Source organism: Pollicipes pollicipes, unplaced genomic scaffold, assembly GCF_011947565.3.
Source record: "Pollicipes pollicipes isolate AB1234 unplaced genomic scaffold, Ppol_2.1 Scaffold_6138;HRSCAF=7277_pilon_pilon_pilon, whole genome shotgun sequence".
NCBI lineage: Eukaryota > Metazoa > Arthropoda > Thecostraca > Pollicipedomorpha > Pollicipedidae > Pollicipes > Pollicipes pollicipes.
In genome coordinates, this window is record NW_023596818.1 from 11399478 (window position 1) to 11471566 (window position 72089).

General features: G+C 51.6%; 2 protein-coding genes across 2 annotated transcripts; both read right to left on the reverse strand.

Annotated features, from left to right (window-relative positions):
• Positions 1–14533: 14533 nt before the first annotated feature.
• Positions 14534–15817, reverse strand: LOC119105906 (dehydrogenase/reductase SDR family member 11-like). The gene is made up of 2 exons (XM_037229468.1): positions 15686–15817; positions 14534–15205 (listed from the first exon to the last, which is right to left on the reverse strand). Exons 1-2 carry the CDS (start codon positions 15815–15817, stop codon positions 14708–14710), a joined length of 630 nt encoding a protein of 209 aa, XP_037085363.1. The 3' UTR covers positions 14534–14707.
• A 24889-nt stretch (positions 15818–40706) lies between these two features.
• LOC119105744 (protein grainyhead-like) lies at positions 40707–58364 on the reverse strand. The gene is given in 14 exon segments (XM_037229231.1): positions 40707–42298; positions 42997–43061; positions 43727–43889; positions 44722–44817; positions 45682–45740; positions 46959–47138; positions 48106–48210; positions 48629–48685; positions 49699–49793; positions 50058–50169; positions 51992–52132; positions 52134–52155; positions 53253–53413; positions 57963–58364. Coding segments are annotated over 14 exon segments (1776 nt in total). The 5' UTR covers positions 58356–58364; the 3' UTR covers positions 40707–42171.
• Positions 58365–72089: the final 13725 nt, after the last annotated feature.

A 72089-nucleotide genomic window follows, 5' to 3' on the forward strand; every position in this document is an offset into this window, starting at 1 on the left:
TACAAACAAACAAACAAACAAACTCTGAGTCCAGAATTACTAGGGGCCCTTTTTTGCTGTCAACACGCGCACAACGAATGCCCCAGAGGCCACCAAAGATTTTAGCAGGACTGCACAATATGCCGCATTGGTATGCTCAGAAAACCGTAGGGGGAGGGTTGTCGCATCGCCCCCCCCCCCCCCCCCTGTCATGGCGAGCAACTTGTTAAGAAAGGGCTATCCGCCTGATGTGAAGTTTTTGAAAAAAAGATGCAATTTACTTATTGGGGCGCGGCGGAAGGCGCCCACCAGCCAAAACCTGCCGCGCCAGGCTTGGAGCATGCCTAAGGTATGGTGGATAGTTTGGTGACGGTTGAGATAGGGTGCGAAGCGCTCATTACATTTTCATAACGGGGCATGGCCTCGTGGAGACCCCCCATATTTGACGTCATTCCCTACGCCGTTGGCTACTGTTTCGGAATCTGCCATGCATTTTGCTACTCTGGCTATCGAGATCCTTCGTTATTTTTTTTTGTGGGGGGGAGGGGGTCGAGGAGAGCAAACACAGCCGTAGATCGAGTTTAAACGTGAGGCCTCTAAGTCCCGGCGGTGGAAGAAAAGTCCTGTTGTGATTGGGCTATCTTGTCAGTCTAGGGCACGTACACCTGCTTTCCTAGCAGCAGCACATATCCTGACATTTGTTCAGGGCAGTGTATGACTGGACTTTTCGGTTATGTACATGATATTGAAAATTGAAATGGTGAAAGAGACTTGTGATAGGCTGATTACTGATGACGCTACTGGGCATGGACTTAATGGCCATTTTGTGATACGACATCACATTGCGTTACTGGCGATAATTTCCCCCCCCCCAAAAAAAAAATTGGTCTTTGAATGTCAATTTGAAAAAAGTCAAAGCGGGCCGGTCAATTTAAGAGGCTCTTTGATATTCGGGATAGCATTTCTCTCCCTACTCAGAAATCCATTTTCAAATCCAAATCCATCCAGAGCGATCCATTCTGGGCCTCTCCCCATTCCCATTATCGGGAGAGGACCCATGTTGGTACACCCACCGGCAGGACACATTGGTAGCGTAGCCAGGTTTTTATCTGTCACCAATATTTTCATTATTTGATAGAATTTGGAAGCTAATAACGCAGGCAGATGGGGGGGGGGGGGGGAGCAGGGCACTGGGCTATGTGCCCCCACCTCGTATCCGAGGGCCCCACCGGGCCCCTCGGGACCTACGATTAGTGGTCCGACTTGAGGGCCCGAAGGGCTCAAAAGGCCAGCCGGAGGTGTGGGCATTTTAATGCCAGGCAGAGGGAAGCACGGATCAGGGGCCCTGAGCAGGTAACAGGCTGTATGTCGGATCAAACACCATCAGAAACGCACAGTCGGCTTTGTGGCAGCATGGGCCTGAGATACCATTTTTCAAGCAGGAAAAAGCGGAGCCGGCGATTTACATTGGTCGCGGCCCCACAGCGCCTAACGGGGACCCTGTGCTGGCAAAGGGCCCCGAATTGGTCAGAGGCAATGTGGAGGAGGCCCGAAGAGCCTGGAGGATCCACCGGGTCCGATGATCAAGGGCTTCATTGGAAGGTCTAAGAGTGCGAAGGACTGGTCGGTGTCTTATTCGGGGGTGCCGGCCTGCGGGAACTGACCCTCGAATGACATTCAGAGAGCACTTTGTACCGATCAGGGACGTCTTGAGTCGATATATGTCTATTTGTCGGTCAGGCACCACCAGTGCCGCACAGTCCGCTCCGTATTGGTATTGGAGCGGACTGTGGAAGTAAGCCTGAGGGCCCATTTCCCAATCACCTACAAAGCTGGGGCCAGTGATTTACACTGGTCGGTGCACCTGTATCTATCAGTAGCACCCAGTGCCTAACAGAGGGCCCTGTACTTGCCATGGGCCTGAAGCGACCAAGGACAGTGTTCGATGAGGCTCCAAGAGTGAACTGGGCGGCCCAACAAAACAGACTATCAGAGGCCCAGCTGAAAGGCATAAGGGCCCGCAAGATTGGCTGTAGGTTACATAAAAATCGCGGTCTGTACGGTGGTGACCTGAAATATCCGTCAGAGGTCCTCTTGTACCTTTAAGGACCCCCTGAGATAATGCGGATGTATAAACCGGCCAGAGACCGCGAACACCGAACAGATGGATCCCTGTCATCCTGAACCCTGGGGGCCCATTTGCGAAGCAGGAGCAAGATCGGGGGCCACGATCGGCGCTGGTCTGAATCTCTGAAACAGTGGTTGGACCCCTTTGTCGGCCAGGGGCCCACAGTGCATGACAGGGGGACTTGTATCGGCTAGTGGCCCCCAGTCGGTCACGGACTTTGTTTGATGAGGTTCGAAGAGGGACCGGAGGACACTGCGGGACCAAAGACCAACGGCACGATGGGATTCGGACCCCGCCCGTTGTGCTATGACCTAAAACGTCAGTCAGAGGGCTTCTATTAGGTCCCTTTCGCTAGGGTTATGTGTCCCTATTATATAGGGCCTCGACACTGATCCACACAGTCGGCTTCATGTCCTTCTGAGCCCTTGGGATCCATTTCACAAGCAGGAATGAGGCCGGGGCTCGCGATTTGCAGTGTTCGGGGTCCCTGACACAATGGCTCCTGTGTCGGTCAGGGGTCATCTGCGCGGGTCAGAAGGCCTCCCGCGTCAGGGAGAGGACCAATATGATATGATGCATCACTATAAGGCCTCCCATCGGCCAGTGTTCCGTGTCGCCAGCATGACGGCCGGAGGACACAGCGCGGTGGGACAGAATGGTCCTTCAACCCTTCACCGGGAACAAAATTGTGTCCCGTCGTCTTCTTCTCAAGGGGGCCGTTTTACCGGAAATGAAAGGTCTCATTAGCGTTGAATGGGGTCGGTCTAAAAAAAGTTCAAAACGTGCTAAGTCATCCCATGTTCGCCTGAGAACACCCATTCTTTGCAGTACCGACTGGTGAAACAACTAACATCAAAAGGTTTGAGCCTGCGCGCCGGGTGCCGACAGTGTAGTGGCGCATACGTTAACCGCAGCGCATCTGGGGGACTTCAGGTACAGGATTCGATTCCTCGCGGTGCTCGTCCTTCTCGCCAGGGTGAGAGGCTGGCGACGCCGTGTAGCCCCAGCCGCTGAGTGCATCATAAAGCCCCGATGACACGCCCGTTATCTCGGGGAGCAAGGAAAGCGACGGTTTAGGTTTTCGTAAAACCTAACGGCGCTGGTCACTGCAAATAACGCCAGGGGGTGCCGTGCGCGGAACAACAACCAAGTAAAATTATGTTTTTGATTTTGTTTTCAAAATTAACTCGTACAGTTCAAATATAGCACCGGCCGAATCTTTTCTTACAGCTTTGAGATTGTCCTCTGGACAGATTAACAGTCGCAGCGACACGAAAAATAGAGATTTTACTTTTAATGCTCCAGTCGCACCGCCAGATTCCAGCACCGCCTCGCGGTGCTGTGAAGACCGATGTGGTATTGTCATAAATCTAAAACCGCACAGATAAAACATGCATCCGGAATATCTGAAATTGAACGATTAGGTGTCCAAAAGCGTTCAGAGGTACTTCTTTGAAATGTCTCATCATTTCCGTCCACCTGATGGCCACAGCCTAGTGTCGGCCGCGGGGTCGCCGCTGCGTGGCCCAGGGAGGCTGCAACACCTGGCGTCGGGATTTGTGCTGGTGAGGTATGCGAGCGGACATGCACAAAACTATGTTACATAATTTATACCAGTAATCGATTCTGACTGAGTACTGGCGGAATTTGGTGGCGAGAGCTTAACGTACCACAATGCTCGGCACGATCCGTCCTGCCCTCTGACATGAACTGACCTTAAGCGCGACCGCTGCAACCGGCCGCAGGCCATACTTGTCAAGGGCAAATAGCGAGCGCCCTAAAGTGACTTGAACACGGGTGGGTGGATCGGAGATAAGGCGCTCTTACCAACTGAGCCACCGGGACATTGTTCAGAATTGTAAAGCCAGCTGTCCGAACTAGCAAGCAGTCCGTTCCTCAAGTGCAAACGCTAAAGGTACCGTGAGGTCCTACGCTTGGGAGCCGTCCGACTCGCCGGTCGGGGTCGGGCCGCCCCTGCCCGTCACACAAGGGAGGGCGTCTTTTGTGCGCGGCGTGCCGCGGGGTGTGCTGCGACCCGGCCGGGGCCGCGTCTGCCTGTCTGCATACCATTGACGCCGACCGCGTTGGAGCACAACTATTTCTGGCATGCGAGGGCAGCTTTGCTAGTAGTTTCATTCATACCAGTTTGGATGCGCCTGATAACGCACTCGATTTCTGGACATTAACTAAGTTAATGGTATGATAATGCTGCAGCCATCATAAATTCGGGTATGACTCTAAAACAATAGAAATAACACAAAAATATGACACTAATATGATACAAAAATTCTAGCTCTTGGAAAGGCACCTTTTCGAATAAAAAAAGGCGTAGAAAGATCTATGCGAAATAGAACGGCAGCTTCCGCAAAGCATATGCAGGACACGACCAGCCGTACGCATGCTGCAAACACCTGGCTTGATGAAGACAACTCAATTTCTGAGGTCCAAATCAAACAAGACTGCACACATAAGTGCACCCAATACCATAAGTTGCGTGCATCCCACGACGTATCCCGCAACACGCACTCAAGGTGCATGCACCTTGAGCAAGCTGTTGGCAGTCTGCAAAGTATTCGATGCCGGACTGCTCAGTTACAAGCATTCCTCGGGCACGGGCAGCGATATCGCGCCCACCTCCAAGGCCCGGCGGCTTTTGCCAAAGGATCAGATCCCACAATGGTGACCAGTCCCCTCTTAACCACCGCGGCGATTACACAGCGGGGTGGCGGGGGAGCGGCGGCGGTCGCCAGGCGCCGCCACCGTGAAGAAGTGTGCGTATGGAGAAGGTGGTCTTCTGACTCGTAAACACAACTAGTTAACACACCGTCGAAAAACCATCCTACTAGTACCGACTTCAAAAACGATCTGAAACCACTTTGGAGCGTTTCGAACACTTTTTCGCGAAAAAGCATAACAATACCGGAATTTCGGTACTACCAAGCAATTCGGTACTGCCAGGCGGGTGTGTATTCACACTTCGGAGTCGTTTGGCTAGCACTTACAAACGCACACACCCACCCACACACCCCACACACACACACACACATACACCCTCCCCCCCACACACACATGCACGCACGCACGCACGTTCTCACGCACGCACAAATATGTTATATATATATATATATATATATATATATATATATATATATATATATATATATATATATATAAGGGGTAGGCACCTGAGGTCTGGTTTTTAAACAGTTCGGTTTGGTAAAGCAAACCAAGAAGCAAAGTGAACTTACTGATAGGCTGTTCCAGTTGCTGACTGCTGGGCTGTAGATGTGATACCTAAGCACACTTGAGCAGCCCTGTTGTTTCCAATTGCCAATCTCACCGATTACAACCAGCAGTGTGGTGTAAGCTGCTTTTACGACTACCATAGAGGAACGTCTTCACACAAACACCGGACAAATCAAACACCAGCCTGCAGTTCCAGGAAGATCTAACGTGATTTTGGCTGAGGCAGTGACTTTTTCGGATTTTTTGTCGGTCCGAAGAGTCTGCCGTTGTGTAGCCCGCTGCTGTGTCTTCATGCTGTTTTTTTTGCGTTTGAAGGTGGTTTGCGTAGCGTCGGATCATAAACTTTCAAGAAGTATACAATTATCCTTGTGGTAATCTACAGTTGCTCACCCTGGAATTAAATAGTTCATGAACGGGAGGTTCTTGCAAGGTTCCGAATGAATACCAATGAATGGAGCCTTAAATAGACAAAGTACACATGACGTCACATGTCTTGAAAGTGTGTCTACAATCGCTGATTGACTGCAATGCCACGGCAGTCGTGCAAAGATTTACATCCATGATAGCGCACGTGATGCATTCATAGAAGATTCTGTAGAATGTTGCTGACTCTGAACGCCCGACAGCAACTCCCGGCGTGTCTGAAATAATTTTACGGGCTTCGAGCACGGGCGCAAAAGTGCGCTTCTTGATCCACGCTATCTTTCTTTCGCTTATTGGTCCACGCGTGTCGGTGAGAAGAGACCGCTTTTCATGCCACCACGCGCATTGACCACGTGGGCTTTTTTCCTGCCGTCAGAGGTCGCTACACCGGTTCCCACGGCCACTGTTGACCTCAGCTCTTGTCATGTTTTTTTCGGAGGTGATGTTTTGGTTCAAACGTTATTAACACGCCAACACAATGTGGGTAAACGCTTCAACCATAACCGATATTTCTAACATTTCGAACAGTATTTCTGACACCACGAAAGAGTAATAAGTGGCAGAGCCGCGCTATTTGACGTACCCTAGCATGCCCTGTATAGTGCATGCTTTGCCATCACGTTTGCGCCAGGTCGGATCAGCTCACCAATCTGTAACGTTATCTATGAAGTGTGCATACTAATATGCATTATATAATCATTCCTGCTGCAAACATCGCATTTCGTTCCTTTTTGGGGACCTGGTGTTCAAAAGCAATAAATGAAATCAGTGACCACGAAAACAGTATGACATGGCAGTATACAACCACACATCTCACTTTGGATAATTCAGTATAGTTTGCAACGCCGGACGGGGAGGGATCCGTGGTCCCCTTGTTTGAAAAATCCCTCCTAACCCACTTGGGAACTGTATCTGATGACACAGTTTCGACCGCATGCCTTTTTGCCTAGAAAAGGACGTTTTAAGCCTTAAAAAGTTGCATGCTCTTCCTTGGTGCTTCCGAGCAGTCGGGTCGCCATGATCTGGGTGATCACAGGCTAAATTTGAGGATCCTATTGGAAATCGCTGGATTTGGGTGATCACTGGCGAAGTTTGGGGATCCTATTGGAAATCGCTGGATTTATCATGCATATAGCAGGCTATCTCACTGTCTTTTTCCGTGGCTCTATTTCATTGTGAGTCCAAACGGCTTGTGGGTGCCGACCCGACCCTTGGAGCTACGCATGGGAAAGCAAAGCCCTGCCAGCCAGCATCAAACACAAGCCACGGCACCAATTAGCCGGTCTTAGTTTCGTCCGAACGATCCGTGCCAAATACATTCGATACAGTTTTTCCATCAGATGACGGAATTAGCGTTTTCGAACCGTTACCAAGTGCGCTCAACAGCGTCACTACACGGGCTAGTGCCCTTCTCGGAGCATGGTGATTGAGGGGAGAATGTCGTAGCCATGCCAATATCAGACGATTGCTGGCCTGCTCTGGCCAGCTGGCCTCTGGCCTGCTCCTCCCACGTTGTCACGTTTTCACTCCTCCCACGTTGTCACGTGTCGGCTGCTGTCGTCTGCCACTCGCCTGGGCGACATGTCTTCATTTCCTGTGCGAATGCTCGCGATGATGAACATCGACAGTGAGCGAAAGTACTTTATTCAAAGCACTTGTAATATCCTCTTTGCATATTATTATTTTGTGCTTGTAATGTTACTCTTGCGTACGTGTTCATATCCAGGGTCATTCGTTCCCGCCGCCCTTTCCCTTTCTCCACCGGCCATTGACAGGAGCTTTTCGCATTGAACCGAGCGAAGATCCCTCGCTCAGCCCTCCATCGAGAGAACGTCCAAAAACGGTACGAGAGGGACGTAAACGAGTAAAAAATATAAGGAGTAAAAGAGAGGAAGAGAAAAGCGATGTGGGTGTTTCCCGTCGCTGCAATGTCATCAGCGTTATACATTCACCTCGCGCACATGGCTACACAATTTTGTTTCCGTCAGCTAGTAGCGCTTTGCAACGCGTGCCAGAGACAAGACGGTGGAACATCCTATTCACATGCTGATTGATTTGATTCGATTGGGATTTGTGCCCGTCGCTTATATTATTATAGTCTTTGTATTCCAATTATAATTAAGACTGAAATGATATCATTACTGCTTATTGTTATCATTTTATATTCATTTTACCTTTTTAATGACGTAATGAAATACTGTGAAAATGGTGTAACCTTTTGTCATAATATGCGGTTTGAATGATGCATAGGTACATAGAGAGAGAGAGAGAGAGAGAGAGAGAGAGAGAGAGAGAGAGAGAGAGAGAGAGAGAGAGAGAGAGAGGAGAGAGAGAGAGAGAGGGAGGGAGAGAGAGAGAGAGAGAGAGAGAGAGAGAGAGAGAGAGAGAGAGAGAGGGAGGGAGAGAGAGAGAGAGAGAGAGAGAGAGAGAGAAGAGGAGAAGAGAGAGAGAGAGAGAGGAGAGAGAGAGAGAGAGAGAGAGGAGGAGAGAGAGAGAGAGAGAGAGAGAGAGAAGAGAGAGAGAGAGAGAGAGAGAGAGAGAGGAGAGAGAGAGAGAAGAGAGAGAGAGAGAGAGAGAGAGAGGAGAGAGAGAGAGAGGAGGTCATTATTGTATTATATATGTGTATACATATATATATATATATATATATATATATATATATATATATAATTAGAATACGACAGCCCTTGTTGGCTGTTATCGGGCTGTCAGCCTCAGTGACCCGACCAGCACCGGCTGACGAGAGGTTGGTGCGTGCGTTCCAGCGGTCGGGCCTGCTGGCCGAGCTGCAGGCACGGGCTGCGCTGACACTGCTGGCGCCCGTCAACGAAGGACTGGCCGACATCAGCAGCCTGAACACGCCGCAGAAGGCCGGCGAGTTCGTCCGCGTCCACGCCCTGAAAGGTAATGCGATGCGTTGGCTGCATTTGGAGAGACAATGCGTTGACTGGGGTTGCTGAATGCTGACGGTCGATCTTCATCTCGTCTCCGTGGGTGGTCGTGATGAAGAGCGGGGGCGGCTGTGAAAGGTAGCTCGATGCGCGTCGGATGACTGCAGTATGACTGGCAGGTGAACAGACATGGCATGGAATGTATTCGAAACCAGAATGCTATCGGTTTTCATAGACAAGACGGTAGTCATAGCCATCTTCCTTGGAGCAAACCGGTAGAATAGAGATATAGATGGGCTAGTATTCCGGCAAAATGGCTTTATCGAAGCTATAGCAGAGGCCAAGGTCGTGGCAGGAGTAAATTCAAAATTGCCTGCCGATGATCCCACTCGATTTTTCAGGTTTTTTAACAGCAAGCCACAGTTTTCACAGGGCACCAACATTCAGGGATTGAGCAAAGAGCGATTGCCAGCCATTACCACGATACCATAATGGTTTGGTGTTATCAGATGATAGGACTACTAGTTTTGCATATGATAGGACTTGTGATATCAAAACGATATTGGCCCAATTTGAAAGGGAGCAATAGATGTGGGCAATTAGCAGAGTGCCGTGCACTTGCTTACTTTTGGTATTATTTAGGGACTGAGATGGTCAAGGTATTATGTAACAGCTTGAACATCTTCAGGTCAGGCCGGTAAGTCACACATCAATCTCCATTTATCACCTCGCTGTTGGTCCTAAGTTCCCCCTCCCCCCGTGCGTGTCTGAAGACTTGCTCGTCATTCAGCATCAGCTCGACAAGTCCAAATCAGGCCCGCAAATGAAATGTGGAGTACGCACCAAACACAGGATCTGAACATGCGTTTTGATCCACTGCTTTATCCCCAGCTCACTGAGAACTCATGAAATGTCTTGAGCAAAGACCTGAGTTATATCCGTGTTCAAACGCAAAATCCTGCCGAGCAATGACGCAGGTGTTATAAAGATCGGCGTTGTATCCTGGTACAGCCTTCTGCGAACGTCCGCTCGATCGATGTCTCGCGAGATTTTCAATAAACCCTGGGCAGCCGGCCGCGGCGCGGGAGCCAGCGATTACACGTTGTTCCAGCACGTTACACCTCACAGCCAGATGTGGCCTGGAAACGAGTGGCGTGGTATTCCCACCTCCTGGTCCCACGACCTCTCTCTTTTAGTTCGTGAAATATGACGCATGACATATATGAAATGGAGATATGGAAGTGAGATAAACAAACTTGCACGATTTCGTGGGACACCAGGTGGCCTCATCACAATGAAATATTCCATACAGATTGCCTTTTCCGACGGCCATGGCCTGATTTAGACCCACCATAGTTCAGCGACCTTAAAAGGTGTACTTAATTTTTACACCAAAACATCAGTTATTTAATTGCCCACAGCTATACAAGGCTTGTCGCCAATGCGCCGTCAGTTTAGCTCTTTTAGAAAGCAGCCTGGGTCAAATTGTCCCCCATCCGAGCGCGTGTTAATGCTGCCTCCGACCAGCCTTTCGGTCCCGTTGGTCACCACATTAGACCCCTGATCATTGCCCTCGGGCATGCGCCCCTGATGCTCAGCCACGCAACTCGTCCTAGGCTGTCAATGGATTTGAAGCATTCGTTCACCATCGCTTTTTCACCGACTAGCCGTAGAGCAGTGTCTAACTTGCCTTGCCGTTGCAGAATGAACGACAGTTACAAATGTCTTATTTAAGAGACCCTTTATTGAATTATTTCACGGATGGACGCGTCAGCCGATGGCATCAGCGTGCATGGCTTGATCACGGTCCACTTCGGTCGATGCAGATCCCTGGTATTTTCTAGGACATCGGCCTCAAAAAGCACGTTGTTCAGGGCGTTTAAACGTCCAGCACGTCCTTAGAGTCGAATATGAAGTGAAGTCACGCACAGTTGCGGCCTTAATGTGGTGCACCGATTCGATTCAGACACCGAAATCAGATTCCTTAAAACATCCTACCATTGGGCTCATCCCTCATTTTTGAAACTGTGGCTTTTGTGATTTATATTTAGTGGGAAACTTGAACGTTTGCTGTCTCACTTGATACTGTCTTTTCACGACTTTAATACGATGTCTTTGCATATTTGCATAACTGAATGCGATAAAAACACTAATGTGTGAGTCATACTATCGTAATATGTGCTAGGAAAGCCATTTTCAACAATATCGCATTCTGATCCACTGATTCGAAGTCAAAATATTTGTTTCGGACCGCTGTGATCGCAGTGATATTGCACCAACTGAAGGAGACTTTCATGACTCTCATTGATCCAAATCCTGATTCTCATCATAATCATCAATGGATCTATAAATATAGACTACGACTTGAGGCCGTGGGATCTTTCCTACGGAGCTCCCCAGACTCAAACTCAGACCCAGACATGTGTCGGGGAAATGTTCGATATTCTCGTGGCCGTAACAGTCTCGCGTTCAGAAGGTAACCTAGAGGTTTCCACCGGGTCTTTGCCTAGTCAAGACCATAAGCTTCACCACGCAACTCAAGATTCGGAAGGCAACACGGTGTCGGAACAGGTCTTTGGCTTCTCTTGTCCTGTGATCGGATCACCGCGGTTTGCAGAGAGTTAAGGGAGGCTAGGTAAAGTTGTCAGATGGTTAAGGAAAGTTAAGGAAGGCTAGATAAAGTTCTCAGAAAGTTAGGAAAATTAAGGTTAAGGCAGCAACAGTCCGGAAGATTGTTGTGTGTGTGCTACCTCGTCATGTTATTATGCTTATAATGGGTTAGGCCGACGATTTTTGACCGTAACGCTCGCCTGAGTGACCGGTTGGACCGTTCGCTCGGGGGGGGGGGGGGCGAGTCAGTTCGACCCCTAAACTATGTCAGAGATGTATAGCTTCGCCTCACACCGCGCTGGCGCGTCAGATTGAAAGATTCCCCTAGACATTGTCCACGCTCACAGCCACAGTCTCACGTTGATCTGTCACAGGCAGCAGCCTGACAAAATATATGAACCTTGTCGAAAACAAAAATATTTGGTTTTCCTGCTATGCAATCCGGCATTCGGTTTCCTAAATATATGCAAAGGTTGGCGTGACTGCGCTGCACCGTTCGGAAACCATGTTGCAAAAATTTTCTGGACGGTCAAATTGACTTTCCATCCGTGCGTGTGATTAAGTGGATCAATGTCTGCACGTGCAGTTCTTTATCGCTTCTGAGTATCGTGCTTGGCATTTTTAGGTCTCCAGCGTTCCTTGCAATTATATGTGTGATAGCCCTCAAACATGTCCCATTCCTTCAAGAGGCAGGCCGTGGTACAGTGTGCTTGTTTGGCCCATCCTGTCATCTGTTTATGGAGCCTCGTGGATGTATCATGACGCATGTGTATGAAGTGCTGATGTAGATATGATGTATAAATACTGATAACTAAGATGTCTGAACCTTATTTAAGATAAGTCACCAAGGACAAACCAGAAGAGGGCAAGAACATTAAGAGGTTAGCAAGCATGTCTAACACAAAATATATGACATCGCAAATAAACATAACATAATTGAGGGAAGCATGGGATATAAAGGCCAGGAGGCTACAGCTTTAATTTAGGTCATAGAGCACGTATCCAGACATATGTGAAACCAAGCCTTCTGTTCTAGGTAAGATTACGATGGCAGGAGGTTGTTGCTGTGATGACAGTGGCACAACACCTGTTTTCATATATGCTCCGGATTGTTCGGTGACTGGGTTTTGCATGTTACGCCCATAGACCCGTTTATGTACTCAAATATAAAAACCTGCACATCAGCCGGAAGGGACATGACGTAGGTGACTGTCTTGGCCATAACGCTGGCGTCCATGCCGCCGGCCATGGCGGCTTCACCGCGGGCCATGTCGCTGAACATGCGGCCGACGATCTCGGTCTTGACGAGGCCGGGCGACAGCTGCTAGAAATGGGAGCACGCACCGCCGCGTGACTGCGCTGAACCAACGATATCGGTCTTGACGAGGCCGGGCGACAGCTGCTAGAAATGGGAGCACGCACCGCCGCGTGACTGCGCTGAACCAACGATATCGGTCTTGACGAGGCCGGGCGACAGCTGCTAGAAATGGGAGCACGCACCGCCGCGTTACTGCGCTGAACCAACGATATCGGTCTTGACGAGGCCGGGCGACAGCTGCTAGAAATGGGAGCACGCACCGCCGCGTGACTGCGCTGAACCAACGATATCGGTCTTGACGAGGCCGGGCGACAGCTGCTAGAAATGGGAGCACGCACCGCCGCGTGACTGCGCTGAACCAACGATATCGGTCTTGACGAGGCCGGGCGACAGCTGCTAGAAATGGGAGCACGCACCGCCGCGTTACTGCGCTGAAATCGTTGCGATGCTGCAAATGCGATGCAAGGAATCAGGACCACGGAGGAATGCAATGACATGTAAAGAGTGATAAAACAAAGGAGGTAATATATGAGAGCTTGACCTAGCTTGCCTTTAGACGACCTGAACTTGGAAAAACTTTCATGTGGAAGGCGATGTCCTGCCAAGAATAATCATTGTTTGTCGCTTGTAGACAAAATGTCACCGACATGATCTCAAGAAAGAGGTCATAGATCTATTTCGTGAGCTTTTGAGTGTCAAGCTGAAGTAAGCTAAGTAAGTTAATTGAAGTTGTTAAGGTAAATCATTTTTTGTAAGATGTGTAAGGTGGATGTGAGCTCAGATGCTCAATATCAGTACCGTACCAAAGCCGTTCAGCAGTCATCCCGGAAACCTCCGGGGTTGTGGTTCCCTCATATAGCGTGGGTTTAGTGAAGAAAGGCACACATAAAGAAGGAAGACAACATTTTGAGAGTCCTGAAAAAGAGTCGTGCCAGGGAAACTTGGGTCGCCTTAAAAAATTACTAACAAGTAACCCAGAAATAAATACAACGTAACTTTACATTCGGTGTAACCTTACAGGGCTTGGAGTTCTGACACGAGGCGCGCCTTGTGACACAAACATGCTGTCAGACTCTGCGACAGGGGCGTGTATTTGTGGCCATCTGTCCCTTCTTCGGAGGATGCCGAGTTATCCATACACTAATTCAGTGGCGTGAAAGGAAACAAAAGCCTCATCCTTTGCATTTACCAGACGTTCAGTCGCCAGCTCTGGAATTCATCAGGACTCCACAGTGGAGTCCTGATGAATTGGGTCAGACAGACTCCCCAGTGGAGTCTGGCCAGCGACTGGTCAGAAGCCGTCTGACGAGGCAAACTGTAATGTGTTGTATGCATACGGCCGCCTCCCGCTGGGTAGATGTGAGGTGATGCCTGGGATCCCAACATTTGCGGACGCCATAAATGAGATCAGCAAAGGATGGGCAGCATCGTCCTGCGGTCCGATCTTTCCCCACACTGGCAGTGCGCTTTGGGAACGTGTTCGAATTACTTAAAGTGGAGCCGGTGCCTCGAAGATTTCATTAGTCTTATGGACCGAATGCTTGTTCCGACTATCGACGTTGTCTGGGGTACTAATATTTACACGACGTTTTGATCAGTTAGCTATCTGGCCGTTGTCATGTGGCATGAAGCTCTGTTAAGGTTTTATGAGCACTGACTTTCATCCAAGTATGCCCCGAAGTCATATTCTCTCCTTGCAATTGCTGTGATTCGAATAAGTGTGTGTGAGTCCAATGTTCCACCACCCGAGCTAACCGAGAGGGACAGTCGTCCGCATTGTTCCATTTGTGATACTCATACTTCGCCTTGATCCATCCGTAAAGCTAGTACTCTTGTCTTGTGTTCGAGTTTATGTTGAGCATAATGTGGGGATAAAATTAGGTGGCATCTTGCATTAGACAATGTCATCAATTCATCCTACTTTCTGGCTGCGGACGGGACCCTTAGCACGGATACGAATGGCGAACTATTGTGATTACTCGATGCGGCGTACCTCACTGGTCCAAGCCTCAAAGTCAAGTCTGTGCGTGGGAGGCCTTAAGGGTCTTGTAACTTTCCTAATACATTCCCAAAGCGGCGGTGGCGCCGGAACCTCTTTAGAGTTGAGTAGAGCTAAAGCCGTGTTTCGATTCCGGTTCCAAGGTTGAAGATCGCTTCCGTCACAATATCGCGACTTACCGAAACCATGATTTTAGCCGGTCCATCGGCTGCCAGCTCCTGGCGGAGACTCTCAGTCAGCGCCGTCACTGCGAACTCGGTCGCCGTGTAGAAGTGAATGCTTGCAAGTGGAGGCACGACGTGTCCGGCCATGCTACAGATATTGATCACCTGTCCCTCTGTGGCGTCACGATCTTTCATGCTCTTGATGGCCAGCTGAGCGCAGTGTGCCAGCGCTAAGACGTTGACGTCCAGTATAGTGCGCCACTTGTCAATGGCGCCATCGAGGAGACCGCCAGGAAAATTGAGACCGGCGTTGTTAATGCACGCGTCAACGCCGCCGAACTGTTTGACGATAGCACGGAACATGGCCTCAATCTCCTCCGACTTGGTCAGGTCACAGTGTATCGCCGTCAGGGAGCCGCGGCAGTCTTTCAGCTCAGCAGCCAGCTCCTGAAAATGTCCGATTGTAGTAATGACATCAGAAGCCGGATGGCCAAGCTCTCATTAAATGTCTCCCCTAATTTTCAAGCTCCATTATTTTGTTCAAAATTGTAACACTCAAAAATGCATTAAAAAATAGCGTGAAATTCCGCAGAGCTTCAGAACCCAGAAGTAAGGCTACCGGTGTGGCCTTTCGTTTGCTCACGACCCCTCAACTCTATGGCTGAATATAAGGTATTAATGTTGTTGCATGCTGCTGGTGTAAGCTTTTTATTGAATGCACGTTAGACTGCAACATTTTCTGGGTAATTAAGCATAGATATTTGCCAGAAAAGCATGAAATGAATCAAAAGTAGATGCCGTTACCCTTTTACGTACAGCAATTCAACTAATGCTTAGTGAACGCAGTCCCTATAACCATCACGCGTTTTCCGCTCATTAACGGCCCGTTCTAAGCATATGCAAAGCTTTTTTCAAAGTCGGGCCCACCTCGATCCGTTTGTGATTCCTGGCGCATCCAACCACCGTCATTCCGTGATGCACAAACCCTCGACAGATGGCAGCACCGATGCCGGCGCTGGCACCTGTTACCAGCGCGACTCTGCCCCTCCAGCGCTCCATGGGGGGGGGGGGGGGGTTATCTTCAACTCAGAATGCTAGACTCGTTCACCTGCTTGTGCCATATAGGATAAGGACGCTGCAAGTCGTGTGATCGTTTCACCTAGGCCAGTCTGAGTTGAGCAAGGCGTGCCAGTCATTATTCATTACAACCGAGTGGTCCGCTGTTGCACCACCTAGGTCAGTTAAATGGTGTATTGGCCACTCGCCGAATTCAAACAGCAACATTGCCTACTGATCGGGGCTTTGCCGACAAGCATAGGCGATTCCCGGAACTGGCAACTGGCATCTGAATGTCTGAAAACCGCGAAAAAAGCGCAGTCAACACCCGCTTCATATTACGGACTTCCCATGCAACGTAACAATATCACCTTGTCTATGATCGCACATGACGCAATCCAAATAAAAGATTCATTGCATTTTTGACACACATCAAACACTCCACTCTTAAAGTCCATTACATACAACAAAGAGTCTCCGTCTCTCAGCTCACTGTGCACACGCGCACGCTTTCACCTTGTTCGTGATCTGACGTACGTTGTTTACGCTCGGATCTACCCGTCGCGGAGCAGCACCTGGGAACGGGGCGCTTGCCGCGCGTCTGACCCGCGTGCCGCCCGGCAGAGTGCGTGCCGCGCGTCTGACCCGCGTGCCGCCCGGCAAAGTGGAGGGAGCGCGTTATACAACAGCGCTGGCGAACAAACTACGTCGCGATCGTGTCGCCAAGTGGAAAGACACGGCTGGCTGGGCGGAGGTCCCGTGAGAGACCATCCGATAGAGAGAGACGTCCGCGAACACGCTCATAGTCAGATACACGAAGCCGCAGTAAGATAACACGTGACTTCTGGTGAACTGTTGAGAGCAGCGAGGGCAGCGAGAGAAGAAGTTTCATCGTTCGGCCTTGCAAACCACCTGAGTTAAGTATCTTACGGAAGCGCATTAGTTTTGCCTTTTCGTCGACTGCCAAATGGCGACTGCGGAATAGCGACCTGTAAAATAATCGACGGGCCAAAAAGTCGGATCGGTTGGATGGTGAGCCGCAAAATGGTGACGTGTAGACAAGCTAACGAGCCAGATTGGCAAGCGGTTCAATGGCGAAGCGCAAAACTGGCGACGTACCGAACCGTCGACAGGCCGAAATGGTGAAAAGGTCAAAGGTCATGCTTGAATTAATGGCGACATTCAGAGCGCGTCAATGTTGGACCGAATATTGAAAATTAACAAGCATTTCAATACCGGAACCAGCGCCCGAATTTCTGAAACAGTGAAACACTGAAATCGTGGAACAAGTATTCCCAAACACGTTTGATTGGCGCAACAGCCGGTACATTTCGAGTACTATTTTTATGTTTTGGATTAGAGTAGCATCCCATCTTCCTTGCCTGCTTGCATCACATGGTTTTAGTCATCTTTGGTTCACGATTCACGACGGTTTACCATGGTATGAGCAAGTAGCCAGGACAAATCGCCGAGCCACCAGCGATGCCGGACTGCGCTGCAGAACACGCTCCAGATCAGGCGCCACGCCCCACTCCCATTCCCCACGGACCCCTCACTCACCTCACGGTTGTTCGGCCAAGAAGAGCTGCACGCTCTCATCGCTTGGCGCCAAGTATCATGCAAAATCCGAAACGTCCATCGCCAAAGTTGCTTCGTTCTGGACAAACTCTTGTATTGTACGGATTCCATTACATCTTATCATTAGTGCTTACTTGTTTTATCGGATGTTATTTCGTCTGTGTAGGGCTGACTAGTGATATCTCAGTAATCGTAAGTGCCATCACGTTTAACGGCAGGACCTTGCATTGCAGATCAAAGTTTAGATCAAGACTTTGTTTGAACAAGGCATAGTTAGATGCTGCTTGCCGCAGAGCTCGTCTTTTGAATTTACGAGGAAAATGGTATACATCCCGCGTTGATATGACATCACCAGCTGTTCATTTTTCATTTTGCTGTGACGTACAGAACTGCATGTGTTACGTGGCAGTCAGTGGCGATCAAACTGGGCATCACGAAGTCATGACTAATCTGTTGAAATTAAACTGACACCTTCAGGAGCTCGATATTTTGAAGGCAATTTCGGAATGAGGGCTTTTGAAAATCAAATAGCCGAGAAACATGACAAAAGTAAGTGTGTCCCAGCGGTCTCAATGTGACTCTTTATCAGGTCAAATCCCAGGTGACTTTGTCATGTCCTCCTCTGGTGATTTCCCTGGATACGCCGCCGCTTATAGTACAACTACTATGGCCGGTCCGGTGGGCTTCGCCTGGTGTTGGGAACCGACCGCAACGGCCCATAATTATAGGAGACTGTAACGCTTATCACACACAGCGGAGTTTCATTTAGCGTGGAGGCTACTTGCGCTTGTCGGATGGCGCCCCAAATTTATCGTACGCACATTTGGAGATATGAACCAATTGTTTCCATAGCTGTGTGCTGTGTTTTCCTAAAGAAGTATCTGTCTCCCCACCCTGGTGTGTATACTGTCACTGCTCTCCACACTCCGCACACGTGCCCCAGACTCTGGCGACCGTCCTCACGGCGCGACGGAGCGGTTCCAGGTGCGCACCTGCGACGCGAGATCGTGCAGTGCAGGCAGGCGCCCTCGTGGACTGCGGGACTTCGGCGCGTGGCTGCCGAAGGCCTCTCGGTGCGTCAGCATCGCAGAACTGGGCGGTGTTGTGCGATCCAGGCTCCGGCCCGGACCTCTGATTAATCTCGCTGCTGTGTGGTGTGGTCTGTCCTGTAGCGGAGAAGCCTTGGGCGTTCCGAAAACGCCAGTGTATCGCTGGGTATCGTCGAGCTGCACGGAGTGGACACGGGAGCGTTCTGCGAGCAAAGTGGTCCCGACGTATTCAAGGTGACGCGCCTGGGGCAAGCCATTCAAAAATGTTGAGATGCCTTGCAGAGTGCAGCGGCACAGCCCTGTTCTGAAAGAGGGTCTCTGTGACCTATAAGGTAGCATATTGTTCCATTCTGAGCCAAAGCATAGAGGAACGCCATGCTCGTCTTCTATTCTGCTTTTTCGCTCTGTATATGACAGTGTTTTATTCCGGTTCCGCTTAAGTCTTATAAGACTCTGACGCGTCTGCCAATGTCTCCGGCTATCGCCGATATAAGCTTACTCACACCAGAAAATTGTTAGTTTTTTCAGTCCAAATTGCAGAATAATGAAATTAAAATAATGATTGGCAAAACTGTTTCGGCATGATGAATTAAAAGCCCTTACGCTGAGGTAGAAACCCTCAATACACCAGAATGCACTGGTAAACCGACGTTGTTGCGCTAAAAGCAACTATAGTGGCGTTTAGCCTGTTTTACCGGATCAGTTGCTTGACCTAGGATCTGTTTCTGATCAGAGCCGACGTCAGAAGTTGGATCTGACCATTCTCGCCCTTATCATTTAGCACTACAGCGTTTTTTAACCGGTACCCTCCTGGTATTCTGAAGGTCGTAAACTCAGCACGAGGACTTTGACTCATTATGCAAGAAAATAGGAACCGAGGACCTTTCTTTATTACATAAGAGCTTTTTTATGCGTCCAACGGCTCCCAATTCCCGACAGATCCCAAAAATGTGCTACATCTAATGAGCTCCGAAGGTATTTACCCGACTGCTTGTCGCTGGTTATATGGGGAATGGGAGCCATGCGGCATATAAGCCAAGCCATGAACTCATACGTTGCTGGTAAACAGATTGAAGGCCGGCCAACCGACCGGCGAAAGCTGGTTATCAAAGTCGTGGCTCACAGGATAAGCGTATTGAGACTCTGTGGGATGACGAGGCCGGTCGGGCCAGCAGTCGGCGCCCTTCCAGCTCCTGTCGCGACACGGCAGTCCATAATGGCCTCGATCTAGATGATCGGGCTAGTGGCTGAACAAACTCCAGCAGTCACTGCAAGGCTAAAAACATCAGCCAATGTTCAACGTAGCCGGTAATCCTCGCCCGTAAAGTACACTTACAGTTTTAAGTTGCTGTAGAGAACCTCCGAGTCGGTTTCGTCGAGATACGTAGCGGTTTTCCTGTTTGCAAAACGGCGCATGACGACAGGAGCTTCCCAGTCCGGAGAAAAGGCTCCCAGAGCCGCCAGAAGGCTGGAAGACAGCGCGCTAGAAAGAGCGCTCATGGGCTCGTGTGTTCACGGTGCGAGAGTCTCGTCCAGATCGTCTCCAAACCGCGTCAGTCGTCTCCAGTGAACGCATAAAATAAATGATGTTTTTTGAGCAATGAAGGCAGTTTAAATGCTACATCATGTCCCCACTGTCGGGCTAGGGAGAGAGAGAGAGAGAGAGAGAGAGAGAGAGAGAGAGAGAGAGAGAGAGAGAGAGAGAGAGATAGAGAGAGAGAAGAGAGAGAGAGAGAGAGGAGAGATAGAGAGATCGAGAGAGGTCTATCTCTCATATATATATATCTTCTTCCTTCATTATCTATCACTATTATGTATATATCATTCATTCTCTCTATACTATATCTATCTATTCTCTCTTTTATGTCTCTCTTATATCTACTATTATATATATCTATATATTCTCTGTTTATCATATATATATTGTTATATATATATATATATATATATTTGTTGGAAACATTCGGTATCGCCAAACGTGGGAAAACGGGACAAAGATGAGGCAAGGATTGTTTTTGTGCCTATCCTGCAACCAAGCAGCCATTGAAGCTGCTATGAGGTAGTGGGTGGTAGATAAGGTAAGTATCGCGAGGAGTACTTAAAATAGGAAGAAAAGGGTTTCAGTTCCCGGATTTTCGGCATTTTTAATTCAGAGAACTTATGATCAGCTATTGATCTCCTGTATCCCATGAAATACCGGTTGCATAACGCCATAAAGCCAGCATTTCTTACATTGACAGCAATCACCCAGGCAACCACTCCGGCACCAGGCAGTCGAGACTGGACGCCGTTGATAAGAGTCCGTCTGCTGTTTCCCAGGTGTCATCTGCTGCGGTTCCTTGAACCCCTACCTCACGGCATATCGACGTCTCGACGGCGGTTCCCTGCTTGCCGCCGGCTCCGCCAGGGGCGCCACCTTCACCCCGCTGGGCACCTTCGCCGCGGGCCGCGGTCAGCACGCGCGTGTGTGACCTGATGACCGTCAACGGGGTGCTGCACACGCTGGAGCGGCCGCTGGAGGGGCCGGGAGCCGACACGGACCCGCTCTCGGGCAGCTCAGCCCTCCACCACGCCCTCTACCTGCCCGCATTTTGACCTGACCCCCAGGTGGTGCCGGCGGGACGCATGGAACACCGTCGGGCGGCTTGAGTCTGTGAATGCAGCGCAGCAAGGGCCGAAGATCGTAGTTCTCTTTGAAATAAACTGTTTTGAAAACTGCGCGTCATGAGGGGCGATGACGCGAAAGGAGCTGCAATGACGTCACCAGACCGGAAGTTACGTAGCTTCAGTGTCACGCTCGACCGGGCAAGCCTGCATCCCACTCAATTCACCGCACTCAGTCATTACACCTGCATGCAAATTTCCCTGTCCAAACTCCGGGAAAAAGGGGCGTCAAAAGCACAAAGTTTCCAAAAACGAACACGTCAAATGAACTGGAGCGAATACGGCAGCTTTTGGTGCATGTAGCTCAGTGGCAATCTCCCGTGGGGCAAGTCCTTTAAAACCAGTCATATAACATTCGCGAACAGCCCAAAGGGCTGAAAAACACGACTCAAAATTTGGTAGTCCTCGGCGAGTCAGAGTCGCAGCGCCTACAGATCATCACCAGACTGACGGAGGAGAAAGCGGGCAGGCAGAGCTGTGGGTCGGTGTGTGCAGCGGGTCACGTGCGCCGAAGAGCAGGCCATGTGTCTAACGGCTTAGTTTCCGGTGGCTCCATGGAGCCTGGTCGGTGTGTGCAGCGGGTCACGTGCGCCGGAGAGCAGGCCATGTGTCTAACGGCTTAGTTTCCGGTGGCTCAGTGGAGCCTGGTCGGTGTGTGCAGCGGGTCACGTGCGCCGGAGAGCAGGCCATGTTTAACGGCGTAGTTTCCGGTGGCTCAGTGGAGCCTGGTCGGTGTGTGCAGCGGTTCACGTGCGCCGGAGAGCAGGCCATGTGTCTAACGGCGTAGTTTCCGGTGGCTCCATGGAGCCTGGTCGGTGTGTGCAGCGGATCATGTGCGCCTGAGAGCAGGCCATGTTTAACGGCGTAGTTTCCGTTGGCTCAACGGAGCCAGGTCGATGGCAGGTCACTAATCTGGGACGCTTCTAAGGAGCAATGTCAGATTTCGAGAATGCGAGAAGATGAAGACACGAAGCAAGCTGCAGGTGGTTCCTGTGTGTGCCATCTTCAAACATAACCGTCTATTGTCACAGTGCTTAAAAACGCCTGACGCAAAGAAACACCGATAATTTACTTCTGGAAGAGGCCAACATTGCCGTTTGAGGCCCAGTGTCCTATATTATACTCTGAGGTCCAAGCCGAGTGAGATGGACAATGCAGGTCATACAAACGTACAGCCCAGTTCATTGCGACCAACAGCCATCCAAAGAGCATACGTATGTTTTTTGGCGTACTTTGGTCACATTCACCGAGATAGTAAGTCATTTCAAATTAAGTACTTGGTCTAATGGCAAAGCCTATTGAAACGGCTACTACTAGAGTAGAGATTTCAATACTTTCAGTGGACTACTTACAAGTGCACTGAAACGTCAGGTCCTACCAGATCCACACCAAGATAATTATCAAGAAAGCACGGCTGTGAATTGTTTGCCCCCACCCCATACGCTGGCAAACCTACGTGCTAGCCAACTCATGCAAGATAGACGCTCCAATGCGCCACTTAGAGATTGATTGTCTTATCGTAGCGTGCCGTGTCATTCCAATGTCGGAGAGAGGAAGAAACAGTGCGGAGGCTGACAGTGTTCTCGGGGCCTCGCTCTGCGGCCCCGGCACGAACTGCAACGGCACCATCGATTGGTCAGCTGGATGGAACGGAGCGCACTGCGGACAAGAATCGGTAACGGAAACGGTGAAACGGTGCCTTCGCAAGGGCTTTATGAGACAAGAGACACTGCCTCTCCTTTCATCCTTTCACGCGGTGATGCTTTTGTCTGGTAACTGAGGACGCACTTCACTGATAAATCAGGTGACTCTGTCCATCCAGTGCTGAACGGCAGACAGCCCGGACGTGAACGCTACCCACTCCCCCTCCAAAACGTATCGCCTATCACGAGCCAGCCGGCACTTATGAGCCTCTACCGTGATGGTACAGGCGACGTGATGCGCCTCTGGATGGCTGCTGGTGCCACAGGCCGCATCCGGCCAAACACTGGCGTCGCGTCGCCCCGGCAACAGCGGGTCGGACGCCGTGCTGGTCATAGACCGGATCCTCCTAGCCGAGGCCGGAGCCGGAGCCGCGTCGTCGCTGGCAGCTGGCTTCTCTCCCGCGGTGATCCATAGGTGGCCGGTCACTCGCCGGAAAACAGTGCTGGCGCGTCACTTCGGCTGGTCGAGGCGGTTCATCATAAGGCATGGTACGATGCGGTATAATACGGCGGCCGGTGTCACATCAGTGACGTTGAATTACCCTAGTGAAGTGCCGCAAAACTCCCGCTGGAGTGTTCTTGAAAATAAAGTAAGACTTCGTGAAGCGATGAAATGCGTGCGGATTAAAGTGATGGGTTCTATTCCGACTTAATTTGTGACGGTTGGTTTTTCTGATCCTCTGTGTGTCAAGCATATAGCTTTGCGCTTGGATTAGACAGTAGTAATAGCCTTATTCTTCGAAAAAACGGGATGACGCAGTTATATCTCAATTATCTTGGTTTTGTTCGAGGAATACAGCTATTACTACTCTCTTATCTATGTGAATAATATTCCTCGCACGTCCACTACCAGCCTACGTAACTTTTCGCTTGGTCTTCCCTCCGGAAAAGAACATGTTACTAGGTGCTGACCATTTGTAAACCCTCTCATCACTTGTAGTCGGGCGTTTCATTGGCAGCTCTGTGACGCGAACGAGTTTTGGGTCTGAAGGTCGGCCGTGATACCTTGACGGTCTTCACAGCCTATTGTGATGGCTTTATGATGGCGTCAATGGTCATCATCCAGGCGTGCCGATCCCTACAAATTGCAAACCATCAACTGGTTGGCATTCTTGGCACGTCTGCGTAGGGACGAGCGGAGGGGGCGGCAGCAGCCACACCAACTGACCTTCAAGTGGTTGTCAATTACTACCTCTTTGTTGAAAGACTTTCTGGAACTTCGTTCGTTCTAGCGAATGCGAACTCCATTCTAGCGAATTTGCCGCACCAAATTTTGTCGATGTGCCTTTCCACTGGGCATAAAATTTGTCATTATCTTTGCTGACGGTGACGTTTACCGATCGCTGAGCTGACTGCGAGTCTGCGTTTTGCGGAGAGGCTCGCCTGTTTACCGATCGTGTTGCATAACGCGAGCCTACCTCGGCAGAGCCCGAGCAAACCTGTTGGCCTGTGACCCAGATTTGATCAGGACTCGGATATCAGGACGCTAAACTCAGAGATCCCTGACATTAGGTTGCTGGGCACGAGGGTGAAGGTCAGCCAAGACCGTGCACAACTGAAGCGTGTGATGCGGCTGCATCGCCAGACGCGGTCAGAGTTTTAACTTACAGCAGAACTCCACGGCCTAGCGCTGATTTATGGATCGAACGCTTAAATCTCCCGGATCTGCTCCCAAGCGCTTTCTTAGCCCACGCTTGCAGCCCCGACCGACACCTCATCCCGCATTGATTGACGGGATTGCAAGCCACTAAATCGCGCTCGCTCCGTCTTTCGCGCGCTTTATATCGCGCCACTCGGGCTGGTCTCAGAGTGCACCAAGGCCTCGGGTTGATCTCAGAGTGCGCTAAGGCTGTTTGAACAAAGCACACCTGCCAGAAAGTCAACGCTGTCCGGTTTTCTCTGCTTTCTAGCTAGGTACTAGGGGAACTGGTTCTGTAGAAGCTGCTTAGATACCTCAACTTTGCCCTGACGACGATGGTGTGCAAATGTTTCTGGCTTTATTCCTTCGCGGTATAATTTCGCATGTGCCCAAGGTCAAAATGATAAACAAAGGATCTATCACTAGTACGTTACAATAGTTGATATACTCAACTTAAGGAGATTAGCGGGTTTGTTTGATAAAAAACAAAGTTAGGCACAGAAAGGGGCAGATCAACGTGCACAAGTTCAGTTGAAGTGTCGAATTTTCTGGAAATAGCTTCACCGACACTAAATACTATCCCAAAATCCGTGACGATGTTGGCGCATATCTTCTGCAAAATTAGCATGCGCAAATTGTGTCTTTTTTGTAAAGTCGACAAGCATAGCTTACTTATTGAGTTCAAGGGGCAAAATAAGAGATTTTCCTGTCGTATTACTTATACACATACATATATATATATATATATATATATATATATATGTATATATATATATATATATATATTTATATATATATAAATATATATATGATAACAATAATCCGCTGGGTACGCACAATACGTGTGATTTACTCTTCCGGTACTGAGGTCAAATGATCTGAAATGTGTTATTTAACAATGTCGTTGGTTATGTATACGTTTTATTCGCCAAGTATTGAAGCATGCCCCTCTTCTGATCACTCCAAGTGCCAGCATAGCAATTTCATAAGGTTGCCCTCAAAATGAATTCTAGTCCAATTTTTGCACCTGAAATAAATGCATCAGAGTTCACTTTATTTCGGTAAGAAATCCAAGCATTCCTTTTCTTAAATTGCTGCATTGATTCACTAGTTTGCCATCAAGCAAATATTTTGCTCTAGGAGGCTCTTGTTTTACACGCAAATAAATGGCCTTCGAAGTCGGGTCTTACGTCACTCCCTGCACATTTCAGTTGATGATGTCAAAGGGAGAAGAACTGTCCTGACCAGGGCATGTCCAGAGGACACCTTATCGTAAAAGATAAGTAAGCATTCGTATTTTCCATGAAAACTGAGCTCTTCCCTAAGATATTAAGAGCATGACAGAGAAATACCGAAGGAGATAAACAGCTGGTCAAAAAAGCTTTACATTGCTGACAATAACGTCCCAGGGCTCGAATAATTGCCGTCAACAGTATTTACAACGAAATATTGCCGCTAGCGGTGACATCGACCGAATCAGCTGCGCCGCCCCTTCTCCCGGCTTTGAACTTGGTTAGACCTTTTCACGTGAGGTGTGAATACAAAATTGTTAGCCTTGACGAAAAAACCCTCCTCCCGGGATTACTGGAAGTCAACGAAGTCCATACGCTGACTTTTGATAACGTGGGAGATCGTATTCACCCTGAATAAGCTCTGCAATTGCTGAGCACTATTTGCAGCTCCCGCGCTCGCAATTCTTTGCATTCCCTGCTTTGTCGAAAACCCGAACACGGCCTTTTACAAAGGCGGCCGCGGCTTCCACTATGCCCACCTGTGATTCGGCACGGGAAGCAGTGCCTCCCACTGCAGCACCGGACTCCAGCCTCGCCCGTGGCGTTGGTTCACCCGCTGACGGCCGACGGTCCCGGGCGGGTGAAATAAATGGGTCAGCGACCTTTCAGGCGCCGTGCAGTGCGTGAATGCATCCGAAATAGCTGCGGTGGTCTGTTATCTGTCAATCCCGCCCCCTCCGGCGGCGGCCAGGACCGTGAGCGTAGGCTGGTAGCCGGATATTTGACATTGGCGTGGGGCCTCTGCCGCGGTCATCACTGTTCGGCGAGTGACCCACTCGCCGGACGGCACGCACTGCGCTCGTCCTGCGAGGGCTATCGCTCTATAGGTGAACAGGGGATGCACATTTAATTGCGTTCCAACGCCTCTCGACGGCGTCATCCACGGAGCGCCAGCGCACGTGAGAACGCGGATTATCGACCCGATCACCCGATTGTTGCAGGCGGGCCGAACCTGACAGGTCGTCCCCAGCGCTTCATCGCGCGTGCCCGCCTCCCTGACAGCGGCCGGGACCGAACCCGGATTCGGCGCGGTCGCGGCGCGCCGATCGCGTTCGCGGAGTGCCGGCGGCTCGGCGCGTCGGCTCAATTAGGCCGGCCGTCGAGCGGGCGGTAAATCTCGCGGAGGAGCTCGTTCCAGCGGATTACATCGGCATCGATGGAGGGGCGCCGATGGCCGGCCCACGACCCCCCCCCCCCCCCCTCCGCGAGAGTTGCGGTCACTAGGCGCCGGGTGTGAGCCAGGTGATCCGACCCCATCCCAGCCGGGTGCCGCCGAAGGACATTACGACGCGAGAGCTCTCGTGACGTAAGCTGGCTTTAATTTGCAGTGGGATGGCCAACAGGTATGCTTGCAGCACGCAAGAGAACAGACCCGATGAAAGGCTCTGCTGTTTCAGCGATACACGCTGCCTACTGAGCCGATGAAAGGCTCGGCTGTTTCTGCGATGCACGCTGCCTACCAAGCCGATGAAAGGCTCGGCAGTTTCTGCGATGCACGCTGCCTACTGAGCCGATGAAAGGCTCGGCTGTTTCTGCGATGCACGCTGCCTACTGAGCCGATGGAAGGCTTGGCCGTTTCTGCGATGAACGCTGCCTACTGAGCCGATGGAAGGCTTGGCTGTTTCTGCGATGAACGCTGCCTACTGAGCCGATGGAAGGCTTGGCTGTTTCTGCGATGAACGCTGCCTACTGAGCCGATGAAAGGCTCGGCTGTTTCTGCGATCGACGCTGCCTACTGAGCCGATGGAAGGCTTGGCTGTTTCTGCGATGGACGCTGCCTACTGAGCCGATGGAAGGCTTGGCTGTTTCTGCGATGAACGCTGCCTACTGAGCCGATGGAAGGCCTGGCTGTTTCTGCGGTGGACGCTGCCTACTGAGCCGATGGAAGGTTTGGCTGTTTCTGCGATGGACGCTGCCTACACCGGCATGGTTTCGGAATCGTTGAGCTCTAGTGTTGCGTGAAGTCTCCTGGATAACTGGTCACAGGAGGAGAATGTCGACCGAGCCTGGTGTGGCAACGTTCCTAAAACTATCGTAGGAATAAAAGTATCACTTTTTAACGGTTGCATGATGCATATCGAACGAACGAGCGAAACAAAACAGACCATTGCAACAATTTTACTCATCTTTGACGTCGATGCTACCACGCCTGTCGCACCGCTTCTGCCGCCCCGCCCCCCCCCCCCCCTCTCTTGCCTTGCTCGCAATAGGATCTCAGGCTCAAGAGTCGGGTTATCATGCGCCCGGGAGGGGGTGTGCCCGGGAGGGGGTGTGCCCGGGAGGGGGGTGCCCGGGAGGGGGTGTGCCCGGGAGGGGGTGTGCCCGGGAGGGGGTGTGCCCGGGAGGGGGGCAATCTGCGCCTTCCCAAAAATATTTAAAGACTTGTTTCCGAACGGCGCGACATGCTGACTCCAAACTTTGCATAGCTTTTGACATTTAGAGGATCTTTTGGTACACAAATGTTAGGTGTACCTTGTAAGGCTCTTGATCTATGACCGGTTAAAATCAGGCCGTGGCTGTAAGCGAACGTGAGTTCTAGGTAATTATCCAATATGAGGCGACAGCAGCGTGTTAGGCAAAGCCATACATCTCTGAGATGGCTCTGAGTAGAAGTGGTGATAATAGTAGTTAAGTCTGAGTTTCATACAATAAATCACTTCAATTTAGCATCGCAACGCATTCCACTGAGCCAGGCTAGGTATGAAGGTCAGGGCTTGGTTAATACCAAATATTTTTGCTGAAGAGCTTGTTTTGACAGGGACTGCAACATATATTTTTCATGGATTTCTGAAAGCTCAGAGTAGGTCACTGACATAAAATGACGCAGGTTGATCTTTGTTTTTAGGAGCGGACCACCTGACGTAATTCTAAACGTTTGTTCAAAACTCAAGATCAAGGCCATCTGATAGGTTTTCGGTCACCATCATCTCATCAAGGTTAACAAAGTCGCTGAACTTGAGCGAACACCAGTGACCTTTTTATAAGGTGGCTGTATTAAGAGATCTAGGGCATTTTAGACACCAAGCTTTTAGGACCGTATGTGATCCAAGGGACTTAACCTGTTCACCTCAAACTTTTTCCACATGTGGCTTCACACACAGACCAATCCACTCTGCAAGTTAGGTGTCTCCAGCTCTCTTTCTCTTGTACTTAGGGGCTAGCTGGTCGTTTTCTGAAAAAAACACGTTCTGGAATGGGTGTGGGTTTTCAAACTAGAGCTGCAGAGTGAGCGGACTTTCACGATCCTAAAAGTGGCAGCTCTGGGCTGGAAGTTGGTGCAGGAAGGCCCAGCAGGCAGGCACCGCAGCCACCAATGCGTTACGATGTAATTATTTTCCGCTGAAGGACACATTTGTGATTATCCGACCATGCTCATGAGTTGTGTTCCAACCAATTCGGACCAGCAATGCTCGGATGAGATAAAGCAGCCAGCAGAGATGCAGGGTATTGATTGTGCTAGAAAACTGCTCGCCAGGACTATCCGGTCGCTGTATTAATCGGCCACAAATGGGCTGGGGGGTCAAATCGTGTAAGAGGTCGCAGGCTCTCCTCGACCTTTTAAGTCCCACCTCGTCAGCGTAGAGAGGAAAACTACTGACGCGGGCTTAGTTGGAACGTGCGGCGTCGTTCAGTGCCGGCTGTGAAGCGGCTCAGGCGGGAAGACCTGCCTCCCCGTAAGGAGGGAGGCCTCCCCGTAAGGGAGGGAAGCCTCCCCGAAAGGGAGGCAGGTCTTAAGGCCCGCTTGCAGAATGTTGCATCGTCTGGCCCCGCGAGTGGAGTATTTGGTGCTGGTGCTGATTGCACTTGCCTGTAAGGCTAAGAGGTACACCAAGTAGTAGGAGACAATGCGCGGAAATCAAATGTAACTGTCGCAAACTCACCTCCCACCAACGCGGATTACTCGCATTTCCTTGTTTCACCACTTACGCCGCGTTACTTGGCGAGCGGTGACGTGGGCAAAGAACGCTTGGGATAGGCGACGGCGGAACAAACGGCTTTGAAATAAGCCCGAAACACATTTCGTGCGAGAAGCAGCCGTGAACTGACGGCGTCGGTCAAACACATGCCCGGTCATCCACCATTGGGCCGTAGGTGCAAGGTTGAAGGCACACAGTGTCTGTATTATGATTTTGGTCGTGGACCTACACTGATGACTTATTTTTTTAAAAAAGCTTAACACTTCATAAAAGCCAGTACCTACGAGAGGTCCTCAAATACACTCCTAGAGAGGTCCACAGATACACTCCTAATACGGGACGCAATGTTTATCTCTGTCCAGAGTTAAAACCCTCTGAGTTTTATAGTTTTTTTCCGAGAACGTGGCATGATCAGGGCGTAATCCCGTCGGGTTCCGCGGGGCAATGTGCACCCTCCCTCCCATTCTTGTCAAATTTATCACCTGAGTTGGTATATGCGCAAAAAGCTCTTGACGACGAAACGTTCTAGGAAGACACATCAACCTACGCAGATAAATTGGAAGATAGATTTGTGTTTACGAGCTTCCACAAAGTGGATTTTTCAGCTCCCACGTTAATATGCATACAAACGTCACAAAAGATAAGGCAAACAACGTAGATAAAAGTGGTGCACCACATAAGATTCGTTCATCTCCTCGACAAACAGAAGATCAAAATAGGCATAAATATTGCGTTATTCACGACCGCTGATACTTGCATGTCTGCAGACAGCAAACCACTGATGCTCGCACGTCTGCAGAAAGCAAACCGCTGATGCTTGCAGGTCTGCAGACAGCAAACTGCTGATGCTTGCAGGTCTACAGACAGCAAACTGCTGATGTTTGCAGGTCTGCAGACAGCAAAGCGCTGGTGCTTGCAGGTCTGCAGACAGCAAACCGCTGATGCTTGCCGGTCTGTAGACAGCAAACCGCTGATGCTTGCAGGACTGCAGACAGCTAACCGCTGATGCTTGCAGGTCTGCAGACAGCAAACCGCTGATGATTGCAGGACTCCAGACAGCAAACCGCTGATGCTTGCAGGTCTACAGACAGCAAACTGCTGATGCTTGCAGGTCTACAGACAGCAAACTGCTGATGCTTGCAGGTCTACAGACAGCAAACCGCTGATGCTTGCAGGCCTGCAGACAGCAAACTGCTGATGCTTGCAGGTCTACAGACAGCAAACTGCTGATGCTTGCAGGTCTACAGACAGCAAACTGCTGATGCTTGCAGGTCTACAGACAGCAAACTGCTGATGCTTGCAGGCCTGCAGACAGCAAACTGCTGATGCTTGCAGGTCTGCAGACAGCAAATCACTGATCCTCACACGTCTGCACACAGCAAGTTTCATTCGCTAGATGTGCGAAACATGAACGACCGGCGCCTAAATTTAGTCCGGCACGCGGTGGCTGCCGCTGCTCAATAGCCGTCACTCGAGGGGCTCCAGCGGACACGTCAAAGCGGTGTACCACACGCTCTCATAGCATCTCCGGCGCGCGCGTGACTGTGGGGATATTATACATGGCTATAATACCGCGTTTACATATCAGTTCATCGACTCTGCGCCATCTTAGTTCGCGCAACCAGGATGTCACTCGACCTCGGCGCATAAGATGCATGAGATACGGGAGCGAAAGTTCAAAACCACTTGCATCCGTCACTTTTGTGTCACGTTACAGCTCTCCAAAACCGATAAACATCACCGGACATGGGAAAAACGAGCGCTTTGATCAGTTTTCTGGTTTCTCCAGTTTTATTGGGAAGACCGCCATATCGCAAGTCATCGTGGCGTTTGATCGCAATGTCGCAAGTCATGATTCTAAGATCAAAACATGGCATGCTGTCTTACGCCATATGAGCATGTTCGTCTCTGAGGCGCGCCAGGGGCGGATCTAGCCTGCAGTTTGGGGGGAGGAGGCAACCGTTCGTCGCCAGCTGGCTGGTGTGGGATCCGAGTTCCAGTGCATGGTGCCTCTCGCGAGTACCTAGTAGGGACACCATTTAAGCACCGACATGCTTTGGAATATTCTATGTACCGTATGCATGTTAACAAAGCTCGCAACGTAAGATGTTACTTTGAAGAGTCAACTGGTCAGATGGGTTTATTGCAAATGGTGATAACGGACGGTAAGTAGACGAAACTTTTGTGAAGTTCTGGGAATGTTTTGGAGGGTCAAAACATACTCTCAGAGTTGTTTGGGAGGGTCATGACCTCGTGCCCCCCCCCCCCCCCTCCCTCCCAGGACCCGCCTATGAGGCGCGCTACACTGACTTTAAAGTGAAAGTTTTGACCTTCATCCCTCTACTCTCACTGTGAGTTTTGCGTACGTCCCTGGTATAGTTCATATATATCTAATGGTAGGCGTAGATTATAACATGGTTGGTCCTGTATAGGAAAAAATTGCAGGTGAACAGCCGAAAGCTCATAAGGTATAGGCGGCTTACCCTTCCGAAAGAGTGATATTGAATGCAATGGAAGCTGTTCGATTCCCGAGAACGGTGGATAACTCAAAGCTTCCTAGACACGACCCTGAGTCAGTGGCGTTCAGTTGAGCTTATGGCTACCAGGCTCGTTCAATTTCGGCATTGGGCCAAGTAATCCGAACCCTATATGATTACATGAGCTATGTCAATCTCAGAATGGGAGAATTGCATCATGCTTCCTTGATTCATTTAATTTCGCTCTTTCTACCAAAACTTCCTCTTTACGCCATAACATACTCTAAAAAGATTCGGTCGGAACATTTTCATTGGATGCATTTTTTAGATCAGAGCTCATGTTAGGCAATGCCTGTTGCGTTGTTGTTGTTTGTTGTTGTAAAATTCAAGGTTGACGGTAAAATGTAATGGCGAAACGTTTAGCGATGCTCGGCACGCTCCGTCTTGTGCTCTGACGCCATCTGACCGTTAGCGCGGCCGATGCCGCGGTCATCCCAGTCAGGGTCAAATTGTGAGCACAACAACCAATTTGAACCTGCTCCGCCACGGGTGGGTGGATCGGAAAGCTCTTACCAACCGAAGTATCAGGAGGATAATTCTGCGAAGCAGCTTTGCCAAAAACTGCAAATAGATAAGACAGTAGCATTAGCCTTATTCCTTGGAAAAAACAAGAGAATAAAGACATAGTTAGGTTAATATTTCGGCAACATGCCTTTCTTGAAACAATAGCAGAATTGAACTTGTTGCAGAGTTTCACTTCCGCTGTTGTTTCGGGCGAGGCATGTTGTTGAAATATCAATTTAACTATATCTCTATTCTCCTGTTTTTTTCCGAGGAATAAGGCTAATACTACTGTCTTATCTATGTGACCAATGTTCCTCGCTAATGCACCGAACAACTTATTTTTTATAAAGAACTACAAATAAATTCAAAACGGGCTGTACAGGACGCGAGTTGCCGACATAGAATGCGAGTTGCTGTCAACGAGCAATATGGAGGGTGGGCTGCCGCCATAGCACGTCAGTTACCACCATAGCATGCCAGTTACCGCCATAGCACGCCAGTTACCGCCATAGAACGACAGTTACCGCCATAGCACGCCAGTTACCGCCATAGCACGCCAGTTACCGCCATAGCACGCCAGTTACCGCCATAGCCCGCCAGTTACCGCCATAGCACGTCTGTTACCACCATAGCGCGCCAGTTACCGCCATAGCACGCCAGTTACCGCCATAGCACGCCAGTTATCGCCATACCACGTCATTTACCGCTATAGCACGCCAGTTACCGCCAATGCGCCATATGGGAGGCGTGTTGAAGCCATGTCCTAGTCCGGTCATGTTGACAGAACCGGGGTGCCGCCATGATGAAAGCGCCACGTTGTGGTGCTTTCATCATGGTGGCGGCTTAGCTCACGCCTCAGGTGAATACAAAGGGCAACAGTGGGAATATCGAAGGTGTTTGGGATGCCCTGGACTTGGAAGGCTCCTCTCTGTAGTCGTTGTTCTATGCTTGTGAATAAATAGAACACCAAAATAGATAATATGAGTAAATAAAATGGTAGATTAAATCCCGCCTGTCCGCCTGTGGTGTCTGCTGGGTTCGAATGAACAGACCGGAGGCTGGACAGGAGCTTTGGAGCTGCAATTGATGTTTGAAATAGATGAGACTTGATTTTTCCAAATAACGATCGATGCTTGCTCCGATGCATAGAGACGCATTGTGTTCGCATGTTGTGGTTGCAGGATTATCGTGATGTACAAAGGTTCCGAGTTATGCAGTGTCCCCCACGCTGTAGCGGAATAGGGGCAATTATGCACGGGCTCGACCCGACTTATAAGCGTGCCACCGAGCGGTCTGTTCGGCGGAGACTGTGGCAGGGTGACAGGTCCATACTGAGTGACTCATTCTACTGCTTCTGCAAGCTAGGCAAACACCTCAGGCCTTGTACTACTGCACGTAAACAAAAAATCGGCAAAATATGATACGCCGTCAATGAAGCAAGTGATTCGAGGCAGCCAGGATTGATCTGCATTGAGGACCACCCGCCGATGTACCATCGCCGCCCGTTATAAGTTTCGGACATGAGAAAATATCACAGAAATAAGTTCGAAAGGTTGCAAAGGATTGCACTCCAGGCAAGTCCACTGGGCCGAAAATTCGCCCTTTGATGCGTGGCCCATCTTTACGTCTACTCCGTACTATATGACAGTCTAGTTGCGCGAAATTGCCAACGCCTGTGAAATGTTTGCCTATAACTCCACCCCCTAGAACACTTATGGTGGGGAATGCCGCCGATTAATCCCGCAATTCGGAACAGTCTGAGTACGTGGGGCTCAAACCCTTGCGAGGGCGAGAAGGCATGTCCTAGTCCCCGATAAATGAAAAATCACGGCTAGTCCCAAAGTGTAAGCGTTCAGTTAAGCTGACTGGAAGCCAGACATCATCCGGTCCTGCTCAGGGCTGGCAGCACCTGACGCCGGCTCTCTGGCGCCGGCTGGCTCTCCGTCAGCCGGAGAGTTAGCCCGCCGAAACGCTGCGTGCACACTGACGCGCACACAGACGAGGACCTTAGTCCGGGCAATGACTCCATTCGTGATGCACTGTCCAATCGTAAGTGTTTGTCAGCCGCCGAGCCAGCGGTAGGACGCCGCTGTCGTCAGCCAACACGCCACGTTGTGTTTTTTGCCAGTCGCCTAGCCAGTGGTAGGATGCTGCGCGTCGTCAGCTAACACCCCACGGTGTGTCCGTTTTCAGCCGCGTAGCCGGCAGTAGGAAGCCGCGTGCCGTCAACAAATACTCCACGGTATTCCCTTTGTCAGTCGCCTAGTTAGCGGTAGGACGCCGCGTGTCGTCAGCCGACACGTCACGGAATGCTCTTTGTCAGTGGCTTAGTCAGCGGTAGGACGTCGCATATCACGCCGCATATCACGTAGGACGGTGTCAACCAACACGCCGCGGTTGGGAAATTCCAACCCTCGCGTTGTAAAGTGATTATGATCCGGCTCTGTGGACGCGATCGATCGTATTAATTGGCCGCCAGTTTAACTTGTCTGTCGCATTAGTCACAAAAAGATGGCGTCTTAAGTGTAGCTGAACCGCACCTTAATTTGGATATCATCTGAAACTAAGTTATGCTCACTTCAATCAACCGATTAATTACTATTGACTAACGTTTAAACTTGTGTCGAAACTTCTGTATGGTGGCTTTGGACCTCGCGCACCTGGATTCAGTTCAGTAAAGCGCCTAGTATGCCCTCAGAGTGCACCATCCAGGGGGCGCTGCTTCAGTTCAGTAAACAGCTTTTACTCCGACCTTCTCTCATTGACGTTGGAATGCAATTTCCGTGCACCCGAATTCGACGCACGGCCGCCCGGTCACTAGGTCTGACCTTAGGCCGGCTGCCAGTGTACCTTACCATGGCGGCAGGGCCGGGCAAAGGGTGCATTACGTCGCTGGTGCTCGGCGCCACTAGATTACGTGCCGGGCGTTATCACCCAATCGTGTTACACAATGTTCTTTTGATATCATTTAACAGCTAAGCCATGTCATTGAGGTCTCAGCTTACTGTCCATAAGGATATATATTTTAGAGCTTCAGGCGTATTGAAGAGGATGTTTTACACTTGAAGATATTGAAGCAAGCGTCAGAGATGGTGAAACAAGCCCACCCATTGGTATACTTTGTAATGGAAAAGACTGCTCTAGACAGTATAACTCTCCGTTTTGTAAGTATGCTCTTCCATGCGCCATGGTTTGATTAGGTCATTGTACCTTGCACAACATTGGTTGAGAGCCAAGTGACTGCTGTTATATCTGGAAATTACACTCAGGAACGGCAGATATGAGCGCCTCGACAATCATATTTTTCTTGGCGTCAACAGCCACATGGCTCATGGAATGGCAGGATTTGGGTGACATTATTATGACGTCATGAATGCCAAGGTGGCTTTGAAATACTCTCCCCGATATACTTTCCCCATCTTTCGCGAGCGTGTAGCTCAGAAACTGGATGGAATTTTAAGACTCAGCTGTTAAGTCTTAAAAAGGGCAGGATTGTGAACAGCACCGAAAGGTCTTCAACATGATCATTTCAGTTCAAAACCTCATATAAATGTGGAAACTCCCTTTTAAGAAGAGTTTGTGCCTCGTGTACGCGCCTTCATGTTATAGTGTCAGTTTTACATTGTTTATCTCTGCCTTCCCAGTAAATATTATGCTCCAAATATGCATCTAATATCGACCTTCTTTCCTGTGCCTGCTTTCACCAAACCAATACCATTACCAGGTCTCACTAACTCACACAACCTCGTGCAAGGAGCCAAGTCCGGAGATTTATGTTCGCCGAGAAAATATAGATTGGCCTGCCAGGCGCTAACTCTGCGAATAACTCGCCACTATCGGGCTCCATCGGCAAGCAAGTCGAAAACCAGCCCATAGCAGCTATTTGATGGGGAGGAAGCTTCTTTAGCTAGTCCCGCTGGGACCGCGACTCTTGGCAGATACAGAAACAAGCCTGGGCTGAGTCCGCCGTTAAGTAGTTGGTAATGGTAAGTCCACACGAAAGGGTTTTCAAGCTCCCTCTCGTTGCGCCCAATGTAGAAGGCTTTCAAAGCGCTCCAGCCCTTGGCAACTAGCTGAGATGTCCGGCTGCAAAGGTTGACTTTCCATTGATGCAACATCAGAAAGGCATGCATCTGCCATAAAATTTCGTAATCCCACGTGAAACCTCTCACTCGGCTGTCAGTACCCTTCAGCATATGTCACCAGGATGTTCTTTTGTGCCTTAGAATGTTTCATTTTGCAGACGTCGCTTAAATAGGAGATATGGGCTCGGTCACCAACGACACTGTTAGTAGCCCGTATACGTCATTTTGCTCACGAGTTTTGAATTTGTAATAGTATGACGGATGATGGAGGGTCCTGAAGCTGCTCAAGTATTTTTGTATGTTTCGGAGTATTTTGCCTGATCTGTGACGTCATCAATCATATGGAACATGTCAGCTTAACAATTTTTGTGTGAGACTGGTCAAGGATGTCGACCGACGTTGGCCTATGTCGACTCCACTACCTCTCAGATCGCACCGTAACCGCGCACGTGAGCTTGTGTTCGATGCAGCCTGATCGGTTGGACTGGATGCCTCCCAAACTTCCCGTGACTGGGTTGGTGGCTTCCAATAGCCTCGTCGCCCGCTGTTCGCTCCTGGCTTGGATGACCCGAGTCCGAAAGCAGCGGCTCCTCAAGGTCAGGGGTCAGAGTGCGGGGCGGACCGTGCCGTGCATTGTAGCACGTAAACGTTCGCTACCAAATTATGCCGTTGCAGTGGAATTTCACGATCGTGTGGTGGGGTCAGGGGTCACACAGCACAGGGGTCACACAGGTTACACACTCTGGTTAGTGTGAGCCATAATCCCAGAAATGGATGCAATTAAACTGATCGGAGCACACTGAGCAAACATATAGAGGAATAGTGTTTGATTCCTACTCTACATTATTTTTGTGAACCTCTTCCTCACGAACTCAGACGTGCTCTTCGAAACGGTTATTGTTCCGAATTTGTTCCAACGGACTCCGCTCGTCACTATCACCGCAACATTTGTTGGTCAATAACGTTTCCTTAAGTGGTATTCAAAATATTTGTGAACAGACCTTGAGACCAAATTCGTTTCGAATAGATAACTGCGCCATGCCTCGTAATACCTTAGTTCAGTCGGTATACGCTTTTCAGAACACCTCAATCTGGTGAAATATCGGCAGCTTAGGCTTTGGCGCCTAAGAAAAGCCAACCGGCTGACAGCAGTATTAAATCCTCTCGACCGGTATTGCGGAGGAATTCATGGAGTCTTCCCACTGATTTGCTATCCACCAACCTACTCATGGTCGCCGCCATGCCTGCAGTGAACTGATGTTGACAAGCAAGCACGGAAGCAGATTGAGACTACCCGGAAATTATGTAGCTTATGGTCGCCGTCATACCTGAATTGAAGTGGTGTTGTTGGCAGGCGGGTAGGCAGGCCGAGCTCAGCTACCCGGAAATTGTGTACTTTGGCCGGCCCGACCAGGCCTAAAACGGTAATACACCCATTACCTGGTAGCTCGCACACAGCCTTTGCATGCTCCCCTCTACCCACATGAAGTAGCACAGTTCTTTAACAGTAGACGCGGAATATTTTCAAGGTGTTTGGCTGGGCTAGTTTGATCATGTGGGGGTACCATTGCAACACCTCCAGTTCGAGTTCCCTCAGTCGGTTAACATGAGCCAGTAGCATGTGCAAAATCGCAAAGAAGCTGAAGATAATTGATTGATAAAAGCTGAATAGCAAAAGAGTGGGTTGGTATGCGCAGTCGCCTTTTTAGAGTCGATCTTGAGTATCAAACGTAGGGATGCAAACCGAGAAGATGGGGCTATAACACCTGTACAGGAGGGTAGCTGGTACACTTGTAACGAATAGGTGCAAGACGGAAAGATGGCCTATAGCATCTGTATAGGAGGGTAACCGGTTAACGGTTATAACACCCGCATGGAAGGGCAGCTAGTTTACGGTTATAACACCTGGATAGAAAGGTAGCCAGTTCACGGCTATAACACCTGTCTAGGATGGTAGCCAGTTTACGGCTGTAACACCTGTATAGGAGGGTATCCAGTTCACGCCTATAACATCTGTATAGGAGGGCAGCCAGTTAACAGTTATAAAACCTGCCTAGAAGGGTAGCTAGTTTACCGTTATAACACCTGAATAGAAGGGTAAGCAGTTTACGGTTATAGCACCTACATAGAAGGGTAGCCAGTTCACGGCTATAACACCTGTATGGGATGGTAGCCAGTTTACGGTTATAACGCCTGCATAGAAGGGTGGCCAGTTTACGGTTATAACACGTGCATAGAAGGGTAACCAGTTTACGGTTATAACACCTGCATAGAAAGGCAGCTAGTTCACGGATAAAACAACTGTTTTGGAGGGTAGCCTGTTCACACCTATAACACCTGTATAGGAGGGTAGCCAGTTTGTGGCTATGACACTTGTATAGGAGGGTAGCCGGTTCACACCTATAATACCTGTATATGAGAGTAACCAGTTCACACCCATAATACCTGAATAGGAGAGCAACCAGTTCACGCCCAGCGATATCTACATAAACAGCAAGTTTTCTCGCAATGCGTCCTTCGATTACCAGACGCGCAAATTGTTCCATGCTCGCTTATCTCGTCGACTGAAATGGATGGGCCCTGCCAGACCGACAGCCAATTTGCAAGCAGCTATTCGCCAGCCATTTTGTGAACGTTAGAACTGCGTCGGCGTAATTAGGCCAGTCAGCTTTGTGTAAGAATAATGCTCCAATGCATACATTAAGCAAAAATGGTCTGGGTTCTCGGTACCGACGGATCTCTATGCATTGTGTTTTGGTATCACCTACGTGCTAACATCCACGTCTGGGTAGACGTCTTTCGTAGCCAACCAGAAAGGAAGCTTCGCTCGTTACAGCTTTGTCCGATTTTTTTGCTTAAAATTTAACTGAAGCAAACTGTTTGTCGTGTGCTATGGTCTGTCTGGGGTCATGTGTAGTGGTAAATAGTGCTACGTCTGTAATGCGTAGGACTTCTTATGACAGCGCCCAAAGCATGCAGTCCTCTTTTAAACACAGCAATGTCAGTTCATGCTATTTTAAGTCTGGCCAATTGCACGACGTAAACTTCTAACTGACCTACTGACTGACTTTCTGAATGACCTACTTAGCTGTTTGTTCCGTGCCTCGGGGGTCAAACGTCCGATACCTTGGCCTCGGATACCCTTCGGATACCCTTCGGGTACCCTTGCCCTCCGATGCCTAGCCCCTGGATTCAAGCACCAGCTTCAGCTGGTCTTTGTTTTTGGGCGATTCCACCCACAGAGAATGCTTGGGCGAGATCTTGCGTCATATGATATTGCGCAAACGACCCCGGTTTTTGTCTGCTTTATTTTAGTTGGGTTATCCCCTGGGCGCAGTTATACGGTTGGCTAATGTTTTTTGTCATGAGCCGTTGTGTACTCCACAAATAACGATACGTTTATAAGGGCCACTTATCGGAACAGCACCGTTATCAAATGCTGTAATGTCGAGACGCGCACCTCCCCGCAACCACCATGAACATGTTTCTGACTGAAGCATAAGTCAGAAACTTTGAGACATTCTCACTTTGGTGACGAACGTGTAGATGATGTCGCTTGGTTTTAAGTTAGCTGAGGTATTGCGTGCTTGAACAACCAAGTCATTAAGAATGCGATCCGTTTCCCTCGCAACATGGAACATTGTTGAAAATGCCCCAGAACTGATTGATCTTATGACTGATGATGACATATTTATCGATGTATATTTGCAACGACTTGTTCTTAAAAATGTTTGAAACCTCCTGCACGGCTTCCGCTTCAAGCGGAAGACGAAAATACGCCGCTGCGCTGCACCATCGAGCTCAGGTCATCCGCAACTGGGCTGCAGTGTTATATTGAGGCACTTTTCAGAATAAGGTAGGCCAGATCCGGGGTGGTAAATTTGCTCCTATTTTGCAGGTAGATTGAGCTATCTTCCCTGTTCAGTCCCCTCGCCTACCCTCAACTTTTTTGTGAAACTAAGCCCCCGATCAGCGAGCAAAGCCGTAGAAGACGCAACCAGTGCAACAGCAGGTGTTGAACAGAAGGTGAGCGGAGACGCAACCGGTACAACAGCAGGTGTTGAACAGAAGGTGAGCGGAGACGCAACCGGTACAACAGCACGTGAGCGCAGCAATTGTATTGCAAAGCAGCCGATCAACCGACTATGTCGTTTGAAACACCTCTTAAGCCACCCCGCACATTCCACACGCTTCAGGAAATAAATTACACTTAGAACACTCGAGCACGCGGAGGTGAGGCTTTTGATCTTCAGCGGATGCATCAGCGGGCACGGTCTGGACAGGGTCACCCACCACCTAAGTGAGCGGGTCATTAACCGTAGGTCATCGAGGAGGGCGGCCCAGCTTAGCCACGAGAGCTCCCCGTACTGAGTGGCCATCCTGGTGGTTGAGTCGACTCCGTGGCGGTGAGGATCTGTCTGCGCAGATAGCTTTCGACGTATGCTTCGTGTCTCAAGCGCGACTACAACGATGCATAATTGGGAAGCGGCGTGGACAACGTAACAGAGTGCATAGCATGACGCACCTACACGAGCTTCTCGAAGCCGTAGTCGTAGTGGTGGGTCCGTGAGAAACATACACTGGTCGGGACGACATTAAGTAGTTTAACGTTTAAGGTCATAAGATAAAGCCAACAAGGACAGCGCTCGCTACAACACAGCAATGTTCCTGCGGCAAACCAACGGGCATATACACCACTCTTCCGCACATTCAGTGACCCATCAGGCCGGTGGATAATCCGACACGACAGCCTAACCGATTGGCACGTTGCCCTGTAAATCTGTAAATGTATGGCTCATCAGGTTCGTACACCTTATTCTAGTATGTCGCTTGGACATCTGATATTAACTACGAGCACTCGGTGCTTCTGCATTTTGATATCAACATCGACGCCATCCATCCTTCCATCAGGTACAACAACACTAGGCACTGTTTATCACAACAATGCCTGTATACGCCTGTATGTAGTTCTCGATACGTATGTACATGGTGACGAGCTTGGAGCCGCCCCGGCACTGCAGGGAGGAGCCGGCAGCGGCGGGCGGTGCCGCGTTATTTGTGGCACTTGTCGAGATCCAGTCGGCGGCAGAAGCTTAGCCGTGTGCGGCATCCAGGGTCACGGGGTCACCCGCCAGACGCCAGCGTATCACCGGCCCGGCGCTGATCGCCCGAGGGCGGCGTCGGCCGGTATCACAACTCCGCTAGCCAAGCACAGCACAACTCTGCTAGCCAAGCACGGCGCACCGCGCTAGTCGCAATTTTACAAGCTCGGCGCCAGGCGTCCTGCGCGCAGGAGGAAATCGCGCGCGACGCGCCGAGCCCGGCAGACCGCGCTCTGCACGGCGCATTTTCTGCCATCTGGCGGGCTGCCGCGGGAGTTGAGCTTCTCTCAGTCGCCGACCTCGATCATGGTGATGTGGTACGAGCCGTCTTGCTCCGCCGGGCGAATCTCCAGCAGGAAGGTGTCCTCATTGCAGTAGTGGGCGATCATATCGTCGTCCATAGTCGCTATCACTCTGAAACGCGCCGGCAACTCGTTGTAACAAGTGCAGGTGCTTGACGTGGGCGTGTTTCCGCAGGCCGAATGTGAAGGAGCATATGGCGCCCGCCGACGGGTAACACGCAACATAGAAAACAACAGATATTTTCGCACGAGTAGCAAAGTATATCAGAATTCTGACAAGGTTGGGAATATTTCGATACAGATTTTGTAGCTAGAGTTAGTTTAAGCATTACTGTATTTACTACAGCATGATGAAGCCGCAATTCAGTCAAATGACATTAGTTTGGTGAGAACAGACCAACAAGCGGTAAGCAATGATATCCAACGGTTTAATATAGCGCCGCGTTGAACAATGAGTATCTTCGAGAAAGATCGCGCCCTTAAATCAGATAAAAATGCGGACTGCATTTAGGGCAACGCTCCTAGGAATGCATGCACATGCACTGAAGCGCTTGACACATTTGCAATGCATAAAGGTGGGGCAAATAGCGCCATTTTGTGTAAAACAGCGTGGAAAAAGAAAGCGTAGGAAACAAGATATCATGAATAATAGCATCGGAAGTAAGCAAAGAGTAATAAAAAAATGCTACGGTTGCTTTCGCGGTAGGATAATGGATGGGATCTCTTTATCACACATGCCAACAAGCCGTGCGCTAGGGTAATGAAGAAGAAGCGTGATGATCTGAGGACAGAGCCGCATGCGTTACATACCCTTTTTTGTTTTTCCGACAGAGGGTTTGGGCACAAGATGCACTGATTTTGTACTTGCTCTGAATCTGAAATGTACAGGCCGTTGGGAGTCAGTCCGCCGTCCAGCTGGAACTTGCCTGAGGCGCCCTGTAGGCTTAGATTGCTGCAACCTCACACCCATGCCGTCTGACAACTGTTTAAATGTCGGGTTCCTGTGAGACGCGCCCACTGCCGCAGAGACCCGGGGACCGTGTGCTACAGCTATGAAGACACGACCGACTGCCACCGGCTAATACGAGCCCATCGGATACAAAGGCATGGACGTGGACACCAGTGTGTCAACTGAATGTCAACAAGTGTGGTGCGTCGTGTGCGCTCTTAGGAGCATTGGCGGGGCTACGAGTACGCAAATTGCATCCAGCGCTTCGTTTCTCTATTGAAATTTAGTCTTTTCTCAGCTTAAACTGTGCGCAAAGCTTCAGTTGTTGGCGACTTGCCAAAATGCTGAACAATAGCTTGAATTTTAATTACATCTATGTACTGAGCAAATGACACACACAGCGACTTGAAAAAAACATCATATCTAGCATGACATGACACCAGTATCCATGCGCTCATGCCGATGCAAATTTATGATCCCGATTCTACGCTAAGTGTTGTCTGTGTCTGCCCGGCCTCCCTGAGTTCATCACACCTGTGTCACCACCACTCCCGACGTCCTTGACAGCAGCGCTACCTGCGCGCCACTTACCGCGTGCAGCAGACCAACTGTTGTAGGTGGCGCCACGTGCAGCGGCGTGTACACCTCCTCCTGCTCCTGGCGCGCGTACAACATGACGCGCTGGCTGAGCGGCGGGCTCAGGCGAGGCCTCTTGGCCGCCGGCAGGAACAGGCCGCTCTCGTCGCGATGCTCCCTGCCAAGCGGTGTCGCTGTCAGAGGGTGCACGTGGGCGCGTGACGCTGTCAGAGGCTGGATGACGATGACGTCAGGCCGCTGGCCATGGAATACCGTCCGGCCGATAAAACTACCGACTGCTTTTGGGTATTTATGGCCTTAGACGGTACGGCAAATACACCCGGAGATAATTAGACGATGCCATAAACTCTCCATAGGCCGAGAGGACAAACGCCGGCGCCAGGAACGTAAAACGTCAAATAATTTCCGACGCTTCTGGATTATCCAGTATTCTCTGGAACAAAATACGCTCAATAGAATTGTACAGTGGGTACGCAGAGGCATTGTGAGCATGCATCCCCTGTCAAGTTTCATTAGCTTTTTTTGTTGAAAAGTTAAAGCTTAATTTCACGACGCATGACCAGCAATTTTCACTCGAACCGTATGCTTAAAGAGGAGATCATCCTGCTTACATCAGCCTTCCCAGCACCACTTGGGAGGCGCTGAACAGAGCACCGACAGTTCGAAAAGCTCACGCTTAGCTGTGGCAGCCTCCCTCAGCCGAGCAAGCCGGGCAGACGCACTCTCAAAGCCATCACACGCAGCCCCAAGGCTAGCTCGCACCGAATATCAATCGCACCAAGCATGCAAACATCAATCGCCGCCTGGCGAAGCGAACCGACCAATGGCTTAAGAGACGGACAGAGCGCGCACCCCAGCAACACCACAAGCCGTGGATGACGGACGCCGGCGGCGGGCGCGGGCGCCGCCGCCGAAACGGAGCGCGTGCGATGGCACGGCCCGCTCCCCGCGGCGGTCCCGTCTGGCGGCGCGGGCGGCGGGCGACTTACCCGTCCCCTAGCTCGCCGGCGACGGCCGGGAAGCCGTAGTGGGGCTTGAGGGAGGCGGGGCTGGCGGGGGACGGCGATGCCGCCACGTCCTCGTACCTGGCGAGACCGCCGCCACGGCCTGAGTTAGTCACGTGGCGCGCCGGGCGGACGCACGTGCGCCACACGCGGGCCACACGCGGGCCAAAGGCGGGCCACAGGCGAGCCGCACGCGGCCACACGCGGGCCACACGCGGGCAGCACGAGGCACTCATGCAAAGCGCGGCGCTCGGGCGGCGGCACACGGACGCGCGTATGCACAGTGAAGGCGAGACGCGGGGGGTGAAGCTCTCGCATGCAGGCGGGAGGCGGCGGAGACGCGGCGCATCTCGGCGCAGACGGTGTTGTGCGTCGGATTATGCGACATCGGCTCGGTGTGTGAAGTTGGTGAGAGATTTGGTGAGGGTAGAATTTGAAGTGTTCATGATAATATTGCGGCATGCTGAACGAGCTGCTTAACTTGTATTCAGTACTCTGGGCGCACAGTTCAAGGCGCAATATGCAGCCTACGTAACAATTCATTATAAAATATCTTTGACTCCTTTTGATGGCTGCCAATAACATTTAATGATCACCGTAGCCATTAATTGGTCATCCTCAGAAAGACGTCGGCGGTATAAGACTCTGTTTATTGTCTTCCACCGCCCTTTGTGTCCGCGTACTGCAAAGTCGCAACGCTGGTGGAATGTGTCATGCCTTCAGTGATGCTGCAACAACGCCATGCATGCCAGATAGTCGACAGGAAGAAGGTGGGCCGTTACTGGAAGCACTGTGAAAGCAGACCTGCTGGACATTTTCGTCCTCCATATGTAGCAGGCAGTCAGCCGGGTGCTGAGCGGGACTGAGACGAGGGATAGACCGCGGAAGACGTTCATTAGTTGGTTCGGTTTTGCACACGAGGAAATGTTGCAGAAGAGTACTTACAGACTGTGGTTTTCGCCTTCCTGCTGAGCGTAGTAGTTTTGCAGCTCGATGTTGCCAATCTGCAACAAATAAGACGGCATCGCGTATGTTAATAAAGAGTCAAGTGTTTTTTGAAGGATACGTTTCCCGAGCCAAAGCAAGGGCGGTGGCTTAGAGCAGTAGATTATTAAGGCCGGCAATGGAGCCCTATGGATGAATGTTGATGTCTTTATAGTGGTGCGCCGCCACTTGAGATCGAATATAGATGAACGAGGCGGTGACTTCATGAGGTCGATGGGTAGATTGCCAGATAGCAGTCATGCCATCATTTCTTTTTGCCTAATACTTTGAGTGTCAGGTGGAAGTGACCAACCTGCCGTAAAAGAAGCTATATGTGTTTTTTACGGTCAGCTGATTGGTAAACATAACGTTGATTTCATCAGGTTTATAAGTGTCAATATATTCACCACCTGTGGTCCCATTCCGCAGTACTATTCAAACAGCTTGTGAGACCCAAGCGCTTTAAGCACGCCATGCGAAAATTGGGCCTGTAACTTCCGAAGTAATGAGGTCTTGAGTGATTCGACAGTACGCCGGTTTCTGATCACTAATGACCTGCTTCACGGGTATTCTCTTCATGTCTGTGTTGTACGACAGCAGCCGAACACAGGCGGAAGCATTCTTGGGATACGCCGTAGTAAACCGGTACCAGCTTGTAGTTACTTTATACAGTTGAGATCGAGCATCAAAACATGACTTGTTTTGCAGGTCTGACGGCAAGAGTGGATCCAAGGGGATCAACTGAGCCTTGTTTCTTCCACATAGTGCATAACACCTACCTTTTGCTACTTTGGTTTGAATCTAGTCAAATCGACACCAGAATTGGAGCACCCAAAACGAACTACGGTTCCCCCGATCCCCGACGCTCGATCCGCTCCTGGGTAACAGCTCGGAATATTTGCATAAGTCGTGCCGAGTGTATTGCGCACCGCCTAAGCAGGTCGTCGCCGTACTAAGCCCCAGCTCATGTTGCCGTGATTCATATCGGTAGAAGCCGCTCGCGAAAGTCTCGCCGTGGCTCGGTGCTGATCGACGAGCGGCGGGGATCGGACAATCAGAACACAGCGGAGAGCAGCGTCCACACCTCGTCCGCCTTCCCACACACCGGTGATATTCACGCGCCGAGAACCTTGGGAACGGCGAGCACACGGCACTACCCGACGTGCGTGGACCGTGAACACCCCAACCCCGTCACGCACATGTCGTCCCCAGCCCGGCCAGGGGCAGCGGCCGCGTACCTTCTCGGTGTCAGCGCTTGGCTGGAACAGCTGTGCCGGCTTGGCCGTGTCAGCCATGGTGTAGAACTCTGTGCGCTCGCAAGCCGGGTGGTACATCTCCTCCATCTTCTTGCGCCCCGTGGCCGTCATGCGCCGCTTGGAGGCGCGCCGCTCTTCGTCGCGGGTCTTGCGCTCGGCACCCTGGCGGCGGAGGTGGCGCGCGTGAGGCCAGTCCGGCGCGGGCGCAGGCGGATCATGAGAGGTGAGCGGCGGAGGTGGCGCAGGCGAGCGTTGCAGGAGTCATGTTCAGACGCGCAGCACTCAAATCATTGGAAGGCAGGCTTCCAACAATAAGCTTAATATCTCGGCAGATCACAAATGCATGCTATCAGATGATTGTGTGCAGTTTGCACGCTGATTAAGCGGACAAGAGGTAAAAACAATGGAAGTTTTCGCAACGGCGCGTGATCGTAAAGTCGAGTTCAATCACCGCCTCCGGGCAGCGCGAATAAAACTGAGATCCGACGGCTCGGCCCATACGGGAGTCCATAGCGGCATGAGACCGCCTGCGATTCGGTCGGGCGCGCGGGATGAAGATCTGGAGTGTGGTTTAAGCACAAGGTCGGACCGCGCGGACCAGGGCGCCAGCCCCAAATTACCCTGCCGTAAAGCGGGATTGACTAGCTGCAAACGGGCCACGTTAGCGTCCATGATGGCGCGGCAGGGCGCAACGCTGTGTACAAATGATTCCGCCTTAATGAATGGCGGGTGAGCGCGGCGCCGCGCCGGCGCGCGGCCCCCGGGCGCGGTTCCCTGGCCCGCCCCGAAAGGGCAGGGCTGGACGGACGCGGACGGGGGGGGGGGGGGAGAGGGGCGGGGGGGCGGTCGGTCCGCCGCCGGCCGGCTGCGAGTTACGGGCGCCGAGGGAGGTCTAGCCCGGGTAACGGTGATGCACGGTCAAGGCCGATGTCGCGGTAAGGAGCGAGAGGAGGCGCCCGTGCTGGCGAGGACGCCGGCGAGGAGAGGCGCCAGCCGACCAAACGGCTGCACCACGTCGTGTCGGCCGGGGGCTGCGCAGAACAGCGTGGCGTGCAGGGGTCGGGTAATTGGGAATCATATCGAGACGCCTGAAGGCAGGACATCTCTTGACGGCGTCGCGCCGGCTCACCTTATCGCAGAAGGACTTGACTTGGCAATAGGTACGCTGCAGCACCGTCGCGGTCGGGTCCCGGGAGTCGTCGTAAGTGTCGATCTGCACGTGCAGAGGCAGGCCCTGCGGAGACGCGGCGTACACGTGAGAAGAACAGAGGCCGGACCGACGGTTTTTACGGCCCGGCAAAAACGGCCGCCTGATCGCTGCCTGGTTTTGTGAGTACGCTGTTGACTTTAAACGAGCGCCGGTCGGAAGCTGCTTCAAGAGCCGCATGTTTGACTCGCTGGCGGATACTTGGCGGTAGCGCCGGCGGTTTGAAGAGGGCACGGCCGCAGGCTCATGCAACCCACGTTAAATTTGGCGATGCACATGGAACGAATACGCCAACTAACACTCAAATCAAGTGAGCGTCTATCACAGGTGCGCGATTTTCATGCTTGTGAGTGGATGACCGCCTCTCGTATCGGGCTCATCATGAATGCATTCCGTTCCGCTGTGGCCACCTGGAACTCATGCTGGCCGTTTCCCATCGACTGACCTTGACGCCCTTCTGGCTGCTGAAGTCCGTGCTCAGGCATTGTAGCGCGATGCTTATCTGTAAGCAGAATCGGGAGCGTCTCTTCATCATCGTAATGACTCGGTCAAATAAGAGCCAGTGCCTCGGTACAAGCTCACCGATGCCACTTCGCTCGATCTTTCATGACTGCCCGCGCGAATCGGTCCTTAATTGCACTTATCTGCTGACTGTGGTTATCTGCTTCAATCATCTCTGGCAGAAAAGACTATCGGTGATTATATCACTGTAAATGAGCCTGTCCATTTACTATCCGCAATTTAGCGTGACAGGTGATCATTGCTGTCTGGGCCTGTACGAGGTGGGGGCAGACACCGCATACACAAGTACCGAGGATCAAGGAGATGACTTCAGACACGAGCTGTGAAGTCCTGTGCTTTTTGAACATTGGTCAGAAGCTTGTAATCCATCCATAGCGGGTCTCTACGTCAGCGCGGAACGACTAACATAATCGCACTTGCATCCATAATTAATGAGCAGTCTTCGGGTCACGCAAGGACATGCTACCATTAACAAATATATAATAGTATTATCCATATATTGCAGCGGCGTGCCTTCAACGCCCAAATAGCAGGTCAAGGATTAGCTTCAGTCAGATGCGGACTAAGCGATCTAGGAATGATGCCCCGCCCGGGGGCGTTTCTAATTATAAGTAGATGCAGCCCGCGTTTTAACCACCGTGCAGTGTTTTAGTATAATTGAGTCGGACGCTCCATGACTGCACATAGCCGGGGGGCACGCTTAAGGGTCAGGGACAGCGCAACCATAGAGAACGGTGCACAGGGCAGGTCACGGGAGGCTGAAGCCGTCCCAAGAGTAAAGGCACGTGTAGGTTGTCGATGACGCATGCACTGCTTCCCAAGAGACTTCGTCGTTGGTACGCTGGTTTTGAGACGCATTCCGGCTTCCCACAAACCCATGCACATTTCAAGACTGCGCACGTTAGGTAATTCCAGAGTAAGAGCTCCTTTCCATGCCCTCGGCCATAGCGAGAAGCCCACTGAAGGTATCGATGTCTAATCCTCAGGCCTTACCTTAGCCGAGCTCTCCAACGGGTTCCAGTACACGGCCACTGCGTTGTGCGCCACCTCGTCTATGCCTCCCACCAGCCCTACGCTGTTCTTTGTGTCTGAAAACGTAACGCAGGTCAGAGCCCTGCAAACGCCGAAACGAATCTTTCGGTGTCAAAATGTCAAAAGCTATCGTGACTGAAGTGGCACCTGGTGTGGTCGCTTCCACATCTGCCAAGCCAAGCCACATTATCCATCCATGAGATCGGTTAAAGCCTCTCAGTGATAAAAGCCGGTGATCGCTGCTTTGCAAGCCGGCTATATCTGAACTCCACGGCCACCTAAGCATTGTCTCTGCGCCGGTGCCGGCGAGCGGTACCTACCGATGTCGAGGATGCGCTGCTTGACGCTGTGCTGGCGACTGTGCCAGAACTGCCACGCCTTCGTCTCGTCCTCGGGCGGCTTCTCCTCCCGGAACATCAGCATGATGACGCTCTGCGGCACAGCGAGCGACGCCGTGAGGTCACGTCGTCACGCGGGGTCGGGCACCGCCGTCAGCGCCCACCCATCAGCGCTGGGGATCCTCCTCGGAGATCTTCCCCGGCCCAGAGCACCGCCTGGGCCCAAACACATCTAGTAATCGCCGGATAAATGTTATTTTTATCTGAGACGGTTCGGACCTGAGCCGGACCTGTCTGCCAGGATCAGCAACTGCGAGATCCACCGCTTTGTGACGGTGCTCGTGACGCGCTCGTTGGTTTCGAACCAGCTCGTCCGCAGGCGATAATCACGTTGGTGATGTTCATCAGCTGAAGCTCGCACCCCGGTCGCCATAATCCCGTGCCGGCACGTCCCCCTCCCCCTCCCCCCCCCCCGTGTATCTCTAACGGGGAAAGCTTAGCCGGTGTCCATCTAAGCCCGGCGCGCTTTTCACCAGCGACCGCCGGAGTTATTTACAGTTTTCGCCGGCGCGCGGCCGGTTCGGCCCTGACCGCCACGAGGGGCCGCGCGCGCCAGACAATGCCCGGCCGAACAATATGCACCGGAGCTGAATGGCCCAGATCGCCGCTCCGGCCGCCGCCGGACGGCTCTGGCGCTCGAGGGAGGCGCCGTCGGCTTCCGCCGGCCGTCGGCGGCCCCGGCCCGTCCTCAGCACCGCCGTGCATCGGGCCGGGGGCGCGGACGTTTGGGCAGTGACTTTCTCCCGTGCAGCCCGGCCGGCTGAGGTGGCGAGATGAGTGTCCGTCCTGGAAGCCCCGGTTTGGACTGGTCCGCCCGGAACTGCTTGGGAATCTGCAGCGCGCGGGCCCGGCGGTGGCGGAGCTTAGCAAAGCTTTGGCCGCACTTGACTCGCTGCCGTTGTTGGGCTGAATCGTAGCCGCGCGTTGTCGTTTTTTGAGCAAAATGCCGGATAGATTGAGAGTGATCGCTGGGCATTCGTGGAAAACTCGGACGATGCTCAATAGCCGATCGTGAAAGTGGCTTCAGGGTTCCATACCACGGCGGTAAAACGCTGTCGCATGAACGAACTTAGCGCCTCGAGACACATTGGCGACGGTTCTTTCTTCCCTTTATAACTATGGGTGCGGGGGACTGTGACACTTATGACTAAACGGGTCGCACGTGTTGTAAAACAAGGATTGGGTGATGACTTATAGCATGACGACTACATCAGTCAACAACAGTACACTCTGTATCTAACATCGGGTTTCGGTATTTCTCTGGTAATGTACGTCAACAAGTCGGGCCTCTGCCATGAATATATTCATGGCGTGAGGAACTCATGCCTTCCACTGACAAATCGATGACAGATATATTCAACGGCCTCGCCCTGGCAAGAGTCTGTCTCCACCGATTCTTGACCCGAGGACCTCGAGCATGGGGACGGCGGTATTCTTCCCCGCCGACCTCAGAGGCCACTGGCCGCCGTCGTAATCCCGAGTCGCGTGTCCGCCCGTCCGTCCGTCCCCAGCGAACGGGGACAGTGCCCGGGTCCCAAGCGACGGTCTGGAGAGCCGCCCTATAATCTAAGTCAGCTCGCTTCCGCCAGACGACTGATCACGCCTTGTGGAGGCTGCAGGTGCGCGCCCAAGTGGACGCATAGACCGGCGTGAGTGCGGTGCGGTTGTGTGCGAATGTCCGGGAGTGAATCTTTGAACAGAACTAGTCGCTTTGGGAGGCAAATGACATGCTCGCACGCACATTTTTAAGAGGTGAAAATCCGCGTGACTTTGTACTCAAACATTTGGAGGGGAATTACAGAAAAGCGAGGGCGAAAGCCCCATTAAACCACGTCTATTGTCGGCAGCCTGCTTACCTTGACTGTGGCGTTCTTCAGCGGTTTGTCCGGATCGGGCACGTACTCCATGGTGATGCCGTAAAACTGTCCCTTGTTGACGTACGTCAGGCGGTCATCCTCACGTCGCTGACTGGTGGAAATCGGCGCCTCCATGAAAAAACCGGAAGCCGTAGTTGGAGAATCTGGAAAGACGGGGCCTCGTCACTGTTTCGGTAAGGAGTGCGGTTTTGCGGATCGGCCGCGGTGCTGGAGTTTCCCGGGACCTCGGGGAGAGCCGCTTTGGCCGCGCCACCGCACCCGCCCCGACCCGTTATCGCGCGATCTCGCAGGGCGTCCGGTGCCTTCGGTCTGGGCCCCGGTGCGCGGCCCTGGAATCGCTGGGCCAAGGTGAGGAGGAACACAAGCACCGTGTTATTAGCGCGTCCTGATAGGTGTCAGATGGCGTCGTTTCGCGTGACGTAGCCATTCGGCCGCCGGGGTTGAGGCAGTGAGATAGGAAGGTGGTGAGGTCGTGAGGGGCGAGGCAGGGGCTGAGGTGAGATGGTGAGGCGGCGAAACGTGAAGACGGTGAGGCAACGGCTGGGGTGAGAAAGTGAGATGAGGTGGGAAGGTTCGACGTGAGGAGGCGGTGTGACAGCATTGATTTGAGAAGGTGCGAAGGTATGGTCGGAAGGTGATGAAGTAAAGAATGGCGATGACGTGTAGTGAGGTAAAAATGGAAATCGGTGAGAACGGTGAGAACGAACGATGATTGAACAGAAACGAAGTGACAAAGTGAGGGATCAACGGTGGCAACAAAGGAAGTAGCATCTAGGGAACTAGCACGGGCTCCGAAAACTTTGGACCGTATTACGTCACCACACCGGAGCGGCTCTCGAGGACGAGACGATGGAAGTGCGGGGAACACACGGCATTGTTGTCCACTTCGCTTCACATCGTTTTTATTCACCATCGACTCATTCTCCACGCAAACGCCAGCCAAATGGAATGATTTACGCGCGTGGCTGTGCCTGAATGAGTAATGCATACTTCGGGTCAGGGTTCAAAAAGGGTGACCTCCCATTTGACCCAGCATGCTCCAGACATGTGCAGCGCCGTTCTTTTCCCACGGAGCAAGTCTGTCCCACTCGCTCCCCTATGCCTAGCGGGCATAACAAACAACCAATAAAACAGCGTCAGCCGTCGACGAATCCGCGCGAGGTCCACTGCACAAGCCCGCTCCAGACGGCTCCACCGCACCTCACGCGCTGGCACTGACCAGCCAAGCGCGACGACTCACATTTTGGGGATGTGAATCTTGTCGACCTCCGCCTGCCGTCCAAAGTCGTGCCAGGGGCGTGACCTGGAGGTGGACGGCGACACTGTGCTCCTGATGAGGCTCGGGTCAGCCAGCAGGGCGGTCTGGCCACACACGTCCGTGTACTCGAACCCGGTCGAGTTCTGCAACGCACGGTGGTGTGAAGTTTGGCGGCAGAGCATGAGCGCAGACGGGACGGTCAGGGCAGGTCGGCATCGGCGTAAAACGCGAGCCTTGAGCAGGCCAGCCGGACTGCCCGCTTCGCTTCTCCAGCCCAGTGGAGGAAGGACTGGAATCTGACGTCGAAAGAAGGGAGAGAGGAGAGAGAGAAACGAAAATAGATTGGGATTGGTAGAGGGAGGCATAACAAAGAAAGAAAGGCATGGAGAGAGGGGGGAAGATGTGATTCTTACAGCTAGTAAACATCAACACATAAAAATAATGTGAATACCAAAATATTCTACCCTGAAAAGTCACAGCAGACATACAAAGTGCCAAAATCATTGAGATATCTTAGGCATTTAATGTTCCTTCTTTGGTAGTTCTGAGAATAATAGAAAAATGTAAGCTACAGAAAGCAAATAAACGAGTCAAAATTCGGTCACGTCCTGTTATTTTTGTCGAATTCAAGGCCGGTTTAACCCGGTTTACCTACAAAACTCTCCGGGCGCGTAGCTGCTGCTGTTTTCAAAGGAAACGACCCAATCCAGTGTTTATCTCGTCGCGAAGAAACAATGAGACATCGATGATCCTGCTCATAAATCTGCATGCTTAACGTGGCAGCAAATCAACAGCGGCTTTCCGCATCCGAAGTTCTTTGCATACTGGGCTCTTGCGATCTGGACAGCCATGACCTTTTTAAATGTACGTCAATAAAATAGTTTTGGCAGCGCATGACAGCATGCAATGACAGCATCGAGGGATATCATTTTACGCGCAAAATACAAATCCGCCTGTTGGCATAAATGATGTGATGGTGTCCCATCATCATCTCGCTTGTCAAAATAGACAGTCTGTAGTGTATTCTGAATCATGCACAGAGACCGGTGTTCTCGGAGAGTAAACAGAGGTAAAGGGACACTTGGCGAAGTGATGCTGCCGTTAGTTTTTACCACACACTCGAGGAGCGAAGCGCTGGGCTGCTCGCGAGCTCGCGTTCTCTCGAGTCCGTCTCACGTCCGAGGCGTCTGTTCAAGACGAGTGCCTGATGCCTGAGTACAGATGCGCCGCCAGATGACTTCTTGTCAGCCCCTCAGGATTGGATTAAACATCCGCCACTCGAGTCCCCACCGGCGGCGCCAGGCCCGGCGGTGTCCAAAGCGGGAGATGATGCATCGCACGCGGTACCAATCCAGCGGCCCCGTCATTAATCGATTTATCTTGTCATTAAGCTGGCCGGTGGTCGGCGCCGACACTTTCTCTCGCCGGCCCGTCCCTCGCTATCGCGGCTCCTCGCGCGCTCGATATTCTATTCGGGCTCCACTTGCTGCACCTGTGATATCAGCTGTAATAAATTATCCCCGAGAGCCCAGAACTAATGGCTGAGCTCTTCGTTAGGTCGGATCGGCGGCGCGGGCGCGCGCGCGCGCGACCCACATCACATGCGACAGAAACCGAAAACCCACGCTGGAAGAAGCAGCATCTGCATGCCAGAGCATTTCATTAGCTGCGCATAAGTGGTCTCCTCGGTCTTCACCTAATTTGTAGGATAGCGATGGTCGTTTAATTTCGACATAACGAGGGTAACCTTGTGGGACATGTCTCCAATCACGAAATGGCCTGGAAGCTGTGACCATTTCTGAGATGCTGATGGAAAAAGTAAAATGCCACGCGCCTTTTAGAAAACGGTATGGTTGGTAATCCGGAACATTACAAACCGATCCACTGCTTTTGCCGCAGACGGTGAATGGGCATTGGACTTTTGCAGAAAAGTGACGCAGCTTTAAAGAAGCCGGGAACGCATGGGCAACAGCACACATCCTGGCTTCCACTTGCGGAGATGAACATACCTGCAGACGCTCACTAATTTGGAGAAAATAAGAAAGGCTGGCGTTAACCACAGAATGTCATTTGTGTAATGTCTGGAAAACCCCGCGGATTTGGTGAACTAAACGCCATTAAGGACACGAGATCTATTCTTTCTCTGGCCGCCTGAAATTCAAAAAATGCGACACTGATGTCATCGGAGAAGAATGCCAGTTTGACAAGCCGTGCATCACTGGCACGTCGAAGCAGCGAAACGTCCAATAGATCAAAGCGCGCGCGACTCACCCCGAACAATGTGACCTGGGCGTTGCCTTGGATAGAACTGTATGAAACATTTCCAGACTCCATGCAGCGGCGCTTCATCCCAAACCCGATCCCGAATAAGACCATGGCAAGGACGCGTACAATCCTGAGCGAGGTTTCCGGCCGCACCGCCCCGGAATCAGACGGACGAGCGTCATAACTGGACCCTGTGGGCCACACTGAGGCGTGCCAGTGCGATCTTGGCTTTGGAGCGCTCTGCCTCCTTACTCTGGCCACATTTCACCGTTGCAGCCGATGGACAAATGTTACCTGTCTGAGATATTGCCTTGTAGCCTGAACAAACGAAAAGATGGCTTGTTGATGCGTGGCACCTGCGTCCGTAGAGTTATACACTTGGGAAATGTTTCCACACCACACAAAGCTAGACGTGGCTAGGTACTGTACACTGTAAGCATTTGTGCAGGTGCTATACCACTTAACACTGTATTTGAGCTATCAATACGGTATTTGCTTTTTGCGGTGCGTCGTTTTATCTGATAGAATATTCATTCAGAAAAGCAGAAGACAAAAGTAAATGTAAGGTATGTTATTTCATTTCATTTATATCATTATTCAATATTGTTAATCCTTCATGCGACTTTCCGAGAAACGTTGTGTAAGCACGGCTCAGAAAGCTGCCTGTGTAATTATTTTGTTTAATATGAGTAGCCTGGTTTCAGTTAAACAGGGTTTTCCGCTCGCCCCTGGACCTCAAGGGAACAGCATCCATCAGGCGACATAAGAGAGGTCCCAAAATGACCACACATCGTAGCACTGGGCTACGTACCCAATTACGTCCAAAGGGGGTCGAATTGCTTCATCTCGAGCCGCTTCTTATGCAAGCGGTGTCATTTTTTGCCCTGGTGACACTCCCCTCGCACTCCATCGTAAAAAACGTTCCCTACCGCCAGACTCTGTCCAAAATTGCGCGACTCGTGCGTACCGTTGCGGCGTTAACGACTGTGATTGGCCGAGGGCGTGTCTGCCAGCTGATTTACTGCGGCTCTGAACACTCACTTTCCAAGCGGCCGGTCGTTTGACGACAGCGGGTCGCCCGCTGAGTTACGTCGCCTCATTTCCGACCCAGTTCGTGTGATCTCAGTACTCTCAGACCGGCGTTCATGGGCGCGCCCAGAGGGAAACCCGGCGATATCGTCCTCCGCGAAGCCGAGTGAACTCACCGCCGCACCTTGCTTTTAGTTCAAGTTGTACGACAGAGTTTTACTATCGGAGGCGCGTGTCCCTCCCGGTTTTTTATCTGGACGCTCCCCTGGCAGGACCTCTCACCATCTCCCTGGACGCTGCGACGCGAGGCCTGGGCACTGCTCTGTCCTCCCCTTCCCCTCTCCCCTCTCCTGACGACCCAGGACCAGCGTCCTTCCACCAAAGCAGACACGAGGGCCCCGGGAGCTGACAACCAACGTCGACGATATCAGCGCACCACGGCCGCAGCCCGGGCCGAGGTGATGGGTGGGCCGCACATCAGGGCTGGGCAAGCGATTCCGCTCTATACAGTATTCCGTAAATGACCAGTTTTCAGCTTAAGAGCCAATAAATGTCACAGTTTGCCGCAGGAATATGGGAGCAGTTGTGAATGAGAAACCCCGTAGTTTCTTTACCGTTGCGAAACGGTCCTTTCTCTTGGCACCGTAAACGTTTGACAACTGTGATCGACACGGTGTTACATCGAGGCCACGTTACAGTCCTGGCCTTTAAACCAAATTGATTCTAAATATATCGCAATCGCAACTGTACACACGGTTTCACCGGCTCAATGGCTGCGTTTTATCTCATAGGCATTGATGTGACGCCTAGAATGCGTTGCGTCAGCTCAAGGTGCGCACGCGTCGCATTCCTGTCGTCTCGCCCAAGACGCGCTCCTTTCCTAGACGCTCGCAGCGATGGCGGCATCAGGTCGCCTGTGATGTAGACATAGACTTTCTCAAACGCAAACAGTGCCCTGCGCTTTGCGGAAAGATAGAGTGGCCATTGAAGGCAGAGAGACGGGTCGGACCATTGCACCAACGGCAACGGTCTATCACTTGTGCATGCTGCTGTTTCCAATTTTTCCGTTGATCACAATAAGCCTAGAGTCGGCCACTGATACCTTTCAGACTGTTAAGGCCCTTCGAGCATCCGTATGTGCTTAATGGTATACAACAGACCGGCATGCTGCATTCAGGTGGCTTGGTGGGGCTGCCCATCTACGTGACCTTGAGGTCAGATCACATCAGGTCAGGGCGCCGACTGACCTGCTGCAGGCTGGTGGCCTGGTGGGGCTGCCCATCTACGTGTCCGTGAGGTCAGATCACACCAGGTCAGGGCGCCGACTGACCTGTGCGTACCGGCGGCCCAACATCTGTGTGCCTGGTCAGGTCAGGTCAGGCCAGGGCGCCGACTGACCTGCTGCAGGCTGGTAGCCTGGTCGCGCGGCGTGGCCGCCTCCGCGCCGATCCCGCTGTCCGGCGACGGAAGGTCCACGGCCAGGCCCTGGCTGGACAGCTTGTACACGGCCGACGCGCCGGGCCGGATGTACCGCTCCACGAACTGGGCGTGCCCCTCCTGCCCGTCGGCGTACAGCGGCGCGCTGCGGCCGGCGGCGTACTGCTCGGCCGGGTAGTAGTCGCGATAATACGGCTCACTCACGGCGTACGCGCCGCCGCGCAGCGTGCCGCTGCCGCCGACGTAGCTGGCCGTCGGCGACGGCGGCAGGGCGCTGTACTGCGAGATGGGCTCGGCGAACACCTGCGCCGGCGCCAGGCCCGTGTACTGGGCCGTGTAGTGGCCGGCAGACATGTCCTTGGGGCTGGGCGAGTCGGCGTGCAGCGGCGCCAGCGGCGCCACGTAGCGCGGCGAGCCCGGCTCGGCGCCGTCGCCGACGATGACGCCGCGGCGCGGCTCGATGTGCTCGGCCGGCGAGCGGCGGGCGGTCAGGTCCTCGGCCTCGCGGTCGGCCAGCAGCAGGCCCAGCTCGCCGCCCGACACGAGGTCGGCGCCGGAGCGGCTCTGCGAGGTGACGACGGCGCCGGTCGCCGATGACGCGGCCGCCGTGCTCCTGCCGGGAGACGGGCTGTCAGGCGCGGCGTGGCGGAGACGCGTGGAGGCGGAGGCGAGGGGTGAGGGGCGCGAGAGCGCCGCACTGGGGAGTGAGAACGCCGAGAACGCTGCACTGGGGGGCGCTGTTTGAGAAAGGCAGGATGATGGACGGGCTGCTAGAAAACGGCGGAGCGTTGGCGGTGGCGGAAGAAGCCACTGGCAGCTCTACGGACGACGGCATGGTTTCCTAAAGCAGCGGTAATCATATTGTGACTCGTCTAGGCACAGTTTTCAAGCGATGGTATAGTTATACGCGCGGCATTTGGGACATCTCAGACTCCAAACTCAACCCGCCCTAAGACCGCAGGCACTTGTCGGAATCACGGTGAAAGGGTGGGGAAGGTGGAATGCATGTGACAGCGCGGTTTTTGGAAGGAGGCGGAAATGCTGCGGTTTATAGCACGCCAGGTGGGAGACGGATACAATCGCCGCATGTCCCCCACGTGTCATCGCGTCGCACGTCAGGTGCACCGCACAAGGGGCAATGTACAGCGCAGCACCGCCACGGAGCAAGCGTCTCGGCCCATCGGACCGACATCCACGTCCCGCTCGAACATGCATGTCCCGCTCGAACATCCACTTCTCGCTCGAACATGCAGGCATCGCTCGAACATCCAGGTCTCGCTCGAGCACCCCCGTCCCGCTTGAACACCCTTGTCTCGCTCGAACATGCAGGCTTAGCTCAAACATCCCTGTTCCGCTTGAAAGTCCACGCATCGCTCGAACATCCCCGCTCCGTCATGACACCGTCCGCGGCTCGTGAGGTAGGTTAACCGGCGGCGATAGCCGTTCTCCAAGGCAGAGGACGGAAATGACTGCCTCGCCCCCGGCGCGGATCGAAGCGAAGATAGCCCGGCGTGGGACCACACCCTCCGCGCGCCTTTTGATGCGACCGCTGGAAATCTAAGCCTCTATCGGGGCGGACGTCTTGGGAAGGGTGTGGGGAGGTCTATTTATCAAACGGCCCAAGACGACGCGATCCGAAAGAAGCTCGATGCCGCGATTCCACCGCACCGTGATCCTTATCGCCGGACAGAAATGTCTCTACACTAATTTTTCGGCGGACAAAAAGCAACCGAGCCTTATCTGCCATCCGCAATGACAGTGACAATGTGCATTGTGCGGTGGACACGAGATCTTCGCCATCCGCAGAGGGCAAAATGACCCGATGAACCGGACAAATGAACCCCCAGCGGCGCCTGTCGCTGCACCTGCGCCGGCGCACACAGCCACCGAGCGCGACATCCACTGCGCGACCAAACGTCTCGTTAGTGCCGAGAGCACACCGTGTGGTCACCACCATCGCCGGCCGCCCAAATTTGGCCACGCACCGAGCCAACTGCAGGGAGTGTCGGACTAATCTCGCGCGGACGACAAAAATGACGGAGGCAGCGGTAATCTCGCCAGCGTGACGACCGTCGACATGACACCTGGAATCCATTCGTTATCAGTCTCCATGCGGTGCAGGCGGCACACGACTCCGACTCCGCGGTGGCGAAACGGTCAGCGCGGGTCGCTTCGGCCGCGGCGGCTGATGGGATCTGCAGTGGAGTCCAGCCCGCGTGTTCGTATCGTCCGACGCCCTCACGCGCGCTGCTGCAGGAACAACCCGTTGCCTGAAATCGCCGGCCGCGTTAGGCGCGCTCGCTAATCCCTCACGCAGAATGACCAGCACGCGCGCCAGCGGCGAGTTCAGTGCGCCGAAAACGCCTCGTTGAGCAATGCGGCGCACTACAAAGGCGAGCCGTGCTTAGGTCTCGGCAAAATGGCCGGCGATCGACGCGTCCCAGCTCCGAGCGCGGACGGTGAGTAACGTAATCTGCCTGCGCCTGCGCGCGGGCGACGGAGCCCGACGCGACCCCCGGCCCACGGGCGGGGGTCGGAGGACATCGTGACGGTCCCGTGACGGGTCGTGTTACGCGCAGACCGCGTCAGGGCGTGACGGTGGAGAAGTGGAGACGCCGGTAGCGGGGCGCAACGGACCGCGGAGACAGCGCGCGAAAGGAGACACTCGGTGGCGCGGTGCGGGCGGAGCAGGCTTGGACGTTGTCACCATCGTTACGCAGAATCACGCGAGTGGAGCGGAACGGCAGTCGGACATATCTTTTAGAGACAGTGAGGAATATACCAAGTGGCCATGACCACAACAAAAAAACATAGAAGATGTAGAGTCAGATGTAGGAGAGAGAGAGAGAGAGAGAGAGAGAGAGAGAGAGAGAGAGAGAGAGAGAGAGAGAGAGAGAGAGAGAGAGAGAGAGAGAGAGAGAGAGAGAGAGAGAGAGAGAGAGAGAGAGAGGGAGGAAGGCCATGAGACCTGCAGAGCATACGAGAAACTTCTCCCAGATCAGAAACAGATTAGATAAAAGATACGGGAGTACAAGAGGGTAACAGAAGACATGAGACGCTCCGGCCAAGCAGCGAAAAGGAACACAGGACTTCCATCTTAACTGGTGTTTGTGTGGCGCTAACCACTTCCCGGAAAGCCACCCGGTCTCGAGACTTTATGGCCTCTCCCAGAGAGGGGCGACAGGTGGCGATGTTTCGTATCCCATGCAGTAGGCTTACGGGGAGAAGACATTTACGAACCGCACAAACGTCAGGAACAATTCAACAATGTGCCGGACACATTTCCCGCGGGGGATTTAAAGGCTGCAAAAACGTATTTGCAAACAGTGAATAGCGGTTGACAAATCTCGCTGGACATTAATGCTGAGCAGTAAAGGCTTCCTGAGCGAAAACCTGAAGGCACCGCCGTCACTCATTAGACAAAGTGGCCAGTTGTCTGCTGCTTAATTCAAACGCCATTGTTCTTCTGTCGCAAATTTCAGCGGGAGACTGCAAAAATAGCAAACAACATGCGAATGATATTAAGTGTGGGCAAGTCAACTTCACGCCATTCCTGTGCTTCGCATTCACAACCGCGATTGGTGTGACCGTGCTTCGCACTGCAGCCGGATCTTTAGGCTTTTACGACGAGGCGATAACTACCGTCCAATTGCATCAATCTCCTAGTTGCTGATGCAGCCTGATTGGGACGGCCAACGCCTTATGTAAAGGCAATATACAACATGCAAAATGTGCAATTAATTCAATCGTGAAACGTCAAAGACCTGCTGAATCCGTCTCCTTTGAGGCCATCGCACACTGCGCATTGGGCTTTTGTTTGACCGGATAGAGACTTTTTGTCACACTTTGTTCTTTATATATCGGGTTGGGGCCAATAACAGCTCAATGACTGAGATTCGCTTTACAGATTTTACATCGTGGGGGCAGTTTGAGCGCTGGCTTAAAGGGGAAAAGACTTGTTCGTGCACCACTTGCTTCAGATGGAACGTGCTGTCTGTCGACACCGTAGCCGAGCACCCGCCATCTTGCAGTTTTTTTATTTTACATTATTTGAATAACTTCAGATCTGCCGACTTGCGAAGGCATGGAACGCTCATGAATTCGGATGAGGCAAGTGCATTTCAGTTATTCAAAATTGCGTGTAGGCGACCTCTACTTTGCCAGAATAATAAGCTTTGGTCCTGAAGCAGCAGCCAGACCACAGACTCACGTCTATAGGAACCCTGTCGCCGAGGCTATCAGTCTTCAGCATGTAACACAGCCTTCCCGCCGATACGTCTCAACACTCAAACTCAGGTGCACGACAGACACGCCTCCCATAGTCACATAGTCACAGGTAGCCCTCGGCGAGGCAAGCAGACGGAGGTCGGGGCCTCCCTGGCGAGTCCGTCTCACCCCTGCTGGTCTGTCGACTGGGCCCGGAGGACCGGCTTACCCGAACGGCCAGGTGCGGAGGAACGCGTCCATCATACCGGCGCACAGGCACCAAACTAGCCTGCACACGCGGTCGAGCCGGCCGGCCGGCGCGGCGGCGGCGAAAGTAGCCGTGCCCCCAGCCGGCGCTGCCCTCAGGGAGTCCCCCGCCCCCTCGCTCCGCCCATTGACCGGACTGGGGCCGAGGGAGGCGGAGCAGTGACCCCGGGGCCGCGTTGGCTGCCGGCAATGGTGTCGTGTTGGGGCTTGGCGGTGCGTCGCCTGCTGGTCAACGTAATTCGTGGGAAACTCACGCGCAGGCGTTTTTCAGCGTTTCGCGCACATGTAGTGTTCACGCAGTGCTAACATATTCACGCTCTCGGAGAGTTGGTTGGCGATTGGTGGCGGCGGAGACAGCAGGAATGAGCATCCAACGAGAGCCAGACGATTAAAAACAGCAGGGGGACCCCGCGTGTTAAAGCCAGAAAATTGGCCCAAACCGTCAGCTACTGAGATCATAGGATATGCAAAAGGTCACAGCAGCCATTCAGCCCAGCTTCGAGCGGTATAGACAATAGTTGCTCTGATCTTGTAAGGGATATTCATTGCACAGCCGTCGCCAGTTTTCCCCAATTACTTTTCCTATATTTACGAAGGCTGAGTGTTCTTCACAGTTGTAATATTTCACAGTGCTTGAGTGTTTGAAATGAGAAGTTTGTTTCATGTGACAGAAATACTTAAATGCTCAACTTATGCCCAACCCAAGCACTATTCAGAATTATTTGGAACCTCCATTCGCATTGTAGCACGCTGATAAAGGACGCAGGTTCTATACTGACAGGCTTTTTCATCCATATATGATGACACAAGTGTGATGTTCACATATAATGTATATACGATGTTCACATATGTGTATGTTCACATATACACATATGATGCTCCAAAGCTAACGTAAGATGAAGCTCTGCATTGCTTTCAAAAGGGCGCCAGGAAAAATGGAAGTTATTTTATCACTAGTGCTTTCAAGACTTGTTCCTTTACCACGACTGCCCCCAATGAATCACGCTGAAGTATTTTACATTATTGCAGCGGGCAACACCTGCGAAGACTATTTCAAATGGCTCATTCCTCGCAGGAGATAGCGTTCATCTGGCATTGCCTCATCCCCATCAAGCGCAGCTATGGCGCAATGGAAAAGAGAATACCATCAACCACTGCACTCAAAGTCCGCACCGCACCATCGCCCCCGCACGTGCATTCCCATCCGCCCTAGGCGTGGATGATCAGGCCAATTCTCCTGCCAACACGAACTTGCAGGCTTTGGGGCCAAATGGAAGCCTGCAGTAAATGTCTGAAGACGGCGGGAGCCTTGCGTAAGCTGACACTTAAGGGAGGGATCATCGTGGTTCAAGGCACGATAGGCCAACTTGGCCAGAGCGGTACCGAAATCATTGAAAACGACGGCTTCCCAAGAGCCGGAAGCTGGTGATGGCTTCTGACGGATTCTCGCTGCAGAGATTGTACAGCAAGGCGGGGAATCAAACTCCGAGCCCCAATCCCGTCTTTAGTGAGATGCGGTAGTATCGCTTTCCGGACCTGGAAGTTCTCTTAGCATTAGCCTTTAAAAATAGCAATGCCTTTAAGTGGGCTAGGCTCTCGAAAGGCGAATGTTTGCTGGGCATCTGTCCATCTATCTTGCGCTGAACAAAACCAGCATATCTTGAAACTCGGGCAGCTTATGATAAGCACGCATCAAGTAGTATTAAGATTAGTATTGTAACAGAGAGATGAGAAATTGTTACAATATTAATGACATCAATAATGATGATGATGATTATTTGGGGTTTTAGGTGACATCAATAATGTAGCATGACTTGCATACAACCACACAGAGACTTCACGACGCACTGGTTCAGCAGGCTTTCTTATATATGGTTTCACGCAAGAGGTTTTGGATACCCCAAGATGCAGAGTCTTGAGGAGTATGGAAGCCATTTGTGTATCTTTTATGAGGGTTTTGGAAGCCGGTCAACGTGAATATGAACATCACGGCACGGACTTTACTTGGGCGTATATTGCTCGCTGGTGCAGGTGCTCGCTTCGTCGTATTTCGCCGTAATTTTAAGGTTACTCTATGTTTTGCTCATAAGCTTCTCCGTTCTTTTGTCATTATGCATGTTTGTGCTGCGGATTAAAGGCAACTGATGGGCTGGCGTCATTTTGACTTCCATGTTTTCGGCTTTGACGGAAACATGTCAATGACCCAGTTTCTAAAAAAAAAAATATTGGCACTTGAGCTCGAATAGTTCTCCTGCTTATCAAATTCGGTCGCACTGGTCAGGAGAGTCGGCTTTCTCACCGGCTTTAATGCGAGATGCAAAAATTTACCAGAGTTATTTTTATCTAGTGTTTTTGATACAAGGTTAAGAGGAGGAAGCGAGAGTGCCTATCAAAAACATTGAGATCTTTGTGAGCAGCTTACAAACGTTCCCAAGAAACCCACGATTCCCTTGGTACCATCTTATAGGCTGGAAAAATCATTCCGCAGAGATAAAACACTGATTTTTGAAGACTGAGATTTTACCGTCATTTGGCAGAAGAGGTCCCCGAACCAACACGCCGATTCTGTCAACCGGCATCACCCACTAGCCCGACCTCCGCTGCGCCCTGCACCGTTAACATCCGAGTCGTTGGCCGCTGCTTCTGACACCCCATCTCCTGCTGAATCAGCTAGCGTCAGGTAACCTGACAGAACAGACTTGTTCAAATTACCGCTGTCGGCTGCACTAAGCCCTGCGGCACGCGGCGGCCGGGTCGGGGGCTCCGCTGACCTTTGCCCAACCAGGGGTCATCGCCCGTGGCAGCGATGGCGCGCGGCGGCCAGCCGACCAATCACAGCGCGGCTAATACCGCAGCGACGCCCCCCCCCCCCCCGCCCAACCCCCTCACTCAAAGAGCGGCGGCCGACGGCGGCCTTTCCGTCACTGTGCAGAAATCCTGCGGCACTTCCGGGTTGCAGAACGGGTCCCGCGGGTAGCGGCGACGGGGGACCGGTCCTAGGCGGGTCAGCGGCGACCAGACCAGGTAGCGGGAGGAGGTCAGGTCGGACCGTAGCCTAACCAGACCCCGCTAAAATGAGGTCCGTACGGAACTGAACTGATCAAACGCTTGCCGGTAGGAATGCTCAGCATTGTTTCGCGGCGATTACGATTCTGATCTTATCTAGGATTGTTCGCCGACAAGGGCCAATGGACTCGCCAAAGCAGAGGTATTTTTAAAAAAAATACGTCGATGCGTTAGCGTCCGGAAATGTGGGCATTTCGACGCATTTCGTTACCGACACTGCCATGGCTTGGCTGAGGCTGTGGTGGGTCTGCTTGTTAACGTTGGAAAATGAACTGTTGTTTCAAATAGGCCAATAACAACGGCGGGAATTCACAGCTATACGTCATCAAGCATTAAATGACGAACGCTATATACGCCATAAGAGACGCGATGTGAACGCGCGTTATGAAACCACGTTTTCTGGCTTAATCGTTATTGCGAATACTGCAAAAGAGCACTTCAAAATTGCATAATGAAACTCATTTTGCTTAGGTGCTGAACTCAATTTGGTGTCCGTAGTCAAGAACCGGGTGAAAATAAAAGATATCCTTTTGAAAATAGCTTCCAGGTAGCATATCTTACAGCATGCGACACAAAAGAGAAGCGTGCTCTTCAGTATCAACCCATAGGTGTGCATGAGTGCAATTGTGCTCTCGCACTTTTAATGTTGTCCAATCGCTTCATGGTGTGAAACGAAGATGAAAAGTGATGAGCAGCTTCTATGACAAAATATTTTCGTCCTCCAGCATTACTGAAAACCGGCAAAACTCTTGTGATAACAATAAACAACGAGAATGATAAAGCAAACATAGTATAAATATTCTGTAACACAGTTGCTCTGATGTTGTTTTGTTATTGCAGCCTCGTATAATTGCAAAGAGGTACGCTCACGCTATGCTTAACAACACGCATAGTTATTTTAACTTGGCGTAAGCAAAGACGGCTCTAGGCCATTCAGCACTATTAGTCCGGGGTCCTTGTGCTGGCAATAATCGACATTCAGTATACCAAGATATACTTTGTAGAGCCAGGAGTAAGGATGGCAGAAAAGCAAGAAGAGCAGAGCTGCGGGAATATGACCCGTTGCGCAACGGGACTTCCGTTCGCTGAGCCATAGCGCGGCTGGTGAATACTGTGCCGCAATGTTTGCCGATCACTTTCGGGTGCCGACCTTCTTCAGCACCTATTTCAAGTGTATAACTAACACGTATTGTAGCTTAAGGAATGGATAGCTGTCAGGTGCAGGAATGTCATGTGAAGCGAATTTCTCGGAGGGATGTCGCGGCTTTTCACCAAAGGGGAGTGATCCGCATTTGTATCTGGGTTTGAACCGAAATACCCATCTTAAAGATCACACGATGCAGCCTGCAACCCTGCCCTTCGTAAGGCTTAAAGCCCTCTAGTTTCTGAGCTACACGCCGGCGAAGATGTGCAGAATTTTTCGAGTGGACCCAGGATTCCATGACGTCATAGTGACGTCATCTAGATCCTGCCATTCCATCAGCCATGCGGCGATCAAGGCAAATAAAAACATAGTTGTCTGGTCATTCCTAGCTACCGTTCGTGCACACCATTTCCAGACAAAACAACCATCAGATGTATCTCAGTCAATGTTGTACAAGTTACGATGGCGTAATCAAACCATGACGCATTGAGGAGCATATTTACCAAACAGAGAATTGTGTAGTATAAAGCAGCTTTTTCCACTTAAAGCTAACCAATAGTTATGAGTGAGCCTTTTTCATCGTATCTGACGTTTGCTTCAATATCTTTAAATGCAGAGCATTCTCTTTAATGTAACCAAGCTGTTACTGTTACGATGGGTGAGATAGTTTGGTACCTCTTACTTAGGCTATCATTCTACCACCTAAACGGCACTCACGGCAAAATCCGGACGACATCATAGTCCTCTTCCACTCATATGTTACAGAGTCGATGTGCAAAAACACAAAACAATACAGTTTGTGCGTTTAAAACATGGTTGCAGATTTTACCAAACAATTTAGATGGGGCACCATTTACAGGTGTTGGAAGATAGCCCTGGTCACAGAACACCCTACTGATCGGAAAGTTAGATGGAGCGAATGGTTGCTTGGATGCAGCATGCCAGGAACCATAAACATCGGATTGTATTTTCTGAAAGCAGCAATAATTTCGTTCCACCGGCAGCAGCGATGTTGCGTCAAACCCGATCTGACACGCTCTTCCAGCGTTGTTGCAGAAACCATTGGTCACCACTGAGGGTTTTACATTCTCATCTTTGAGTCAGCCGTTTGTTAGTATTGGAACTGAAATCGAATTACCCGATGCTATTGGACAAGCCTTTGATGATGGAACACTCCGAGATCATATAGCATGCGAGGCAAGCCACCGTTCCGTAAATGAACATCGGGTGACGGCACTAACTACGAGCGAGGCCGCGGACCGCGCCAGTCTCAACGTCAACTGTCGACATTATCTACAGGCGAGGCCGCGGACCGCGCCAGTCTCAACGTCAACTGTCGACATTAACTGCAGGCGAGACCGCGAGCCGTGTCAGTCTCAACGTTAACTCGATGGGAACGTTAAAGCCTCAGCGCCCGGCCCGGATGAGCTCGGCCAGTCACACTATTACGGACTTGTACCTTTTGCAGGCCCCATGCCTTCTGATGGGTCTGTACCTTTTGACGGGCCTGTGCCTTCTGACGAGCCTACAACTTTGCATTCACAGATCGCACGGACATGGAATGTTTCAATAAAGACTGGCATATTTCTTCAAGAGCTGTGCGACATGATATTTTCGGGGCACAATAATTGCGTTTTTTATCAAGCGGCTCACCTCTTTGCTCGATTAACGTGGGAAATTTAATATTTTTAATCGCAAAAAGCTGACGACCGTGTGCAGGAGACGAGGGAACAGATCTCGGCCCCCTAGCGTCGCTCTCATGTGAGACTATCCGACACGTGCAATTGGTTGCAAGTGACGGAGCCGTCCGCTTTCAGGGCGTTTTTCAAGATGAAGGTGAATGCAGTGTACACAAGTCATCAAGCGATCTCAACTATGTTCGATTCGTAAATGTACAAGCAGCGAACCGGCCAGTAGCACACCGCGCTAAAATCATGAAAATAGGGATCCAGCGCTTTGATACCCTGTGCGTCTGGGTTTCCAACGCGACAGTTTCACTTACTGATGTTTACGTATCATCTGCATAGTAAAAATGATCATTTTTGTTGTCGCTTCGCTTTTCTTCCTCCGCAAAGACGTCTTACTGTTCGCAACAGTTGAAATCTAGGCCGGCAAAGCTTTGCGGTGTTTTCAAAACTCAGTCAAGACTATTCTAATATATTTGATTCTTTAAATTCTAACAGCCTGCTTCGGCCAACCTCAGCCGGCAGAAGGGACAAACAAACATGACGCAAATATCCCAGACACTTCACAGCTCTTTAAAATGTCGTCCGACGCTTCATTCCAGTAGAACAGGCTGGCGCAATCAACCAGTCTTTGAAAAAGTGAACGCATAGGGGTTCCACCAAAGCAGACGCCCGGTCCTGCGCCACCGGTACGGCTTCGACCTTGGGCGAGGGCTCGTACTGGCTCTTGATCATTCCTGTTTGTCCACCCATTCTCGTGTGCTGTAGTTATATAGCACTGGCAGGTGGGTGTAGCCGAAACGAGTTCACCTTGACTGGTGACCGGCCAATGAAGACGAACCTTCATTGGAATGTCACCAGATCGCATTCACGTAGGAGCGTAGTATCACTATTGATGTCAGGCGTGGTAACTGAGCAAATACGCTTTGAACAGCGGGGAAGGTTAACGAAGTTACCATTTCTCGAGGCTTTTTTGATAAGCATCCTCGGGGTGCCTGTGATTTCGAGCTCTCGTTACAGGTGATTGCTGAGTAGTCGGTGTATCTCGGTGGTGTAGCCCATGGTGGCTTGGCGAAGACTTCATTACTTTTGTCAGTTTATGAGGCCCATGGGGTTTCTAAAACATCAAATAGCAGATCTCCAATACATTAGAGTAGGATGCCGAGCCTAAAAATGTGTCCGATTTAAAACGAGCCCCAAAGCGATGAACAGGAACGCTTTGGTTGGAATGGACTCTATACCGACTCGGCACAGTCCCAGGCAAATTCCTGGCTATGCCACTAGCGCACAACTTGTGCTGAGATATACTGTATAAGCACACGATATCAGATGTCACCCTCATTAGCACGGATACTTCAGTAATTGCGCTTTCATGTTTGCACACTTTCTTAATCTAAGTGCAAGTTTGCGTCAAACATACCCGTTCTACGTGAGTGCAAAAAGGGCCCTGTCAAAGCGCCCAAATACCCTCATCATTAATCAAGCATCGCTGGCTTGAGCTCGGCACAAAACACTCAGGAATCTCACCAAAGTTCGTCGGACTTCAGCGCTGCGCAGAACGGTCTGCCGCTGCCGCAGCCTCCATCCGGAAGACTCGTTCGCCGCGTTAACAACGTTGAATCCCCGCGAAGCGCACGCCGTCGCCAAAAATGCCTCTGCGGTCAATCTACATTCCGGCGCCGCGGTGAGCGAACGGCTCAGCGGCGTGAGACCCCGAGACCCCGACGTGAATTTCCGCAAGCGAGGAGACCGTTAACCCGGACGGCGGACGGACGCGCCCCTCGTGCCGCGGGCTTCCTCACGCTCAGCGTGGCTCGAGCTCGCGATACGCCGCCGCCTTTCCAACCTCAATCGCGGCCGGAGTTTTGCGCAGAAGCGGGAGAAGCCGGTTGTTCCGGTAGTGCCGGGTCAAGCCGTGACCAGGTCAGCCCCGGTCAACCGTCCGGTTCCGGCTGTGCACTGGCCTGCGGTCGGCTCGACCTGGGGGTACGTCAGCGTCGACAGGTATCATCCTGTCAAAAGCCGGCGTCGGCGACTGGTTCCCCATGGTCCGCCGCCGCCAGGACTGGCTTGGCGGGGGTCATAACAGTAACAGTTAGGAGGATTCCTGAGATAAGCGGTACCGGGCAGAAAAAAACCTGTTTTGCCGCATAATATTCCTTGTTGAACTTAGCCAGAACTCTTCCGCACAGAAACGGAGGGGTAGGCGGGGGGCATGCAGTCAGCTCGCTTTGGAAAGAGCTGAAGAGTGAACATTTGGTTGCAAGCCCGAGCGGGAATTTTTTCTCTTGCGCTGCTTGCCGGATCTGGCAGGGCTAGCTGGCTGCGGCTGCCGCTTGTGGTCCCATGCTCGGCTCGAGTCCTTCGAAGTCTTTCCCTTTCCCTGACGGGGCAGTGTGGGACGGGGATCAACCGGCCGAGAGCATTCTAACCGCGGCAAATGCGGCAGTGAGCGGTGCGCGCGCCAGAACGGCGGCCTCAAGCCAGGCGCACTGGCGGCCGCCATTTTGTCACCGACGGGGCTGCGCCGACCCGGCCGCCCGGGCGCACCTTCAGTTGGCGCCTCACGCGCTATCGTGGGGAGCGCTGTCCTCGAGTTCCGGGGTGCAAGTGACGTTTGACATAGGACGCATCAATTATGCGCTGGAATTTTAAAAGCAGTGTTTTTTTATTTGGTGCCATCTTTCAGGGATTAAGACTCAGAAGTTTTTTTCTCGCATAGTTCAGACGCCATTCCGCATTGACAACGCTTCCGGGTTTGAGACTATGCACTCACATATCTTTGAATCTTAAGTGCTCATAGCGTGTCTGGGACATTTTTCAGGTTACCTCGATTGCAGCCGATGCATTTTTTGTGTCGCAATGCCCGTACCAAGAGGAATCCACGAGTCACATGCGTCATTCGTTTGCGGCACACTTTCTAACTTTCGAAAGCCTCTGCCGCGTCCGCTTGAATGCCTCGATATTAATCCCACGTGCTGCGCAAATAGTGTTTAACTACGTAGCCGGAAATAACGGTCTGCTGTAGACAGGTGAATGAGATGAAACCTCCTTATGTCTTTAACACGCCCATCATTGACTGAGTGAACGCGATGCCGGACGAAAACCGTGTACAGAAGTTGATGAGGACTGCTTTCACATGCTGCCGGTAATTTGTAGGATCGCATCTGATGACATGTGACATGTCATGCGCATACCAGCAACGGTCAGCGGGCCTCGTCCATGAATGTGATCCGTCTCACGTCTGACAGCAGGCATGCTCTGATCCAGAGATGACGGAATCAAAGGCAAGTCAGTGCTTTGGTGACTGCGCCCTAAAGCTTTGATGCGCGCATGCCCGCTTAGCATGTTGAGGGAAGAATGCCTGTCTGCGTCCTCGCCGACAACGGGAATGAAATGTGGTCATATATCACTTTTATTAGTTGGGAGCTCTTATGCTAATAAAAGCCAACTTACAAACTACCAAGATATACTGCTTACAGCAAAGTCGTCAGGCAGGCATTGCTTATATTTACAATATAATAAATATATGCTTGATAGGCTTATTTAACCACTACATCCTGGTTCTCAATGGTCGGTTGTCGTCAACGGAAGAAGTCCCGACTCATTATCAGTGCAGGAGCTAAAGGTCTTCTTTGCTTAAATGACGCGTGTAACTAAGCTTTCTCTGAATTCTGACCAAGGTGACCAAGTCTTTGAGTTGACCAAGTCGTGGGTGGC

Coding starts and splice junctions, on each gene's coding strand:
- LOC119105906 (XM_037229468.1), bottom strand. CDS start 15,817: ATGGAGCGCTGGAGGGGCAGAGTCGCGCTGGTAACAGGTGCCAGCGCC. Junction 15,206..15,685: donor GGAATCACAAACGGATCGAG/GTGGGCCCGACT, acceptor GGACATTTTCAG/GAGCTGGCTGCTGAGCTGAA.